This window comes from Lactuca virosa, chromosome 3 (genome assembly GCF_052849685.1).
Source record: "Lactuca virosa cultivar CGN04683 chromosome 3, Lactuca_virosa_CGN04683_v6, whole genome shotgun sequence".
Lineage (NCBI taxonomy): Eukaryota > Viridiplantae > Streptophyta > Magnoliopsida > Asterales > Asteraceae > Lactuca > Lactuca virosa.
This window is the reverse complement of record NC_136428.1, coordinates 100,157,995-100,230,083: the sequence shown is the minus strand read 5'-3', so window position 1 is coordinate 100,230,083 and position 72,089 is coordinate 100,157,995. Positions and strand designations below refer to the sequence as shown.

The 72,089-nt window shown below is 39.3% G+C and overlaps 3 protein-coding genes across 3 annotated transcripts; all 3 read right to left on the bottom strand.

Annotated features, from left to right (window-relative positions):
• Positions 1-45,104: 45,104 nt before the first annotated feature.
• Positions 45,105-48,946, bottom strand: LOC145166285 (zinc finger BED domain-containing protein RICESLEEPER 2-like). Its single transcript, XM_079085226.1, has 5 exons — positions 48,653-48,946; positions 46,916-47,607; positions 45,570-46,829; positions 45,441-45,502; positions 45,105-45,356 (listed from the first exon to the last, which is right to left on the bottom strand). Exons 2-3 carry the CDS (start codon positions 47,005-47,007, stop codon positions 45,782-45,784), a joined length of 1,140 nt encoding a protein of 379 aa, XP_078941352.1. The 5' UTR covers positions 47,008-47,607; positions 48,653-48,946; the 3' UTR covers positions 45,105-45,356; positions 45,441-45,502; positions 45,570-45,781.
• Positions 48,947-51,361: 2,415 nt separating this feature from the next.
• Positions 51,362-55,203, bottom strand: LOC145166284 (zinc finger BED domain-containing protein RICESLEEPER 2-like). The gene is made up of 5 exons (XM_079085225.1): positions 54,910-55,203; positions 53,173-53,864; positions 51,827-53,086; positions 51,698-51,759; positions 51,362-51,613 (listed from the first exon to the last, which is right to left on the bottom strand). The coding sequence occupies exons 2-3, from the start codon at positions 53,262-53,264 to the stop codon at positions 52,039-52,041; spliced, it is 1,140 nt and encodes a 379-aa protein (XP_078941351.1). The 5' UTR covers positions 53,265-53,864; positions 54,910-55,203; the 3' UTR covers positions 51,362-51,613; positions 51,698-51,759; positions 51,827-52,038.
• Positions 55,204-57,586: 2,383 nt separating this feature from the next.
• On the bottom strand, positions 57,587-61,428 carry LOC145166283 (zinc finger BED domain-containing protein RICESLEEPER 2-like). Its single transcript, XM_079085224.1, has 5 exons — positions 61,135-61,428; positions 59,398-60,089; positions 58,052-59,311; positions 57,923-57,984; positions 57,587-57,838 (listed from the first exon to the last, which is right to left on the bottom strand). Exons 2-3 carry the CDS (start codon positions 59,487-59,489, stop codon positions 58,264-58,266), a joined length of 1,140 nt encoding a protein of 379 aa, XP_078941350.1. The 5' UTR covers positions 59,490-60,089; positions 61,135-61,428; the 3' UTR covers positions 57,587-57,838; positions 57,923-57,984; positions 58,052-58,263.
• Between the last annotated feature and the right edge of the window lie 10,661 nt (positions 61,429-72,089).

Below are 72,089 nucleotides of genomic sequence, written 5' to 3'. Positions count from 1 at the left end.
ATATATATATATATATATATATATATATATATATATATATATATATATATATATTCCAAACCCCCTAGGGAACAATATTTTGTTCCTATTGGTGAGATTTTATTTATTTATTTATTTTTTTTAAACTGTATTTTTTCCAGTGGTCGGTGCCATTACTATTCATTCTCAATATGTGCTACTTTTATCTGTTCTTCTCCTTCTACGTGTTTCTCTTTGTGATTCTACCTTTCTTTTGTCCAGTAAAATGCTTCCGCATTTTTCCTACCGACAACATCTTGATGTCCTACTCTTTGAAGCTTCATCCATAATGGACCAAAAACCGAACGGTTGCTCTTCTCCCGTTTGAAGAGCAATCAACAAACCACATTCAACCAAAATAAACAATCTGCTTCCTCTTTGCGTCAAGCACCATCTTCGCGCACATCCATTCTCTGGAACCATCCCGGGTACTACATGGAAACATCGACAACTGTTGCTCTTTGATTTCAACATCAAACGAACCCGTCCCCACCTCCAATTGCTTCCTTTTTCTCTGCCGAAACCGACCTAGGTGTAGACGAAGACCGAGATTTGGGTGTTTTTACGGTTCTTTGTTTCGTCTCTCAGATGGCGACAAATCCACCACCTGAAATCGTTGGCGGAGGTTTTATTTGAGAACATGGTTTAACCCCTATATATTTTGCTTCTCATATATACCCTATTAATCACAGTTCTTTTGTAGTTTTGAGGTGTTAATCACAGTTCTTCTATAGCTTTGGGTTTTTTTTTGTGATTTCAGGGGTTAAAAGAACATCGAATGGTAAAGCAATAGGGACTAAAGCTTGAAGTGGTTGGCTGGTGCTCCATTGGTACCTACCCACGATAACACATTTTTTGCAATCTAACATCATCAGAGGTGAACCATATATCTGTTTTTTCCTCTCAGATCACATATAAATATCAACTTCATTCTATAATTTTATTATGAATGTAGTGCATACCATGTGTTTGACAAAATTTATCAAAGAATGTTCGTCGGGTGAAGGTCATCGATAAGCTAAACTTTCAATATGATTAGTGTGTGGGTCTGTACACATAGTCAGAGTTCAATTCTCTTTTGTTGAACGTCATCCCTGCAGAAGGATACCACATGCATTTGTGGTGAGATATGTGATGGTGAGAGATAGTGAAATAATGCAACAACGACTTGGTTTTAAGGTATTCCTTTCTTTTTTGAGTTTAATGGTATACACAAAGGTGCTTCTGTTTATAGGATGACTATTAGCAGTGTAGTTATAAGCCTGTATATGTACTATTCTAATGGGAAATGAACAGATAAGTATACAAATATATGACTTTATGAGAAATGCAAACTGAGTGTTGTACATATTAGGAAGTAACATGATGGTTTGATCGAGGTGAGTTTACAGTAACCATCTTACCAAACAATTAGTTCAATCTTCCAAAAAAGTCACCCCCCGGCCCCTGGGTTGGGAGGCGACTTTTTTTTATGGTTAGTGTTTGAGTGTGCATTTAAACTGATGATTGTCATTTAATCAATTTTCTGATAATTTTGGCAATTGAAAATTATTTTATAAATAAAGACCATAAAAATAATGCAATGAAGTTTTGGGAATGAAGGAGGTCCATGACACATGACGACATGGAGTCCATTCATTGTTGCAGCTGTGAAGGAGGACCTGACCATATAAACCGTCCAATTGCAGGTGTTCCTATCTACCTCCAAAAGAAGATGGTAAAAGTCTTCAACATGATTTTATACTGTTTTATTTTCTTTCATTTGTAAATTTATTCCTTATAAAATCTATCACATAATCTTGCCATATCCACAAAGTTCATATAAGGAATACAGAAAAGGGACACACATTCAAGCTTACTTATGTTCTATTAAGTTTATTAAGGTTAGGGGCATTTATGTAATTTTATATTGCTACTATTGTTACTTGAAAACAAATCTTATGTTTCCTTTGGTTATATGTACTTGCAGCTACTGTTACGATCCAAGTTGCTGATGTGGCTTTAGAGGTCTACTTATACATTTTCCTTATATTATTTACAGTAAAATAGACGACATGCTTCTTGAATGGAGTAAATGAGGCAAAAGAAATTATTCTCATATTTTAAAATTTCAAAATTTCTAACAAGGTGTTTATTGCTTTTGTACATATATAAGACCTCTTAGAATCTGAAAACAACTGTCACTGTTTCCATCTTCTTTGTGCAACACCACCACAGGTAGAGATATGATGAAAATCATAGTTATGCCTACTTTTTTGGCATCAATTTTTTTTAAAAATGGGCCTTTATGAATTATGAGTTTAATTGTCGTTAGAACATGCATGAGTTATTAACAAGAACATGCATGAGTTATTAACAATCAATATGAGAATAGCTTACCATTTAAAAAGACCATTGAGATAATTTCTATAATTATATTATCGTTTTGACCATTTATGAAATTAAGTTAAAATTTAGACCATTTATGAAAGTATGTTACTATATTGAACCTAAAACAACCATTTTACCAATTTTAACATCCTAAAATTAATTACCTGAAAAATGTTATAAATGACTTGAAGTCTTCTTTTGTTACAGGTTTGAAAAAGAATTTTGCAATTACAAAAAATTTTCGGTTTCAAAGGTATGTAGAGATTGAGTTGTATTGCTATTACTTCCATTTCAAGCTAGAATTTTTGTTTTTCGTTCGTAACTTTATCCCTTATAAAATCTATCAGAGAATCTTGCTATATCCACAAAGTTCATATAAGGAATACAAAAAAGGGACACACATTCAAGCTTGCTTCTGTTCCATTAAGTTGATTAAGGTTAGGGGCATTTATGTAATTTTATATTGCTACTATTGTTACTTGAAAAATAAGTCTTATGTTTCCTTTGGTTATATGTACTTGCAGCTAATGCTGCGATCCAAGTTGATAGCCTCCAACCCCTGCAACTCCAACACCTGCAACTCCAACACCTGCAACGCGGGATTCTTCCGTAGTTTTTATTTAAATCAAACAAAACTACAAAATTCATTTACATTATCTCCTGAAGGAGACAAAAAGCAAAACATTCACCGTACTCAACATATGCAAATAACCGATGCTTCTATTCCTACATAGCACAATCCTTTTCCATTCAAACATGTTGTGCTATAGGGCAGACAAAGGATTTCATAGTAGGGGTTGCACGATAGTAGAAAAAAAAGAATTTCGGAAAATTTTACATTGCGTCCGGAAAAGTCAGGGGTTGCACGCACCACCGTGTGTCCTATACTAGAACCGCCCCTGTTTGGCTGTAGGGTGTGGTGTCATAGGAACCGCATTCCCTTGGTATAGAGAGAGAGAGAGAGAGAGAGAGAATTAAAGAAAGAAAATAAAAGGAGAGAGAAAAAGAGTGCGGAAATTTTTTGGTGAGGAGAAGGAAACAACACTCCCTTACCGCAGGGTGGGGGCGGTGTTCCCACAGTCATCGTGACAATCGAACTCCCTTACCATACCCACTCACTGTAGTCTTACACCTCTAACCAAAATATCTATTAATTATCAATCAAAGAGACAAAAATCTAATGTTAATCCCTCCCTCTTGATTAATTTTGTAAGAACTCAAAATTTAGAAAGATTTGACTTTGAGTCAAATATTGACCAAAAGGGTAATTTGGTCATTTAGATGAATTTTATAAGTTTGTGAAGCTCTAAATTTAGGACATTGGCCAAGATAAGTCAATTTAAGAGAAGAAATGCAAGAGATGATGCATTTAGGCCAAAAGGGTGAAATGGGAATTTTATGCTTTTGGGGACAAGTTTGTGACTTAATCGATTAAGACTTGTAATATGTCTGTCAGAAGTGACTTAATGGAGTTGTACAACTCATACCCATCATCACATGGATATAAAGATCATAGAAAACATGTTTGAAATGAAGAAGTTATGCATGTTTGAAGAATGGAAGAAAATGCCTCAAAGCCGGAATGAAATCAGCCATGAAAGTTGTTGTTATACAGCCACCACGGCGTGGTGAAGACCTTTCCACGACGCGATGAGGGGAAGCATTTATTTAGGTAAGAGTCTCATCGTAAGTAAAGGGCAACATAATTTCTCGTGGCATGGTATTATGAGGTACCATAGTGTGGTGGCGAAAGTAGGTTGCTAATTAGAGAAGGACACCACAACTCATAAAGAGGAAATCGTGGGCTAATAGGGTGAATCGCGGTTTCGAGGACATATGTTATATCCCCAATTTTCATGGTCCGAAAAGACCTTTTATAGTTTATAGTCAACTCAATATCGGCGAAATCCCCCCCCCCCCCCATTTAATATCTTTAGTATTGACTCTCTTGTAGTGCACCCTTCATCGAAAGAGTAGGCGGTTGAAAGACCCACCTCTAAATAAATTTAAGCTTATTTTAAAACAAAGTATTCTTTATAAGTGCGAAATTTGTCTCATAAAAATTATTTCCGAAGAAATATTTTTCATTAATTATTAAAACTTTGGATGTCATAGCTGATGCAAAACATATGCATAAACATAGTCATTACAAGCCTTACATTAACTTATTGTACTAATAGCCTAAACTCCTCGAATCTCTCAGTGGATTGTACTTTCGTACCGCTACCTGTGATACAAAGAAAATGAGTGGGTCAGGCTTGGGAGGCTGGTGACAACATAGGGTTTTCAACTCATAATACAGTAATTATATATTTTTCACAATAAGCAAATAACCTGATTACCCATTCCCGTTATTCTCACTCCCTCCCTGATCTTACGATGATGATCTCGATGAACCTATCCTAAAGGAACTCTGTGAGTAGACAATACTACTTCAGGGAATCCGTAGAAATATGTGTCAATAAGGAAACCCTAAGGGGGATAGAGTACCCGTGTAACATCCCATTTTCACAGCCAAAAATTTTCATTTTTGTTAAGGTAAAACTTCACAATTATAAATCCATTTTAAGGAAACCATTTATTCCAAATTACATTTGTCAAAAATCAGTGTAATATAATAAACGTGGAATACTCAATGCTGCTAATGAGTGTGTACAGTCATGCCTTCACCTATCCATGATTATGGATAGAACCTGAAAACATAAACAATTAGGTAAGCATAAAGCTTAGTGAATTTCCCCAAAATACCACACACAACAAAACATATACAAGCACGCATATTAGATCCACAGTCATTGGACTGGATTACCCCAGGTATGTTGGTCTGCCATCTCAACCCAACCACTCTTCCCGAGCCTCCATGCCTACGGCTTACAGCTGGCCAACACCTGGTCTCTTGGCCTACAATACACAACATGATCGCCTCAACCTCAACCGCCACAATATCTCGACATATAAACAAACAAGGGATCAAATAAGCACATAAATACAGACAACTACCAATCATAAAACTCACTACCACCTACTAGACCATTCATAGCACACTGATCCACTAACGGCAACTCTCCATGGAATGCATAACCATAAGAAATTAGAGGTGAGATAGCCACCCGAACAGATGATCCTACTCTAGAGCCACAACCAAACAAGGAACAGACAAGAAAGCCTAGACCAAGAGTTCTCAGGCTATCTGATATGGCTACATACAGTCACTAGGGCATTTCACTAAATGATAACCAGCCTACTTGTACTCTAACCAGCTTACCACTATTGATGCATCCTAACATACAAGTATATATATATATATATATATATATATATATATATATATATATATATATATATATCTAACAACTCACTACAGCACAACAACATCCTATACACAAGGACACATAACCGAATCTCCAAGGAATGCACAACCATATGTCTCAATAGGTGAGATAGACACCCAAACAGATGATCCTACTCTAGTGCCACAAGCAAACAAGGAACAGGCAAGAAAGCCCAGTTCAAGAGTACTCAGTCTATCCTACGTGGATACATACATCCCCTAGGTTATCACTCTACTAAATGATAACCAAAACTAATGGGTCAACATTGGTGACTTCGACCCACGGGTACAATAAGGAAAGCTCACCTAAAACGAAGAACCCGGAAACACTGTGGCGCTCTTCCTTTTATGCACTGCTTGCTTCCACGAGTCCTCTAGCACCAAAACATGGAAGAATCTTAATCAACAACCCTTATCCTTTAAGTTTGACCCAAAGTCAAATTGGTCAAACAGTCAACGGTCAATGGCCCCTCACGATATGACAATCTATTGATCACGTCGTGATCCACTAAAAGACAAAATATTTGTGACCTTCAATCCTCACGACGTGACAGACATAGTCTCACGTCATGAGAACTGTCTGAATGTCATTTTGATGAATAAAACCCCTTAATCCATTAAGCACTAATCCACCTTCTCCAGAAGGTTTCCTAACATCCCCAAAACCATAAAATCGATGCTTTAAGGTCTTGTATGTCCAATGAAAGACTTGAGCTCAAATTAGGGCATTTATGAAGAAAAGGAGGTCAAAACCTCAAGCATGAGCTCAAACGTCACCCAAACTTCACATCCAACACAAATGATCACCAAGGGACTCTAAGGAGCTATAAAGTTGCTAACTTTATGGAGTCCTAACACTCTAACTCATCTAACCATGGATAATCATGCATAAAACCTTAGATCTAGCAACAAGGAATCATAAATATTGAGTCTTGGTTACTCACAAAGGTCCAAAGATGTTTCTAGAAGATGCAATTGAAGCTTCCAAGTTGGATCTATGCTCCAAAGGTGATCCCGTCTTCTTCTTCAAGCCACCAAAACACCACCAAAAGCTTAAGAATCATAAGGAGAGGCTAGGGTTAGGGTTTTTCTGTGTTTGAGGACGAAGGAGGCTGGTAATGAACCTAAAAATGACTTAGAGGGACTTAAATACAAAGGAAACCCTAAAAGATCATGGGCTTAGGTTGCAGCAGTTCTCTTGTCGTGAGCCCTTATGTCTCACATCGTGAGCTCAGTTAAATTAGCATTTTCATTTATTCACTTGTCATGTCGTGACCTCTCTATGGTCACATCCTGACATCCGGTTTTACCCAAAAACCATGCCTTTAACTCTTTGATGCCCTAAACTGATCCCTTCTGGAAACTAGGTGTTAGAATTCTCCCCTACTTAAATTAGATTTCATACTCGATATCACTTCTTGCTTCCACTCTAGAAGTAAACCCTTGTGGGTCCTTCAAACCCGACTCCTCCAACACAGATTGAGATCACTTGAATACCAACACCTACAACCGTTGACACCCAAGGTTCCAAAACCAGGCTTATAAGACAATACGAGTAGAGACCCTAGTGGTATGAAATACAACTACTGCATCACCTTCTTGAACAGTCGATCACCTCCCGTCACCTATACAGACTTTAATGAGAAACAAACGACCTGACGAAAAACAATTCCACACAACATCCTTAATCCACAAGAGAAGAATCCACTTCTCAGTCCACGACCTGCAAATCCCGAATTCATGAACAACCTTTAAGTAAACTGAACCACCCCATTTGTCACCCACGCTAACCAAAACTCCCAGACGTGATCCAACCAAAGTCTCCTGGCCTTGCGCCGCCCATCGAACATCAGAAATAGGAAATACATCCTACACCATAGCTGCCAACCTCACTCACTTATGCATCAGTGAGAAATCCTTACAAAACTCAACAGACAATGCTAAACCACCTTTTTTCAACTATGCTGACCAAAAATCCACAGAATTTATCGGTCCTAGAACTTCTTGGATTAACTCCATCCTTCTGAATAATGAATTACGAACTCTCTACTGACCGTCTTTATGCTAACCCCGCATGAAATGCACCAATGCAAGAAAACCCAGCGATCACATAATGAATTAGACCATGCTCCCAATCGGCTCTAACAACATTGTCCTGCTATCCACTGATAACACTAGGGCTTACCCTCGATCCACTAACCAGTAACAGCACTCACGATTACCCCGACCTGCAAACCAACAACTGTACTCGGGCTTACCGCCGACCTGCTAACCAATATCTGCACTTAGGCTTACCCTGGCCTACTAACCAATAATTGCACTTGGGCTTACCCCCGACCAACTAACCAACAACTGCACTCGTAACATAATGCACACCAAACCAACAAGACTTAACTAAACCTACCAGGCTTTTGGGCCGTTATGTGCATAAAAATATATCTATCAACTTTTAAATTTATAACCTAACTACTTAACTACTTATTCACCTATAGGTAGTGTACCTAGTCAGATTATAGAATAGACTGGGTAAGTCGGGTGTCGAACACAGGGAACCGAATTCAATTTATAAATAATGACTTTTAATTAAACTAAAAGAACAAACTTAAATTGGGGGTTTTTACTGATTTTGCAAGATCAGAAGAACTTAAATCAAACTACTATTAACTAAATAACTATTAAAACTAACAAGCAGGAAAACTACTTTTACTTCAAGATTTAAAGAGTACTTCTGTTTAGTTTTGATTCCCCCTTCTCCTATGGTTGATTTCTAGTGGATGTATTATCTTGATTACCAATTCATTAACTAGTTATTATGACCAAATACCTAGATGTACCAATTTATGAATTACCATGCAATGATCAAGCATAGGTTAAACACAAAATCAATATAATCACGAATTGGACTATAAATGATAATTCTAAGAGTTACTTTCCTACGATCAATTCAAGCAACCAAGCACAAATTATGATTGATTATGCTCTCCAACACACTTAAACTTATTAACTTTTAATTACTTAACCCTAGGATATGATTAATCTTAGCTCTAATTATTCAATGATCATAAACAATTAGGTAACAAATTCATGCAACTAGAATGATCATCTATCACACATAACTTGATTAATAAGAAATAAAAACTAAAACTTTAACAAGCTAGGGTTTTAATTTTATTATCGAACATAAGTAAAATCAACATAAAACATCCAATAACTGAAATCAACACATAAGATCTGGGTTCATCCAAACAGAAGTATATGATGATTATCCCATAACTAAAACAAAAACAAGCAATAAATCGAAGTTAACTAGAAAAGACATGGTTAAATCTAGCAAACCGAGTCATTTAGTGATGATCTTTCTTCAATTCTCTTCAAAGCTTGAGTGCAAATCGAATTCTTCACTTCTGGAGGTTTCTAAGGGTTTTCAGTCGTAAACCTTAGCTTAATGCTCAAGCCAACCTCTTGAATTCGACATAATGTCCGGATATATAGTTTCCATAAATCTGATCGTCACGGCGTGGGGATAGGTGTCACGCTGTGGGCTTCTAAATCCACGCGTATTCTCCAAGTCAGCTTAATGATTGTGAACTTTCCAATCACCACGACGTGGAGGAAATGGCCACGCCGTGGGCTTTTGTCTTCAAGATTTTTATTTGTCTCTTATCTTCTTGGCTCATTCTTTCATGCTTCCAGCTCCGCATTTGCTCCCAATTCATCCTGAGCATGTCTTTGCTACTACAACATGGATTTCAAACATAATAAGTATCTTTTATCCTAAAATAAACATAATTGTAGCTAAAAGTATTAAACATATGCACAAAATATATGACCAAATATGCACATATCAGGCCGTGTCTCAGACTTCCAAGCCCCAATCAAACAAGAATAAACAAGGAAACCCTCCACTCAGCCCTCAACTCGGGATCCTAACACCCTAGAGTCTAAAGCACGAGGACGCCCTACAGATTACTAATACTACCAAAACTAAGTCGATTCGGAAAGAAATCCGACTGAGAACTGAACCTTGGCATAAAGTGTTCCTACTGCGAGGTCTCCACTCTCCCCCACTTGGAATCTACTAGAATCTGACGACTTCAACAATCCTTCTAAATTCCAGGCCAACTTGAACTCTACTAATTGATCCTCACCCTTAACATCCAGATGCTCATGAAAATATGCACCCACAACAACATTTACAAATTCCAACACACAAGAAAAAACTCCAAGGAGAATAATCAATCCCCTCATAATAATAAATTACATGAAATCAAAGCTAAATAAGATAACTTCATTCAACTGATCATTCAAGATTACAACTGAACTTCCAGAACATAAACAAAAATACAATGATATCAACAATGTAGTAATCGACCAAATCAAAGAACTGATAACTCAAACCTCGGTCTTCGGGACTCCGGCCATCCCATAACATCTGTTAGGTAACTTCCAAACTAGGGTTGCAGGGTTTTGAACCTCTTCGAAAATACGAAGGAATGAGCTCTGATGTGGCCCTCCTCGCCGCAATGGAAAAAAACCCGCGTACTCTCCCTGCAGTCCCTACTAAAATGCCCCTTCTTGCCACACTTACGACATGCAAAAGATCGGCACCTCCCAATATGAAACTTCCCGCACCTGCCATACTCGAAACTCTACCCCTGAGCTGGTCCTAAACTCAGGTAGGCAGATTTGAACTGCTTGGCCTTCGGATGATACTACCCTAAAGTTGCCCACTCCTCCTTCCTCTGTATCTCCAACTTAATCTCCCTCCTCCTGGAGCTTGACTGCAACTCGGTCAAGGTCCGATATGGCTGAGTCGATACAAACTCTCGGATCTCCATCTTAAGCATACTCAAGGATCGATACATCTGCACCTGTTCTGAAGTGGCATACTCCCGGAAAAAAAGGGTTCTCTATGTAAACATTTTGGTGATCTCCAACACCAAATCATTCGTCTGATTGAGCGACAGTTACGCATGTGCCAATTTCTCCCGCTCCACAAGAGGAACATACTCCACACGGAACATATCCCAAAACTGTTCCCAAGTCACCACGGACCGCTTTACACGCGAAAAGCCCTGGGTACCAAACTCCCATCAATCCTTTGCTCCCCAGCAAAGAAGATTCAACGTGAATTTCAAATTCTGGTCATTGGTACAGGAACACGTGTAGAAACATCCCTCCACGTCAGATATCCATCTCAGAGAAATAATCAGGTCCTTGTCACCTATGAACTTTGGAGGCTTCGTATAACTAAACTATCGGTATTGCATCACCCCGCCTCTCTGGAATCCTGCAATGGCGACGAATGTAGTGGTTGTGGCAGCAACAACATGTGCAACGGCGGCATAGCTTCGAATAACTTGCTCTCGCACCGTTGGTTGCTTTGTGCATGCTTATTGTACACAATAAGGGGTCAGATAGACTGTTGAATAATTGACTCTACCTTAAGTCCACAAACAAACAAGGAACATGAAATAAGGCTAAATCAATCATTCTAAGGCTATTTAATCCCAGCCGTATACAACTATACAACATACACTTAGCAATCACACAATTAAATAACATATATCAAGCAATTCCCTATAACATAAGACATCACAAAAATCAATCATTACTATCCAACAGTTCCTAAGAGAACCTTATCTTATCCACTAGCATGCTTTTCTAACAATTCACATATTAACAAATTCAAAATTCAGCACATATAACAAGTATAGGTATTTTGGGAACCACTCTCCTGTTCGGGCTCTGTCTGACTATACATACCGCATCTTCTTGTAAAACAAATTTTAAGTCAAGGCCCACGTTCCCGATCCTAATCCAACAATCAATCAAGAACATGACAAGAGACCGAGCCCATGTCCCTAACCCAACCCATTTATTATAAATTTATTTTTCAAAAATGTTTTGTGAAAATTCTCGGATCCTAGTTTGAGTTTGGATTCACACAAGTGCTCCTCCAAATCCCTCAAACCAAGGCTCTGATACCAACTTGAAACATCCCATTTTAACAACCAAAAATTTTCATTTTTATTAAGGTAAAACTTCACAATTATAAATCCACTTTATGAAAACCATTTATTCCAAAGTACATTTGTCAAAAATCAGAGTAATATAATAAAAACGGAATCATCAATGATACTAATGAGTGTGTAAAATCACGCCTTTGCCTACCCACGATCACCGATAGAACCTGAAAACATAAACAAGTGGGGAAACATAAAGCTTAGTGAGTTTCCCCAAAATATTGAACACAACAAAACATATACAACCATACATACTGGGTCCACATTTATTGGATTGGATTACCTTGGGTATGTTAACCTGCCGCCTTAACCTAACCGCTCTTCCCGAGCCTCCATGCTTAAGGCTTACAGCTGGCCCGCACCCGATCTATTGGCATACAACACATAGCAGGACCGTGTCAACCTCAATCGCCACAATATGTCGAAATATAAACAAACAAGGGATCAAGTAGGCACATAAATACAAGCAACTACCAATCATACATCTCACTACCGCCTACTAGACCCTTCACAACACACAGATCCGCTACCGACAACTATCCATGGTATGCATAACCATAAGGAACTAGAGGTGAGATAGCCACCTGAACAGATTATCCTACTCTAGAGCCACAACCAAAAAATAAACATGCAAGAAAGCTTAGATCAAGGGTTATCAGGCTATCCTACAAGGCTACATATAGTCCTTAGGGCATTCCACTAGACGATAACCAACCTATTGGTACTCTAACTAGCTTACCACTACTTCTTCGTCCTAACACACAAGGATATATATATATATATATATATATATATATATATATATATATATATATATATATATATATATATAACAGCTCACTACAGCACAACAACATCCTATACATAAGGACACATAACCGAATCTCCAAGGAATGCATAACCATATGTCTCAAGAGGTGAGATAGACACCCGGAAAGATGATCATAATCTAGAGCCACAACCAAACAAGGATATGGAAATAAAGCCTAGATCAAGAGTCCTTAGTCTATCCTACGTGGCTACATACAAACCCAATGGCATCCCTCTACAAAATGATAACCAAAACTAGTAGGACGATATTTGTGCCTTCGACCCATGGGTACAGTCAAGAAAACTCACCTAAAAAAAGAACCCAAAAACATTGTGGCGTGCTCCCCTTTCTACACGGCTTGCTTCCACGATCCCTATGCCACCAAAACATGGAAGAATCTTAATCAACAGCCCAAATCCTTCAAGTTTGACCCAAAGTCAAATTTGTCAAAAAGTCAATGCTAAACAAAAGTCAATGGTCAACGGTCCCTCATGACGTGACAATCTATTGGTCACGCCGTGAGCCACTAAAAGATAAAATAGTCGCAACCTTCGATCCTCATGATGTGACTGGAATAGTCTCATGTCGTGAGAACTGTCTAAATGACATTTTGATGAATAAAACCCCTTAATCCATTAAGCCACTAATCCACCTCCTGCAGAAGGTTTCCTAACATCCTTAAAGACATAAAAATTGATGTTTTAAGGTCTTGCATGTCAAATGCAAGAATTGAGCTCAAATTAGGGCATTTATGAAGAAATGGAGGTCGAAACCTCAAGCATGAGCTCAAACTTCACCCAAACTTCAGATCCATCATAAATGATCACCAAGGGACTCTAAGGACCCATAAATTTGCTAACTTTATGGAGTCCCAAGACTCTAACTTATCTAACCATGGATATGATGGGTTTTGAGCACTATAACAATCCTATGGTGCACATACAACCCTTATGATTTGGATCTAGGTTTTCTCAAGTTATACATGCAATTTCAATTATCCAAAGCATGAACCCTAACTAGCATGCAATTTCGAGATTTACAACATAAAACAAGTTCGATGAATACCTCTTTCTTGTAGCTTGTAGATCTTGACCTTTTAAGAGCTTTAGTACCTCAAATGTGATACCTCTAATAAGTTACAAACACCAAGAGCAAGTTGGAAGAATATGAGAGAGGCTAGGAAGCACCAAAAATCGTCTAGAGTTTCTTCTTAAAAGCATTGGCCGATTTTTGGGAGTACTAGGGGTTCTATTTATAGTGTAGGATCCTTAGGGTTTTAACTTGGAAATCCTAATTCACTTGCTTAGGCCTTAAGCAATCCAATAACCCATATGATATGCCCTTAGACGAAATCTTCATGGACCTTCACATAGATTTCGTCCATACCTAATCAATATGGATCATTATCCCAAACTATAAGCTTTACTGATTTACCTAATCAGTCCCTGTTAATTTAATTAGTCTTTTTTGTTCACCAAATTAATTCATGATCAATATTAATTAAATAATATGATTGCTCAAATAAATCACAAATAACCTCTTTCTCAAATATTCATCCTATAAAATTACTATGGTGAAGGCAACCCAAAAGGACCATGCTACTATCGGGTCAAGTACATACCAATTATAGTTATGGGCTTAGACACCTAATCCAACAGTCTCCCACTTGGATAAGTCTAATAACTATAATTCTCAATGCAACTTCAAAATCTGATTAGCAATCGTAGCTCTCAAAAGCCGCTGTCGAACTCTCATCTAGTCAATTACGCGTCCTTTAGACAAGGGATCACATAATCCTCTGTTCTTCAAGATATCGTGTGGAAAAAGACATGGAATAAAGCCATACTCATTGTCCAACTGTTTGTTTCCCAATTTCTGATTTGTTTGACATAGAACTTAATTGAACACATCAATTGAGTCCTGACCGAGCCCGACACATAAGTCAAAACAAAATCATCGAGGGGCCCAAGATATCGCTTTCAATCCTATTAGGATAAAAGGAACAGATAAACTTCGACTTATATGTTTATACTAATTACTTGTTAAATTATACACAACAATACATTTTATAACATAAAGTTACTGATGCGTTTTCGTACTATCAATGCAAAATCAAATCGTAATCAACAACTCATATATCTTGGTTTGAAGACTATACAATATTATCGTCTCATAATCACTCGTGATAGATTCCATGAAGTGATTCATGTGAGCGTGGGTTTAATCCAATACTCAAATCCTTATTTCAAGAGCACTCATGAACGTTGCAACAAACCTTTGCTATGTCTAAACACCTTAGACAATCTACAAGCCAATTCATGATAGTCTAACCTCATAGCTTACTTCCAAAGTATGATTGATTGTGGATGGTTTGAATAATTATATTATTCTGGAAGTCAAAACATGTAAAAGAACACAAAATAAACAATTGACAAAAGACAGTAAACTTTACTTATAAATAAAACTCTTATTACTTAATCATCAAATGTCAATTACATTTATTCATTACAAGTTTCTAACTGTCTATCTAATCACTAAAACTAATACCGTCCCTTAGGCCAACGCTCCTAGCATGCTGCAAATGCTTAACCCTACTCAGTCCCTTCATAAGGGGATTTGTTGGGTTATCCTCTGACGATACCCTCTTCACTACGACGAGTCCCTCTTCTACTCGATGTCTTATGAAGTGATATTTTCTGTCGATGTGCCTGGATCTGCCATGATCCCTTGGTTCCTTGGTTAAGGCGACCGCACCCTCATTATCACAGAAAATCTCTATAGGCTCCTTTATAGCCGGTACAACTCCAATGTCTCCAATAAAGTTCTTTAGCCATATTGCCTCCTTCGACGCTTCGCTCGCTGCTATGTACTCTGATTCGCATGTTGAATCAGCCACAGTCTCCTGCTTGGAACTTTTCCATGTTACTGCTCCTCCATTTAGGGTAAATACCCAGCCCGAATGAGGGCGGAAATTATCTATGTCGGTCTGAAAGCTGGCGTCACTATACCCTGTCACTCTCAAATCATCACTCCTACCGAGAGCAAGGACCCAGTCTTTAGTCCTTCGTAGGTACTTAAGAATGTTCTTTACCGCTATCCAATGAGATCTACCTGGATTCCCTTGATATCGACCAACCATGCTCAAGGCAAAAGCCACATCAGGGCGAGTACATGTCATAACATACATGATCGAACCAACAGCGGAAGCATATGGTACTCGACTTATTTCTACTATCTCGGCATCGGTACTCGGACTCTGAGTCTTACTTAGTTTGGTATTGCTCTGGATAGGCAATTTTCCTTTCTTGGAATTCTCCATGTTGAAACGTTTCAACACCTTGTCCAAGTAGGTACTTTGACTAAGTCCTATTAGTCTTTTACTCCTATTTCTCATTATCCTTATCCCTAGAATGTAAGAATCTTCCCCGAGGTCCTTCATAGCGAAACATTTCCCAAGCAAGGACTTAACCTCCTGCAAGGTTGGAACGTTGTTTCCTATGAGAAGTATGTCATCCACATACAACACCATAAAGCTAATTATACTCCCACTAGCCTTGACATATACGCAAGACTCATCCTCACTTCTCGAAAAACCAAACTCTTTGAATTTCTCATCGAAACAAAGATTCCATCTGCGAGATGCTTGCTTTAATCCATAAATGGATTTCTTAAGCTTACACACTCTATTAGGGTACTTCGCATCTACAAAACCCTCTGGCCGACTCATGTAAACATCTTCAGCCAACTTCCCATTAAGGAAAGCGGTTTTGACATCTATTTGCCATATTTCATAATTATGAAACGCAGCTATGGCTAGCATAACCCTTATAGAATTGATCTTCGCTATTGGTGAGAAGGTCTCGTCATAGTCAACTCCAAGAGTTTGAATAAAGCCCTTCGCAGCCAATCACGCCTTATATGTGTGTACTTTCCCATCTATGTAGGTCTTCTTCTTGAAGATCCACTTGCACCCGACCGTCTTACGACCTGGTACATTGTCAACCAAGTTCCAAACTTGATTGTTATACATGGACTGAATCTCGTTGTCCATTGCCTCTTTCCACTTCGAAGACTCTTGGCCCGCCATGGCTTCCTTATAGTTGTTAGGTTCATCCAAATTTATCAGTGTACTATCATTGATAAACGTATCACCTTCACTTGTTATATGAAAACCATACAACACATGTGGAACAGTAACTCTACTGGAACGTCTCAGAGGTAAGGACTCGTCAACTGGTTCAACAGGAGTCTTATCCTTAGGTTGAGTGCTAGTGTTAGAGGTTCATTCATCACTTGACTCTTAAAGCTCTTCAAGGTCAATTTGCCTCCCACTATCTTCTTGGCATATGAGTTCTCTTTCACGAAAGACACCCCTTCGTGCTACAAAGACCACATTCTCACTACGTCTATAGAACAAATATCCAAAGGATTTATGTGGGTAGCCGATGAAAATACAACGCTTACTACGAGGTTCGAGCTTGTCGTGAGTCTCTCGTCTTACGAAAGCCTCGCAACCCCAAACCTTGATGTGTGCTAACGAGGGAACCTTCCCTGTCCACATCTCGTGAGGTGTTTTGGCAACTTTCTTATTTGGGACTAGATTAAGGATATGGGCAGCAATCTCTAAGGCATACCCCCAGAATGAGATAGGTAACGAAGCTCGACTCATCATGGAACGAACCATGTCCAACACGGTTCTATTGCGCCTCTCAGCTACATCATTAAGTTGTGGTGTCCTAGGTGGCGTCAATTGTGAAACAATTCCACATTCCTAGAGATACTCGTGGAACTCGACACTAAGATACTCACCACCTCTATCAGATCTGAGCATCTTTATCTTCCTGCCCAATTGATTCTCCCTTTCTTGCTTAAACTCTTTGAACTTTTCAAAGGTTTCTGACTTATGCTTGATTAAGTAGATATACCCATATGATAGCTTATTTTATTTCCTTATTTTTATTAGTTTATTTTTGTATTTTTAGTTTTTTTTATTAGTTTTGCATTGTATATTCTTTATTTTCTTTATCATGGATCGTGTCGGGTACTTTCTATTTTGCATGAGATATTTTGTAGGCTTTTGGAGCTCATTGTGGTTGCAGTTTGACTGGAGTTGGGCTAAGTGGGCTTCTCGATGCATTGTTGGGCTTTACGGATCCATCAAAGGAGATTTGGGCTTAAAAAGTTGAAGATTTGGAATGAAGTGGGGTTTTGAAGATGGGTCATGGATTTTTATTTTGGGCATGGACTATCCATATTTAGAGCTTGAAGGTGATTGGCCAATTTCAAATCATGTGAGTCATGGAGGGGACCAATGGAATCTTGGGTAGTAGAATGGGTAGTGGACAAGAATGGACCAATAGCATTCCAGCAAAGCTTGCGAGGGTGGAATCTCAGGCATGCGGGTACCCGCGCAACTGCACACTTTTGGGCATTTTGTTCATTTTGTTTACCATTTACCTTGGGGGTTGGATCTTTCAGCATAAACTTCGATTTTCCACCATTAGAGACCTGGAGAGGCGATTTTTGGAGATTGGATACTCATTCTTCTCATCTTTCTAAGTAATTGGTAGTTTCTTTATGCAAAAGCACTTTGGTGATTGTTATTTTGTTGCCATGAGTGGCTAATTTCTCTATTTTGGTTAACTTTGGCTAAAACCCTTGGATGTTTGTGGGTTTTTGAAGGATTCATGCTTAATTGTCATTTATCTTATGTTTATGATTCTAGTTCATATTTCTTATGCTTGTTTAATACTTTGATCATGAGCTTGGTACTTGAATGAGCAATTGTTGGTTTATTTCTTTGGTTTAGCATTGAATCATTGAATTTACTTAGAACAAGGGCTTTATGATGGTAGAAATCATCTCTAGCTTATGAATCATGACTCCTCTATGGATGTGTAAGTATTGACATCCTGTAGGAATTGGGGATTCCTTCATTCTTAAGGCTAATCAACTTCTTGGGTTCAATTGCTTCAATTGAATCCTTGATTTTGATTAAGAAGGTGTGTTGTGGGCTTCCCCAACCTCCATACTACCTATGAGGAATCTTGGCATATCATGCTTCATGATTGCTATAACCAATTTGGGATGAATGATAAGCTTCATGTTGAATCCTAATGATAAACACACAAATGTGCATTGTGTTGAATTGCCTTGGTTAACCAATTATCTCCAATATTCGAGCATCTCACCATCTTGCTTAATTGCAAGCTTTTTAGTTATTCAAGTCTTTTAGTTTTCAAGCAATCACAACACCCTACTTTTAGTTTAATTGTAGTTAGTTAGTTTATTTACACTAGTTCTATTGGATTGCATTGGTGATTGAATACAACCATTTCCCCGAGTATCGATACCCCTTTTTACCATTATATTACGTTTTATTTGCAAACAAAGGGTGTAATCTGCTATAATCATCAGTAAAAGTCACGTAGAAGCGATTCGCATCCCTTGTGGTGGATTTGAAGGGTCCACACACATCTTTATGTATGAGATCCAAAAAACCCTCACCCCCTTCACAAGAACCAGTGAAGGGTGACTTGGTCATCTTTCCAAGAAAACAACACTCGTACGTGTCATATGACCTAAGGTCAAAAGACTCCAACACTCCATCCTTTTGGAGTTGGGATATGCGCTTCTTGTTGACATGTCCAAGACGAAAATGCCACAAGCATGCTTTGTCTAAACCATTACACGAATTAATGTGTAACACATCATTTCCTAAGTTATCAACAACCATCACAGTTTCATACACTCCATTACAAGGTAATGCTTCAAAATTAAGAGTACCATTATAAAAATCATTTATAGAACCAATTTCATTATTAAACGAAAATCTAAAACCTTGTCTGTACAAACCATGAAAGGAAATAATATTCCCCGTCACCTCTGACGAGTAGCAACAATTATTCAATTCTAACCCTAACCCACTACTAAGCACTAAAGAATAGACTCCAATCTTGGTGACAGGCGACGATTTCCTATTTCCCATGATCAGGTTCATCTTTCCATGCTCCACATCCCTACTTCTTCTTAAACCCTGCGAATATGGGCTTTATCTTCCCATCCTTGATATCCTGCAGATACTTCGGGCAGCTTCGTTTCCAATGCCTTTTTTCATGACAATGAAAGCACTCTGCTTCCTTTGGATTGGATGGGGGAGTAGCAGAACCACCTTTGGACCCACTTGAAGAGGATCCATAATGAGACTTTCCCTTGTGATTCTTTGAGGGAGCTATCCTCTTCTTCCCCTTCACATGTCCAATTTCCAGGGCTGGGGCAGTAGCAGTAGGAGTGGGTATAACAGACTTTCCTTTTAAACTACTTTCAACAGTTCTCAGTAGGCCTTGAAGCTTGCTTAGAGTGACTTCCTCCTTGTTCATATGATAAGCCATCCTGAACTGATAAGAACAAGGAGGCAAAGAGTGCAGGATAATGTCAATAGCCAACTCTTCGTCAAAATTGACATTCAACTTTAGCAAGCGGTCCACATATCTTTGCATCTTTTGTAAGTGGGCCGTGATGGACTCTCCATCCTTTATTTTTGTTTTTATCATGGAGGCAATGATCTCGTACCTTTCTTGTAGAGCACTTTGATGGTATCTTTCCATCAAGTCTTGGTGCATCTCGTAAGGCCAGAAGTCCTCGTAGGATTTCTAAAGCTCAGAAGTCATAGTGGCTAGCATGACGCACGACACCTTTGTCGTGTCCTTCTCATGAGCCCTATACTCATCCAGTTCCTTAGCAGTATCAATTTCTTCATTAATATCCTTTAGCTCTTTGTTGAGGACATATTCCTTCTCCTCGTATCGAATGGCCATGCGAATGTTTCGAATCCAGTCGTTGAAATTCAACCCATCGATAATGACCCTCCCACATAATTTCATGAGGGAGAAAGAGCCAGAAGTGTTTGAGTTTGAAGCGTTTGAGTTTGAAGCGTTGTTTGAAGTAGAAATCTGAAAAAGAGGAACAAGTTTTATTAGATAGAAATTCCTTAATATAACACCCAAATGAAATATTAAGGCTAGGACCCAAACACAATAATTCACAATTCAGAAAAGGGATGACGTAATCCAATTGCAAATTATTTGAAGGGAGGTAAATGACGATTTACCAATTTCACCACCAAAAAACAAAATTTGAAAGAATTAGGTTTTATGAAATTCCTAGTTCTTTGAGATTCATTGAACTTTTCAATGGCATACTTAAATCTCGATTATGCCCTTCAAGTTTGTGACTGGGATACCGAGGATCACAAACAAGGTGTGAATAACCATGCAAATATGCGTGGTACTCTCGATGTCATTTACCATCTAATCAACGTGTCGGTTAACCACACACGCTCCATTGATCTATGATAATTCTCGAGCTACCCTTTGCCATCCTTGTTAGTCCAAATTAGTGTGTCGGTTAACCACGCACGCTCCACTAACGACTTGGAAAGGTGCAAAGTGCAATTTCATGGAATAACACCATTTTCACATTTTTCGTAAAGTAACTAAGATTGGGAATTTATGAAAAGCATTTAGTTACTTTTATAATTATCATTATACTTATTAATGAGAATTAATGACCTATCCTACCAGTTCGGCTAACGACCCTCCACTAGTCAAAGAAGCGGTGGGTGAGAGTGGACACCCATTCAATCACCATTTTATAGGCAATTTCCTTATACCCCCTTATAGACCAGCTTTGTGAATGAGGCCTACTAACGGTAAGACCGACTCGTATTATACACACACACACACACACATATATATATATATATATATATATATATATATATATATATATATATATAAGTATTAAGTTATTAATATTATAATAGTATAAGGGTTGAATTTTAAACTTTTAAAACTCTAGGGTTTAGAATTTAAATATTTCAAAATCAAAACTTTTTAATCAAATTTTAAATTCCAAAACTTGATGGAAAATTTTGAAACTTTTCAAAAACTCTTAGATCAATTTTGAAAACAATTAAATTAATCATATAATTTATCTTTATCACAAAATTTTACCTAATCTAATTTCATATGGTGAGATAATTCAAATCAAATTCTACAAATAATTAATTTATCACATAATCAAGTAATTATCTTAAAATTTGACAATTATCTTTTAATTGGATGAGGATAATCATTACCTTATCAGAAAAATCGAATTTTATCAGTCAAAATAGTTTATGGTAATGATCCTAATCCAATTCTGGCCAAAATCCCGAAAAATCTGCCAACAGACGAGCCAACTCGTCGAGTCAGGGCATGAACTCGTTGAGTCCCACTATGGACTCGTCGAGTTCATCAGGCAGAGTGCAGATTTCGATTTGCTTCTGCTTTGAACAGTTAACCAATGCATCAATATAACAGAAAACACCGTAAGCTCTGATACCACTGATGGATTTTGAGCACTATAACAATCCTATGGTGCACATACAATCATAATGCTTTGGATCTAGGTTTTCTCAAGTTATATATGCAATTTCAATTATCCAAAGCATGAACCCTAACTAGCATGCAATTTCAAGATTTACAACATAAAACAAGTTAGATGAATACCTTTTTCTTGTAGCTTGTAGATCTTGACCTTTTAAGAGCTTTAGTACCTCAAATGCGATACCTCTAATAAGTCACAAACACCAAGAGCAAGTTGGAAGAATGTGAGAGAGGCTAGGAAGCACCAAAAATCGGCTAGGGTTTCTTCTTAGAAGCATTGGCCGATTTTTGGGTGTACTAGGGGTTCTATTTATAGTGTAGGATCCTTAGGGTTTTAACTTGGAAACCCTAATTCACTTGCTTAGGCCTTAAGCAATCCAATAACCCATATGATAGGCCCTTGGACGAAATCTTCATGGACCTTCACATAGATTTCATCCATCCCTAATCAATATGGATCATTAGCCCAAACTATAAGTTTTACTGATTTACCTAATCAGTCCCTATTAATTTAATTAGTCTCTTTTGTTCACCAAATTAATTCCTGATCAATACCAATTAAATAATATGATTTCTCAAATAAATCACAAATAACCTCTTTCTCAAATATTCATCCTATCAAATTACTATGGTGAAGGCAACCCAAAAGGACCATGCTACTATCGGGTCAAGTACATACCAATTATAGTTATGAGCTTAGACACTTAATCCAACAGAATAATCATGCATAAAACCTTAGATATAGCAACAATGAATCATAAAACTTGAGTCTTGATCACTCACAAAGGTCCATAGATGTTGCTAGAAGATGCAAATGAAGCTTCCAATACTGATCTATGCTCTAAAGGTGATCCCTTATTCTTCAAGCCACCACAACACCACCAAAAGCTCAAGAATCACAAGGAGAGGCTAGGGTTAGGTTTTTTCTTTATCTTGGCGCGTAGGACGCTTTGTAGTATGAGAGGAGTATTAGACAGAAAGAAAGTGACTTGGAGGACTCATGACATTCCTTGTGGAGGGTATAGATAGGTGTGGAAGGTAGTATTGGGCTTATACTACTGAAAGCACTGGTTCTATACCAAAACAAGGAAGGCCACGATGAATCCAGGAAACATGATAGTGTGAACCTCTTCGTGTGTATATTGATTGTTTATGTGTTATGTTTCATCATGGTGATGACGCGCGGTGGGTACGTGTAACATCCCAAATTTCACGTCCAAAAATATCATTTTTAAATCAATACTTTGGAAAACATTTGTGAATAAACATTGTTTGATCATATCATTTCATAAACATATTTCGTGTCTGAAAACCAAAACATAAAATCAACCATAATGTCAGAGTACAAAATCCCAGAATAACTCATGGTGCGGAAAACATTGTGCGTGTATGATGTGCCGCTACCGCGCCAGCTCCTTCCCCTTCGATGAAGAGGTACCTGAAAACAAAACTGTAACTGTAAGCATGAAGCTTAGTGAGTTCCCCCATTGTACCACATACCATACAAATACATAGCATACATACTGCCGGGCAATTCTGGGGTGCCCGACCTACCCGATACGGCCATTCTGGGGTGCCGACCTACCCGTGTCAAGCCATTCTGGGGTGCTGACCTACCTATGTCAAGCCATTCTGGGGTGCTGACCTACCCATGTCAAGCCATTCTAGGGTGCTGACCTACCCGTTGGTCCTAACAACCGAACTTGGGGCTATTCCCCTCCTACTACCACTATCACATATAACATAGCATGCCGGCATATAAACATATCATCACATGCTGTCAGACATATCTGGGGTGTCTGATCTACCCTTCGGTCCTAACAACCGAACTCTACTACTATCACTTATAACATATCATGCCAGCATATAACATATCAGGTAGTAGCAAAACTAGATGATATCACAAAGACAATCACCTAACATACAACTCCTACTGGTGGGCCGACATTGTGGCCGTAGACCCACCGCTACTGGAAGGTAACTCACTTCGTAGTAGCTGCTGATCTGTGCGGGAAAATCCTCTGACTGCTACTGCTGCTGCTCCGGAAATCCTCCGGCTATAATTCCCACAAAACACTTAGTCATACACTGCCAACTGCTTTTAGGGTAAAATGACCATTTTACCCCTGACCAAGTCAAAGTCAAAGTCAAAGTCAACTTCCAGTTGACTTGACTCGCCGAGTTGGTTCGCCAACTCGCCGAGTCCCTATCCTTCTATTTGACCTTATACTCGTCTCTACTCGTCGAGTTAGGCGATGACTCAACGAGTTTTCCTTCTAATTGAACATCTACTGAATCTTCATCCGACTCGCCGAGTTATATGAACAACTTGTCGAGTTCATCTTCAACTGATGAACAGGTCCTGTCCTTGACTCGCCGAGTTGTATGAACAACTCGTCGAGTTCATCTTCAATCTTAAGAAGATTGCCTTGGACTCGCCGAGTCTGTTCATGCACTCGCCGAGTCCCATGAATTCCAGAACCATGGCTTAGTCCAGAACGTTGGGTCACTCCCTGGGACCTCCCTGAAACCTTTCCACACTCAACTGGGTCCTTGACCCAAAACAGAAAAGGGAGTCAAGCCTCGGACTCGCCTAGTCCCAAGAATGACTCGCCGAGTCGAGTATGTCCAAGTCTCATTTTCTCGATTTCTGGTGTACAACACTTGCCCAAAAGGTAGATCTAGGCTCCTAGGACCGTTCTAGCACGTAAAGTTACGAACTTTACGTGCATGCATGAGACTTTTGAGCCTAAAGGCCCTAAAATGGCTCCTACAATGCATGGGGCCTTCCTTGAGTGCCAAAAGCCACTCCTTTCTGCCTTGTAACCCCTCCAAGGACCTAGATCTGAAACTTCAACCCCTAACCATGCTTGCAATCATGGTTGGTGACCAAAATGGCTTAGAAAAGCCCTAAAATTTCACAAAATGGGATCTATCAAATGGAAGAGCAAGGTACAGACTTTTTACCTTCAATGAGCTGAAAATGGTGCACAAACTCGGATCCCTTTAGCCTCCTCTTGTTCCTTCAAGCTTTTCCTTCCCTCCTTGGATCACAAAAGCACCAAAGTCACTCCAAATGCCTTAGATTGCTTCAATAACGGATAGGGTTTGCTATGGGGGTCTTCTGGGAGCAAATGGGACGAAGGAGGCCGAGTTAAAGTGTTTAAATAGGGTGCAAACCCTCGGATTAGGGTTTTTTGTCCAGACAGGGTCTAATCGCCGAGTCCGGGACCCGACTCGCCGAGTCCATCGCTTAAGTCTCGCGTCCCCTCTCGCTTATACTCGGCGAGTTGGTCCTTCAACTCGCTGAGTCCAAGGCCAAAAATGCAAAATATTTAAAGAACTACTAAAAAGAATACGTACCAAGAACCAGGTGCTACAAATCTCCCCCACTTATTTTAGATTTCGTCCTCGAAGTCTGCTGCTCGTTCCTGAAACAGCTCGGGGTAATGCTCCATCATCTCGTCCATCGGCTCCCAAGTCCACTCCGACTCCTTCCGGTGCTGCCATTGCACCTTCACGAGTTCCACTCTTTTGTTCCTCAGATCCTTCGACTTCTGGTCAAGGATTGCTAAAGGCCGCTCGATGTAATTCAGGCTGTCATCAACCTGAATGTCCTCCAAGGGTACCACTGCTGAGTCTTCCACCAGGCACTTCCGCAGCTGGGAGACGTGGAAAGTGCTGTGGATCTGACTGAGTTCGGCTGGCAGATCCAGCCTGTACGCCACCTTGCCCACCCGGGCTACGACCCTGAACGGTCCAATGTACCTTGGGCCCAACTTGCCCCGCTTCCTGAATCGAATGACGCCTTTCCAAGGCGACACTTTCAGGAGAACCATATCCCCGACCTGGAACTCCAGGTCTGATCGACGCTTATCGGCATAACTTTTCTGCCGACTCTGAGCAGTCTGAAGCCTGCTCCGGACCTGCTGAATCTTCTCTGTCGTCTTGAGCACCACTTCGGTGCTACCCATGACCCTTTGGCCAACCTCACCCCAGCATATCGGGGTCCTGCACCTCCTCCCGTATAACATCTCAAAGGGAGGACGATCAATACGCGCGTGGTAGCTGTTGTTGTAGGAGAACTCAGCCAATGGAAGGTAGGTATCCCAACTACCTCCAAAGTCTAACACGCATGCTCGCAGCATATCCTCCAGAGTCTGGATGGTCCGCTCGCTCTGACCATCTGTCTGCGGGTGAAAGGCGGTGCTAAAATGCATACGAGTACCCAACTCGTCGTGGAATTTCTTCCAAAATCTGGAAGTGAACCGAACATCCCTGTCAGAAATCACGGAGACCGGCACCCCGTGACGAGCCACCACCTCTCGAATATAAATATCGGCCAGCTTTTCGGCCGATATGCTCTCCTGGATCGGTATAAAATGGGCACTCTTGGTCAACCGATCCACGATGACCAATATGGAATCCACTCCCCGCGCGGTCCTGGGAAGCTTGGTGATGAAATCCATAGTAATATCTTCCCACTTCCACAAGGGAATATCCAACGGCTGCATCTTGTCGTGTGGCCTCTGGTGCTCGGCCTTGACCATCCCGCAGGTCAGGCACCACTCCACATACCATGCTACATCTCACTTCATGCAGGGCCACCAATAATCAAGACGAAGATCCCTATACATCTTCGTCGCCCCGGGATGAATGGAGAATCGGGATTTGTGCGCCTCCTCCATCAGAACCTGGCGCACGCCTCCGAGGTATGGAACCCACACCCTGAGGTGTAATGTCAATAATCCCCTGCTGTCATAGTCGAAGGAGGAAACCTGACCCACTATACGCTCACTCTTCCGACGTTCCTCCTTCATAGCCTCCTGCTGGGCCTCTCGGATCTGCTCTAATAACGGGGTCACTACTGTCATCCGCATGCAGATATCTCTGATCGGCGCCGCCTTGCGGCTAAGCGCATCGGCCACCACGTTGGCCTTCCCCGGGTGGTAGAGGATCTCGCAATCATAATCCTTCACCACGTCCAACCATCGACGCTGCCTCATGTTCAGATTTGGCTGATCCATGAGATACCTCAGGCTCTTGTGGTCCGTGCAAATGGTACAACGAACCCCATAAAGGTAATGACGCCAAATCTTTAGGGCGAATACAACGGCCCCCAACTCCAAATCATGTGTCGGGTAATTCGCCTCCTGAGGCTACAGCTGCCTCGAAGCGTAGGCAATAACGTGCCCTCTCTGCATCAAAACCGCGCCTAAACCAGAAATAGACGCGTCACAGTATACCACAAAATCCTCTACGCCCTCTGGCAGGGCCAAGATCGGCGCCTCGCATAACCTCTGCCTCAGTGTCTCAAACGCTGCCTGCTGTTCAGGCCCCCAACGAAAGACTACGACCTTCTTCGTAAGCCGAGTCAAGGGCACGACTATCTTGGAGAAATCCTGGATGAATTTCCGATAGTAGCCGGCTAATCCCAGGAAACTCCGAATCTCAGATGGAGACTTCGGAACCTCCCACCTCATCACGGCCTCCACCTTGGCCGGGTCGACCAGAATCCCGTTCTGATTGACAAGGTGCCCAAGAAACTGCACCTCGCGCAACCAGAACTCACACTTGGAGAACTTGGCGTACAAGCTCTCTCTCCTCAGAGTATCCAAAACCTCTCGCAGATGCTCCTCATGCTACTCCTGCGTCTTGGAATAGACCAAGATATCGTCAATAAATACTATCACGGACCGATCCAGCATCGGTCTACATACGCAGTTCATGAGATCCATGAACGCGGCAGGAGCATTGGTGAGCCCGAAGAGCATCACCACGAACTCGTAATGACCATAGCGAGTCCGAAACGCCGTCTTCTGCACATCCTCCTCTCTGACCCTCATCTGATGGTAACCTGAGCACAAATCAATCTTGGAAAACCAAGATGCTCCCTGCAGCTGGTCAAAGAGGTCGCCAATCCTCGGGAGTGGGTAACGGTTCTTCACCGTTACCTTGTTCAGCTCCCGGTAGTCTATGCACATACGATGCGACCCATCCTTCTTCTTGACAAACAGGATCGGGGCTCCCCAAGGTGAACTACTCGGCCTGATAAATCCCTTGTCTAGCAGCTCCTGCAGCTGCGTAGACAACTCCTGGATCTCGGGAGGAGCCAACCGGTACGGCGCCTTGGCAATCGGGGCCGCACCAGGAACCAAATCGATCCTGAACTCCACCTGACGCTCCGGGGGAATCCCAGGAAGCTCCTCCGGGAACACATCTGCGTAGTCACGCACTACCGGAACATCGCTCACTGACGTCTTACCCGCCTCTCGTGTGTCCATGACATAGGCGACATATCCTGCGCAAACCTGCTGAAGGTAACGCCTAGCCCTCGCCGCCGAACATAAAGCTGGTCCTCGCTGTGGCCTCTCGCCCTGAATCACCAGCTCTCCCCCACTTGGGGTCCTGATCCGCACCAACTGCTGCGCGCAGTCGATCACCGCCGCATTGGGGCTTAGCCAATCCATACCGATAATCACCTTGTTCCCTCTCAACGGAATGGGAACCAAGTCTACCAAGTAGCGCTCCTCGAATAACCGCAACACACAATCTCGGAATACCGCCGATGCTCGCACCGATCGGTCATCAGCAATCTCTACCTCTAAAGGGCAATCCAACATGCCCGAAGGCTCAGGAAACTTCTTGCTAAGCGCAAGAGAGACAAATGATCGGGTAGCACCCGAATCAAACAATACTTGCATTGGGATCCCGTTCACATGGAACGATCCTAAATAGGGCACATTCATCACATAACCAAAATCACAACAGCGAATCATAAAACATAAATAAGAAGTCATACCTGCCACCACATCGGGTGCAGCGCGTGCCTCCTCGGCAATCAACTGAAATGCCCGACTCCTCACCACTGGAGCCTCTGCCTTGCCCTGTCGCCCATCTGTAATCCGCAGGGTCGCTGGAGCTGGCGCCTTCACTGGCGCTGCTGCTGCTGTCAACTGGGGGCAATTGGCCTTCTTGTGGCCCCTCTGGTTGCAGTGGAAACACAGCAACTCTGATGTCTGAAAAGTGGGTGCAGGGGCGGTACAATCCCTGCTGAAATGCCCCGTCTTGCCGCATTTGTAGCAGCCCGACGATCCCATCCTACATACTCCCTCGTGCGGCCTGCCGCATTTCCTGCAGCGGCCCTGTCCTTACTGGCCTTTCGGCCTACCATCTGATCCCTTGGGCTTCTTCCCCGAAGCCCCAGTCACCTGCCCCTCCTCTACCTTCCTCTTCCGGATGTGCTCCAGATCAATCTCCCTCTCCCTTGCCCTGACAATCATGGAATCCAGGGTAGGGCAAGCTGAAAAACTAACATGCTCCCGAATGTCAGATCGCAGCATGTCATGGTAGCGGGTCCTCCTCATGTCCTCATCTCCCGCATACTGGGGCACTAGCAACGCCCTCTCCCGGAACTTGGCGGTGATCTCCGCCACAGACTCAGTAGTCTATCTCATATCTAAGAACTCCCTCGCCAACTGCTGGAGCTCCACTGCTGGTGCAAACTCCACTCTGAACCGAGTCACAAAGTCCGACCATGTCATAGCCTCAACCGCCGAGGCTCCCAGAGAGTCACCAACCGACTCCCACCAATCTCTGGCCCGGTCCCTCAGACATCCTGCTGCAAATCGTACCTTCGACCCCTCAGGTCAGAAGCTAGTCAACTGTGCAGACTCAATGTCTGCAATCCATCGTCTGGAAGCAATGGGGTCCTTCTCCCCATGGAAATCTGGCGCACCACTGCCCCTGAAGTCCTTAAAGGACAGCGTGCGAGATCCTGACTGGTCAGATGCCATGTCACTCCTGAACGCCCTGAGGCGGTCCTCCATCAGCTCAACTATCCCTTCCTTGATCGACCCGAAAATGATGGGGGTCGACTCAAGGATGCCTCTGGTGATCTCTGACGCGATGAACTCACGTAGCCTCTCATCTACTAGCTCGGAACCTGATCCCGAACCCGATCCCTCTCCTGAACTGCCAACTGTTGGCCTCGGACGTAGTACCACCATTCTGCAATACATACAGGCAACCATTAGTGATACTGATACCTCTAAAGGGATCACATCTACTACAAGTTCCCTGGTCTTGCCTTAGCCTTCCTCGATTCAAGTACGGATCCTCTGCTTTCAGTAGTACGGGCCCATACTACCTTCCACATCTATCCGTACTTTCCTCAAGAATCGCCTCGACTCCACCAAGTCCCTTCTACTACTACTGCTAATCTCATCCTAGGCTTGCCCTAGGTAATCACCAACCCACTCTCCGCCATCAGCTGCATAAGAAGTCCCTGCTTTCTTCCCCTAACTAGCTCGCGAATACTATTACATATTACTCAGACTAGATAATTCTTCGAATGAGAGGTCCTACCCTACAACGGTTGGACTCAAACAAGAGCTGCGAAATAGAGCTAGACCCAACCTTCTGAAATTATTTAGTCCTTGCAATATGTAACTTAACATATTCGTTTACTAGTTAGTGAAAGACAACTAGAACTTCTAAAAGCACAAAGCAAGCAGCATTCGGGCATTGAGTACACATAATCAAGTATATACTACTCTGGCTATCATACCGACTAATCTGTAATAGCATGCAGTTCTCAATAAGCTGGTACACATATAGCAAGCACATAAGGCATCCTTCCTAGATCCTTAGCCCTAAGCTAGCATGCAGTTCTACTGAAACTGAGATTGGTAATCATATCATAAACTTATATGGGTACTTTGGGGAATACTTACTTGAGCTCGGCCGGTCGCGCACATCACACACTTCGCTCTTTTCCAAACTCTTTATCTTAACTTTTAGAAAATCATTTTCTTTTGTAAAAATCCCTTTAGTCCCTCGATTTGAGTCCAGACACTCCCGAAGGTGCGTCCGAATCCCTCAAACCAGGGCTCTGATACCAACTTGTAACATCCTAAATTTCACGTCCAAAAATTTCATTTTTAAATCAATACTTTGGAAAACATTTGTGAATAAACATCGTTTGATCATATCATTTCATAAACATATTTCGTGTCTGAAAACCAAAACATAAAAACAACCATAATGTCAGAGTACAAAATCCCAGAATAACTCATGGTGCGGAAAACATTGTGCGTGTATGATGTGCCGCTACCGCGCCAGCTCCTTCCCCTTCGATGAAGAGGTACCTGAAAACAAAACTGTAACTGTAAGCACGAAGCTTAGTGAGTTCCCCCATTGTACCACATACCATACAAACACATAGCATACATACTGTCGGGCAATTTTGGGATGCCCGACCTACCCGATACGGCCATTCTGGGGTGCCGACCTACCCGTGTCAAGCCATTCTGGGGTGCTGACCTACCCATGTCAAGCCATTCTGGGGTGCTGACCTACCCATGTCAAGCCATTCTGGGGTGCTGACCTACCCGTTGGTCCTAACAACCGAACTTGGGGATATTCCCCTCCTACTACCACTATCACATATAACATAGCATGCCGGCATATAAACATATCATCACATGCTGTCAGACATATCTGGGGTGTCTGATCTACCCTTCGGTCCTAACAACCGAACTCTACTACTATCACTTATAACATATCATGCCAGCATATAACATATCAGGTAGTAGCAAAACTAGATGATATCACAAAGACAATCACCTAACATACAACTCCTACTGGTGGGCCGGCATTATGGCCGTAGACCCACCGCTACTGGAAGGTAACTCACTTTGTAGTAGCTGCTGATCTGTGCGGGAAAATCCTCTGACTGCTACTGCTACTGCTGCTGCTCCGGAAATCCTCCGGCTATAATTCCCACAAAACACTTAGTCATACACTGCCAACTGCTTTTAGGGTAAAATGACCATTTTACCCCTGACCAAGTCAAAGTCAAAGTCAAAGTCAACTCCAGTTGACTTGACTCGTCGAGTTGGTTCACCAACTCGCCGAGTCCCTATCCTTCTATTTGACCTTATACTCGTCTCTACTCGTCGAGTTAGGCGATGACTCGACGAGTTTTCCTTCTAATTGAACATCTACTGAATCTTCATCCGACTCGCCGAGTTGTATGAACAACTCGTCGAGTTCATCTTCAACTGATGAACAGGTCCTGTCCTTGACTCGCCGAGTTGTATGAACAACTCGTCGAGTTCATCTTCAATCTTAAGAAGATTGCCTTGGACTCGCCGAGTCTGTTCATGCACTCGCTGAGTCCCATGAATTCCAGAACCATGGCTTAGTCCAGAACGTTGGGTCACTCCCCGGGACCTCCCTGAAACCTTTCCACACTCAACTGGGTCCTTGACCCAAAACAGAAAAGGGAGTCAAGCCTCGGATTCGCCGAGTCCCAAGAACGACTCGCCGAGTTGAGTATGTCCAAGTCTCATTTTCTCGATTTCTGGTGTACAACACTTGCCCAAAAGGTAGATCTAGGCTCCTAGGACCGTTCTAGCACGTAAAGTTACAAACTTTACGTGCATGCATGGGACTTTTGAGCCTAAAGGCCCTAAAATGGCTCCTACAATGCATGGGGCCTTCCTTGAGTGCCAAAAGCCACTCCTTTCTGCCTTGTAACCCCTCCAAGGACCTAGATCTGAAACTTCAACCCCTAACCATGCTTGCAATCATGGTTGGTGACCAAAATGGCTTAGAAAAGCCCTAAAATTTCACAAAATGGGATCTATCAAATGGAAGAGCAAGGTACAGACTTTTTACCTTCAATGAGCTGAAAATGGTGCACAAACTCGGATCCCTTTAGCCTCCTCTTGTTCCTTCAAGCTTTTCCTTCCCTCCTTGGATCACAAAAGCACCAAAGTCACTCCAAATGCCTTAGATTGCTTCAATAACGGATAGGGTTTGCTATGGGGGTCTTCTGGGAGCAAATGGGACGAAGGAGGCCGAGTTAAAGTGTTTAAATAGGGTGCAAACCCTCGGATTAGGGTTTTTTGTCCAGACAGGGTCTACTCGCCGAGTCCATCGCTTAAGTCTCGCGTCCCCTCTCGCTTCTACTCGGCGAGTTGGTCCTTCAACTCGCCGAGTCCAAGGCCAAAAATGCAAAATATTTAAAGAACTACTAAAAAGAATACGTACCAAGAACCAGGTGCTACAGTACGAGGTTCAGGATATTGATCTGATGTGGGCTCGGGCACCGAACCAATTAATGCGGGTTTACGCGAGTTCATCACGTCTGAGATTACTAGAGGCATCCTTGATGCGACCCCGATGATGTTTGGGTCGATCAAGGAGGGTATCATCGAGTTAATGGAGGATCACCTTCAGATCTTTAAGAACGATCTGGCCGTCAGTCAGCATGGAGACCACACTCTCAGTTAGCACCTCCAGATATGCAGGGGTGTTCCGGGTTTGTGGCCTATGTGATGGATACCCGGGAGAAGGGTGAGGTGACCGTGGATGATGTATCAATTGATCGGGAATACCCGGATGTGTTCCCGGAGGATTTGTGGGGAGTGCCTCCGGAGAGGCAGGTGGAGTATCAGATTGAATTGGTTCTAGGTGCGGCTCCGATAGCCAAAGCACCTTATCGGTTAGCACCTCTAGATATGCAGGGATTGTCTATGAAGCTGCAGGACCTGTTAGACAAGGGATTTATTCGACCGAGTATTTCACCATAGGGAGCGCCGATCTTATTTGTGAAGAAAAATAATGGGACGCATCGGATGTGTATCGACTACCGGGAGCTGAATAAGCTAATGGTGAAGAAACATTACCCGCTTCCGAGGATCAAGAATTTATTTGATAAACTTCAGGGCACATCTTGGTTTTCCAAGATTGATCTGCGTTTGGGTTATCACCAGATGAGGGTCAGCGAGGAGGATATGCAGAAGATGGCCTTCCGAACTTGTTATGGTCATTACGAGTGTCACACCCCCGAACCAGACAGCAGAAACGTCTGAGGGCTCGTGTGACATAAATTGAAATATCATCACAATGAATATACATGAAACTAAACACATACATCACCAACATTACATAGTACAGCTGCCATTGTTCACATCCAGTACATTGTAATATTACATATTCATAACATGAATTGTTTGAGAGTCACAAAAACATAATATTCTAGCACACTTGATGTTTTTTCTTCAGCTTATCTGTTACCTGAGAATACAAGTTATTTTGAAAACGGTCAACATATATAATGTTGGTGAGTTCATAAGCATGTTTGATATAAAAATAGTTTGTATTGTTTGTAAAACCCAGAAAATCCGATATTTTCTGTAACAAAAACTGTCTACGAAAAAGATGTGATGATCCCATAAGTGTATATGTATGTGATTTCAAAACATGTAAAAGTGAATGCCTTTCATAATTGTTCCTTGCATTGTAGTTGTTGTATGTAGAAGTGAATAATGTCGTTCCCCGGAAAACCCGATGTTTTCCAATTTAAATAGTATGATAGTTTTGTATTATTATATGAATCACTTTGTATCGTCATAGTGTATGAATATGATTTCCCATGAATACTTAGATGGTAATGGATTTCTATGTGAGTCATTATAACCATGCATAATAATGACTAATTCGCCTGTCTTGGCATTTTTCCAAACGCCAGTTTTGATCAAGATTTTGTCACCCTAGACTGGCCGAGTCTAACTGTAGCGAACAGCTCAGGTGTGGGCGAGTCACCGCCGTATAAATCTATACACAAACTCTCGCTCTCCCTCCAGGAGATTCTGATTATAATTACAGACTACGACCGACATTTATTGATGTCACCCGTTATTTCTCACTAAATCCAAATGAAATTGAATAACATTGTTTTACAACCCGATTTATGTTTACTTGAATATAAGGTAAGCCTAACAGACAAGGAAAAGAGGACAACGGAGGCCCACTAACTTTGTATGTTATTACAGGCTGTCGAGTATGCTATGGACACGTTATAGCCTATTAAGCATATGATGAAGGTTTAGGACCATATTAGCAAGGCAAATGAGCCACTAAGGCCCAATAGCATGTTAAAGCTGATAAAGGCCCATTGGGTATGCAATTGGGTCACCGGAAGCCCAATAAACATGTGTGAATATATTGGGCCCAATAATCATGATATTGGGCCACAAGGACCCAATAGCACGAACAGAAGATTTTTGAGCCCAATCATTGAATCATTTATAGTTTATCGATTTTAAGTTCGTAGTGTAGGTATTTGTTGTAAACTAAATGTTTATTCGAAGTGTTAAAATACTTTGACGTTTGATTTATAACGAAGCTTTCATTATACATACATACATATATATATATATATATATATATATATATATATATATATATATATATATATATATATTTAAAACCATGCGTTATAAACTTGATATTTTTAACCCAATAATTTAATATTTGCCTATTTGGCCCAAAACGTTTAGTTTGACCATTGCAGCCCCTTTATCTATAAAAATGACACTTTTAGTCCCTTTTTATGAAAATTGACATTTTTGGTCCTTAAACCATTTTTCTTGACATTTTTGACCCAAACTTTATTTAAATAATAATTTCAGCCCAAAACTATTGTAATTGCCATTTCTAGCCCTTATTTGTAAAAAGTTTACACTTTTGGCTCAAATTCCGTAAGTTTTACAATTTTGACCCCAAAATCAAAAACTTTGCATTTTTAGTCAAATTTTTGCATCAAAGTCATTTTCAGCCCCTAAAATAGTTTATTCACGTTTTAGACTTACATTTTGATAAGTTTACCACTTCATCCCCCCAAACTCTTCATTTTTCGCAACTTTGGGCCCAAAAACCCGTGAGGCCCAAATGTAAGCCCAATAAGCTATAATTTCTGTTTTTGACCCCTAGAAAAGTGTTGTTTTCATAAAAGTTAGATTTTTATGTGAATAATACTATTTTATCCTTATAAAACCGAAAATATCATATTTTACCCAAATCTTTGTTATTTTGCAAAAATGACACTTATAAGGATTTTTGACTTTGTTTTCACTTCTTGAGCCTAAGGACTCTTAGATCTTTGAAGTATGTTGTTTATTATGTTATTTGTTTATGAATCCTTCACACTTTAGCCATAGATTTCATGATTTAGCAAATAATATCATATTTTTACAACATAAACCAAAGAAATCACATATAACAAGCATACACACATAGATCAACACATAGTACTTGTATTCTCCCCCAAAAACAAGTAAAAACCAAAAACAAGGGGTATGAACTCACGTTGCTTAGTTGTTCTCGGTTTTGAAGAAGAATTGGAAGAAGTCTTGACCTTTAGCAAGCTTTCTTGAGTGATTTTCGGACTTAGAAGGTTTCTAAGAGTTAGATCATGAAGTAAAGCTATGTAAGAAGGAGTTCTTAACATTAAGATGGAAAATAGATGTTTGTGTTTAATAACAACTTACCAAAGGCTGAATAACTTGTGAAGATCCTTGAGAACAAGCAAATTTCGAGATTTTGATGAAAGAAAGAAGGTGTTCTTGAGAGAATTTGGAAGTGTTTGAAAAATGAATTATGTGTGTGGGTGTGTTGATGCTCTCGGCCGAGAATTAAAGGGAAAGAGAGAGGAGAGAGTCTTGAGGTGATAGATGCATGGGAACATGAGAATGCTTGGTTACATGTTGAGTAATTGTCTAATTATCCACTAAACAAAATTGATGTGTCATGGCTTAATAATCCTCATTAATCTCTTTTTTTATTGTTGTTGGGCCGAAAGCTTGGGCTAGGAGAAAAAGTTACATAATGTTGGGCCATTAATTGTCTTAGTTCGAAGTTATAAGGCCCATCTTAGTATTTCCGGCCCATTGGGCTCCTAAGGTGGTTCACGGCCCATTATAGTATAAAAGAATGGGTTTATGGCCATTAGGGTTAATTAGATTTGTTATGGCCCAAACAGGCCCATCAAGGGTAAACTAATCCATTTTTAGGCCCATTATGACCCATAATGTTAATATTCATGGAAGTGGGTCCAATTAGAGCCCATTTAAGGGTTATAGGCCCAAAATAGTCAAATTGGAGACTTATGGGTCCATTAGGCCCAATAAGGGAATCCTAGTCCATAATGGACTTAAACCGGGATTTTTAGGGTTTCCAATCTTTTGTTGACCATATGAAGTGTTTGTATAGAGTGTTTGATGGAATTTTGTTGTCATTGAATAAACATCATGCATTGCTTTCAAGTTTTGGTTACAATTTTGTCATTGTTAATGTTTACAAAAGGATAGAATTTTCCTGGTTGTGACAACGAGTTTGTGGTTATGCCCTTCGGGCTTACCAATGCTCTAGTGTGTGAATAAAAAGGATGGGACACATCGGATGTGTATTGACTACCGGGAGCTGAATAAGCTAACGATGAAGCTACATTACCCGCTTCCGAGGATCAACGATTTATTTGATCAACTTCAGAGCGCATCTTGGTTTTCCAAGATTGATCTGCATTTAGGTTATCACCAGATGAGTGTCAGCGAGCAGAATATGCAAAAGACGGCCTTCCGAACTCGTTATGGTCATTACGAGTTCGTGGTTATGCCCGTCGTGGTTATTGATGATATCCTGGTCTATTCCAAGACTTAGGGGCGGCATGAGGAGCATCTGAGGGAGGTGTTAGAGACTTTGAGGAGGGAGAAGTTGTATGTGAAGTTCTCTAAGTGTGACTTTTGGTTGCGCGAGGTGCAGTTTCGGGGACACCTTGTCAACCAGAAAGGTATTCTGGTCGATTCGGCCAAGGTTGAGGCGGTGATGAGGTGGGAGGTTCCGAAGTCTCCATCCGAGATTCAGAGTTTCCTTGGATTGGTGGGTTATTATCGAATATTCATTAAGGATTTCTCCAAGATAGCAGTTCCTTTGACCCGGTTGACGAAGAATACTGATACATTTCGTTGGGGGGGCCTGAGCAAAAGGCAACTTTTGAGAAGCCGAGGCATAAATTGTGTGAGGCACCGATTCTGACCCTGTCGGAGGGTGTTGAGGATTTTGTAGTGTACTGCGATGCATCTATCATAGGATTGGGTGCAATGTTGATACAACGGGGACATGTGATTGCCTACGCTTCAAGGCAGATAAAGCCTCATGAGGCGAATTATCCTACGCATGATTTGGAGTTGGGGGCTGTGGTTTTCGCCCTCAAGATTTAGCGACATTACCTCTATAGGGTTCGTTGTACTATTTATACGAAGCACAAGAGCCTGAGGTATCTGATGGATTAGCCAAATCTGAACATGAGGCATCGTAGATGGTTGGACATTATGAAGGATTATGATTATGAGATCCTTTATCACCTGGGGAAAGCCAACGTGGTGGCCGATGCTCTCAGACGCAATGCGGTTTCTTCCCCGATCAGGGATGTATGTTTGAGGATGACGGTGATTACCCTACTATGAGAGCAGATCCGAGAGGCTCAGGTTGAGGATATGAAGGAAGAGTACCGAAAGAGTGAGCACATAGTGGGTCATGTGGCTTCCTTTGATTTTGATATATGGGGGTTATTGACCCTTCATTGGAGGGTGTGGGTTCCATACTGGGGTGGTGCGCGACAGGTTCTGATGGAGTAGGTGCACAAGTCGAGGTTCTCTATTCATCCCGGAGCGACAAAATGTATAGATACCTCCGACTTGATTATTGGTGGCCATGCATGAAGTGATATGTGGCTTGGTATGTGGAGAGGTGCTTGACTTGCAAGAAAGTCAAGACCGAGTATCAGTGACCCCCACGGAAAGATGGAGCCATTGGGTATTCCCGTTTGGAAATGGGAAGAGATTACGATAGATTTTATCATCAAAATGCCTCGGACGGCATGAGAAGTGGATTTGATATGGGTCATTGCGGATCGATTGACCAAGAGCGCACATTTTGTCCCGATTCAGGAGAGTATCTCTGCCGAAAAGTTGGCAGATATATACATTTGAAAGGTTGTGGAACGACATGGGGTGTCGGTTTCTGTGGTCTCTGATAGGGATGTTTGGTTCACTTCCAGGTTCTGAAAGAGATTCCACAAGGAGTTAGGTACTCATCTACACTTTAGCACGACTTTCCACCCGCAGGCGGATGGTCAAAGTGAGCGGACTATCCAAACATTGGAGGACATACTGCAGGCATATGTTCTGGATTTTAGCGGGAGTTGGGATACATATCTTCATTTGGCGGAATTTGTTGGGTTTTGAGCACTATAACACTCCCATGTTTCACATGCAACCATAGATGCTTTGTATCTATGTTTTCTCTAATTATACATGCATTTTCAATTTTTCCAAAGCATACATCCTAACTAGGATACAATTGAGGTTATACAACATAAAAACTAGTTTAAATGAATACCTATTGATGTAGGGTGTAGTTCTTGGCCTTTGAAAGCTTGAGCACCTCAAGTGTGATGCCCCTAATGTGTCACAAACACCAAATGCAAGAGGAGGCTTGAGAGAATAAGTTACTTAGCTCAAAATAGATTATGGCGATTGAGGTCATTGCAACCTCGGATAAATATAGTTGATCAGGCTATATTTATCCCAAGTCTGATTACATATCCCAAGGTCTATTCGTAGTGTCCAACTCCTCATTTTACTTTTGTATCGTCCTAGATATGATACTACACTAGTATGTGCGCATGTGTTCATACTTTTTAACCAGAAACTATTTCATTTTTAAAAGTATAGTTATTTGAAAATGTTTAATCAAAGACTTTTAGTCCCAATGCATTTATAGTTTGTATATATTATGTGGTCCAATATACTTAGTTCACTATAAATAATGCTCTGATACCAATCTGTCACACCCCCAAACCAAGGATGGCGGAAACGTCCGGGGGTGGCGGACTTCATGTATAGTATCATAGCAACGAGTATAATAGTGACCAATGCAAATACAACCATCATAATATAATTGAAAAAGTTACACCATAGTATGAGTTTACATATTTCAAAATCAATTACACTATGATGACAAAATGAACTGTTTGACGCCTTAGCGTCCCATCCTCAAAGGCTGCGGTTTACCTGTTTTACTGATTTCCTGAGAATACAAGTAGTTTTGAAAGAGTGTCAACAATTAAGTTGGTGAGTTCATAAGCTTTTGGATGTAGAATTTGAAAACCCTGGTTACTACCAGTATGTATAGTAGTTTCTGTTTGAAATAAAACCGAGTATTGTATCCCGAGTTTGAAAACCTTTGTTTGTAAATGTAATGTATATTTCAAGAAAATCCAATGTTTTCCTTATAAAATGTTATGTAGTCTTAAATCCCAACACTGAATGTATGCGTGTGAGTTGTACTTGTAACGTGTTTGTAATTTTAATGAATACCCAAGAAAATCCAATATTTTCCTTATAAAATGTTATGTAGCCTTAAATCCCAAGACCGGGTGTAAGAGTGTGTTTTGTACTTGTAACGTGTTTGTATGCAGTTTCAAAATAGATAAAACCCCTTTTTAAAGTAGAAATTCCCGTAAACTATATGTGTCGTTGTCTCCCTATGTGAGTCGCTATAACCATATTATAACAGAGATGCCTGCTGCGACGTTCTTCAGGCGTCGGAATCGAAATGACATTTGTCACCCCCGATCGGCCGATCGGGCTGTCGTAAGCAGCATGGGTGTGGGTTGTCAATCCCAATATAGATCTATACACAATTATCACGTTTTCCCTATAAGAGACTCTGGTTATAACTATTCAGGGATTTTAACCCGTACTCTAAGAGTACAATGAAGACGAGTCTCACAATTTACGATAACTAGTTTACGTGTAGTATGCGAGTAAAACCTTTTCTATGGTGAAATTGAAACCCCTTTTCATGCAGTATGTTTGAAATGTGAAATCCCTAAACTATACCCTTTACAGTTTATTGTGTAGTAAATGAAAAACCAATTTGTATTGAGAGTAAAACCCTTTTCATGTAGTATGCTTGTATTGTAAAAACCATAAACTATACTTATTATAGTTTATTGTACTTATTAGAAGAGTTTGAAATCCTTATCATGAATAACCAATTTTCTGTTTATGATGTTAAACTAACAAGAAATACATTCATCATTTGGAAACTTATTGTTATACACTTTGCTCAACATGTTACAAAGTGTAGTAAATATTGTAAGCTGTTTAACTAGTCTTTAACTTTTTTTCACTGTTTTAGAAAAATCACAGAAAAATCATACAATGTCAAAAATTAAATACGTAAACTCTGGGAGTTTATAAAATGTATCTAGTTTGTTCATAATTTTTATTATGATTTTTAGAAGTCTCTAACTTGTGTGAAAATGTTCATTTTCACAGACTGGTCCGAATTCGTTTCTGAAATGATAGACAGTTTTGTAAAAATTGCCATAAATTGTAGAAAAATCGTATGGAGATGTGAAAGTAGTCATTAGAAAGGTATAAACCTGAACTATTTTCATATTAAACAGTTTTGAAAGATATTAAGTTTAAGATGTTCAAAACAGTCCGTCAATGGAACTAAACTTTCCTGTTGAAAGCTGATGTTGAGTTTAGTTAAGTTTTTGGTGTTTTAACTTGTATTCTCCCCCTAAAACTTGAAGAAAACATGAAAATGTAGGGGTATCAACTCACCTTGAGTGATTCCCTGAGATGAATGTGGAAGAAAAGAGGTTTCCAAGTCAAGAACACTTGGGAGGTGCTTGAAGATTTGAAGATCCTAGGCACAAATATGACGATATTTGTATAAGAGATCCATGATTTGAGTGAAGGAGTGTAGAGTATTCAAGTGTAGGATGAAGATACTTACCAAGAGTGGAGGAGAATGCTCAAGAACAGCCTTGAAATCCCGAGTTTATAGAGAGAAAGTGAGAGAGAAATGGGTTTGATTTTTGGTGAAAGAGGGAATATCTTGGAGGAGAGATAAGGGTTTTTCCCAGCCCTTGATTAATGTATCTTGCTGGAGAATAGTGTGAGAGGACAAATAGTTGAATAGATAGAGATGATTAGTGACAAGAAGATGTCAAGGAGTGGGTATGGGAGATAGCTTGTGTCATTACTTTATGAAAAGTCAACACTCCAAATCAATATCTTACACAATAGATATTATTCTTAGATTAAAATTTCCCCCAAAATTTGATTAAAATATGAATATATAGGGTCTTATATGCCAAAATATGAGTTTGGGTGAAAATCCCATGTTAAAATCATGAAAAACGAGCTCAAAACGCGAAAGTACTCGAAAACCGGGATCAAGAGGCGAACCTGCGAGGTCTGAGGTGAGGGTTCGGTCCATGGAGCTTAGAACCGAAGGTAGGTTCGGTCCATGGGCTAGGAATCGAAAATAGTTTCGGTCCGAGAAGACTCGCGTGCGAAATTGCTTGAGTGGGAACCGAAGGCGGATTGGAAGCGAAATGGACCGAGAGCAGGCGGAGCTTCGGTCCGAAGGGACTTGATCCGAACCGAAAGTGAGTTTGGTCCTAAAAGGGGGAGTTCAGTTCTAATAGGTTTCGGGTCTAGGAGGCTTCGGTTCTTTAAGGGAGGTTCGGTTCTATTAGGGTTTCGGTCCTTAAAGCTAGTTTCGGTTCTATATGGCTGATTTTCAAATAAACTTCTCGTTTCAAGTGATTTTTGACTAAGTTAAGAGTCGGGATGCCCCGAGTGATTATAAAAAGTTGAAAGAGATTTTGAGAGAGATTTGGGAGAGAGAGAGAGATATATAGCGAGAGAGATTGAGAGGGACTTTGTTTGTGACCTTTGCGAGTGTTTAGCTTTGAAATGTATGGTTTGTAAACCCCGTTTTGCCTTGTTATGAGTGTTATATGCTCCCGTAAGGTATGTATTAATGTTTTATCGAGTAGTTCCATCACTTACCCTGATTAGGGTTTAGATTTTCTGAACACATGAAAACTCTAAGTGATACTTTGCATTAGGGTGGTGTGTTGTACAATAGTAAACATAATGAAAACCCTAATATACAAGGGTTAATTGAGTTGGCCGGTTTGACTTGTTGACTTTCTTTGACTTTGAATTGACCAGAAAGTGACGGTTGTCACAAACTCATATATCTTAGTTTGAAGATTATATGATATTATCGTCTCACAATCACTCGTGATAAATTCCATGAAGTGATTCAGGTGAGCGTGGGTTAATCCAATACTCAAATCTTATTTCAGGAGTACTTACGAATGGTGTAGCAAACTTTTGCTATGTCTAACGCCTTAGACAATCTACAAGCCAACTCATGACAATATAACCTTATTACCTACTTCCAAAGTATGATCGACTGTGGATGGTTTGAATAATCTTATTATTCGGGAAGTCAAAACATGCAAAGTGAAACACAAGAATAATACTAATCCTATATGGCCCCAAAACTTTTGAGTATAAATAAAACACCTTTTATTTAATCACCATATTTATTACACATTATTCTTTGTATATTGTTTCGATTTATCAACTAATACTTGAATTAAAACAATAGTTATCCCATGCTCCAAGCATGCACACTATGTTTACCTACGGTCCTTATTTTGTGAAATTAATCAATTGTAAACATTTCCAATGATACTCATTTCACAATTCCAAATCCTTATCGTAAGTGTAAGAATACCAAGTTCTTGCTACTTATTGTAATTTGTTAGATTCTAAACTTATATGCAGTGATCCTTTTGTAATGACTATGTACACAAGTCACAGAGACTTTGTCAATTACAAAACTTTCCATTGGATATTGTTACAAGACAATTCCATAGATCCTCATATTGAAAGCACATTCCTTTGAACATCCTTCTTGCATAAAAGTTTCTAACTTTCTCACAGATTCTTGATATCCAACTCCCATTATGGAAACATTTCCATATTTACCATATGACAACTCATTGTTAATAGAATCCTGTCTGTTCATAATAATGTCAATATGATCTATCCATTACTATACTTCCAACTATCCATAAGCAACCAATCTTTGGCGAACCTTAGATTGTTCTTAGCAGTTGTTTAATAACTTTAGTCATATCCAGTTCTTGTCCTTTTTCCCTCTTAATGCCCTAGGCATTTGGAAAATTAGAACACATGAATATTATATCATATGCAATCGATCCTATACCCGAAGCATATGGGATATGATTCATAATGTCTTACATAAAGACATGATACTTGACCAGTCTTTTGCTATAATATTTCCATATATGGAATTTCCAATGTTGAAGCATTTCAGCATGGTATTCATATAAATCCTTGACTAAATTTGAATAAAATCTCAATATAAACTTTTAGAGTTGAAATGAAGTATAAGTTCCTCTCCCTTAATTATAGCAAAACAACTTTTCAACCCTGCAACTTTGCGAATTGAAAATTTTGTTTTCTATAATTAACATTGCTAACTTGCAACGCTTACCATAATAATTATGCTCCCACTAGCATAACAATTATTTTGTTACTTGCATAACATTTATGCTCCCACTAGATGTGACATAAATCCAGAAATCAGCAGGACTTCTAGAAATCAATACTTTATTGACTTTCTTACCAAAGTTCAGATTTCTGACACGAGATGCTTCGATAAGCCTTTATCTAAGCTCACACACCTTTTATTAGAAAGCTCATATGTGTGTCTAAACAATTTTAGAACTTACATCAATAAGTCTCATATGTTTAGACCTTTTGCCATTTCTCACAATTCGAACTATGAAGAGGGATGCCGTAGTCATAATCGAATTTGAGAATGCAAATATCACAATTGCTAACTCTTTAAAATCTACTTAGTGAAAGCGTTTACTCACAATCATTTGTATGAGTTAGAGAGAAACCTTATGACACTTAGATTTTTTATGGTGTATGTGTTCCTATCCATGTGAATTTGTCATAACCATAATCTTAAGACAAGGTTAGTGACAAATCCAAACTCATATGGACTGATCCTATCTAATCTTAATTCCTTGCCACTCGGTAGCACAAGGACCTACCATGTCTTCCAAGTTATTGAGCAGCTCACCCTTACTGATCAATGAACTTTCACTGATCAAGGTGCTTAGCCTTATGCAAACAGTTGAGGACTCATAGATAGGGATGCAAGCGGGGGCGGGTAGTGACGGGGACCACAAATCCCATCCCCATACCCAACTTCTAACCCCAAACCCATCCCCGCCCCCGCCCCGCGAAATACCCAACGGGTTCGGGTGAAGAAATATCCGATGGATATGGGGAACCCACTGGATACCCATTTATATAAAGTATAATTTTTCAAAACCCAACAATTAGAAAGAAAAAAAAACATTACTTATCATTATAATAAAATATCACTTGTTCATACTTAATTCTCAAAAACAACAAACTAAACCAAACATAAAAATCCATGAAACAGTCACAAGCAACAAAAATAATAACCAAACATTAAAATCAACCAAACAATTTCACTCTATTGTTCTTGTTCCAAAAAAAAAGTTTGGTCTTCATTGTTGTCAATCATCTTCCAATCTTCAAAAACTAAGCATCAAAATCCACATAGCTTGGTCCCTAAACCAACAACAGCAAAATTGAAGGCAATTTTTATATAAACACAAAATAAAAAAAATAAAAAGTTAAAAACAACAAACTTACAGACTCAATATCTTTCATAACTTCAAACTTTGCAAGATGTTTCTCTTTATTTGAATGTGTACCTGGAAATAAATAAATAAGCATTAGTATTTCTACATTATAAAAAGGGTTTGAATATAAAACTAATACCCAATTTTTCATCCCACAGCCAATCTTGGGTGCAAATTAATGCTTCTAATGTATCAGGATGAAGCCTGTTACGATGAGGAGTGGCATGTCTTCCACTACTGCTAAACGCCGATTCAGAAGCAACTGTAGACGCCGGTATAGCCAAAATATCTCTTACAACTTGTTGCAAAGTAGGATATTTAAGACCATTGGTCTTCCACCATGCTAAAATATCAAAATCTCCTGGGTAATACATTCTCATCTAAATAATAATCTAACTCAGATTTGTAAGTATCAACAGTTGAAGTGGAACTCACAAATAGATCATAACCAGCCAAACAATCTCCACCATCATCAATATCCATGCCAAAATCAAAATTATTGAAAGAACAACATGTTTCTTTGGCATCATGTGGTTTGTATTCTTTTACCAAATCATATGTCAACTTTCTAATTCGCTCTACTTCTTTTGAGGACTCATCACCATAAATTTTAGGGGAGTAATACTCAATGAGTTTCATTTTGAATCTTGGGTCTAAAATTGTGGCAACTGCTAAAACTCCATGTATGACAGACCAATATTTGTCAAACTTCTCAATCATACTGGTAGCCATTGTCTTAATCTCAAAATAAGGTGATATAATACAATCATTAAGCAACATTCGAATCTCACATATTTTTGGAAAAAAAATGTTGGCAGTAGGATATTTAATCCCAAAAAACACCTCAGTCACACTATTAAACAATTTGAGCTTCTCACACATCACTTTTGCCAAAAGCCAATCTTGATCACTTGGTGCTTGCTTGTAGTTCTTATCAGTGTGTACAAGGCGATTGAAGACATCCTTGTACACAATTGCACTCATAAGCATGAGATAAGTCGAGTTCCATCTTGTTTTGCAATCTAAAGTTAACTTTCTATTCGTTGAAAGAGAGAACCCATCCTTCGCATCCTCAAAATCTTCCACTCTTTTAGGAGTTGAAGTCCAATAAACAACACTCTCACGGATAGAGTCTACAACACTTTGAATTGAACTTAATCCTTGTTGAACTATCAAGTTCAATATATGCGCACAACATTTCATGTGAAGCAAATCTCCTCTTAGAAGGAGATTATCGAGCCTCAACTTTTCTTTCATTTTGTCTATCATAGAAAAGTTAACACTGCAGTTATCTAAAGTCAAAGTGGATAGCTTGCATTCAATGGACCATGCAACTAAACACCCCATTAACTCTTTAGATAGTGTTTTAGCATTATGAGGGGCTGGAACATACATGAACCTACAAGTTAAAAAAAACTATCAGATTAGAACACAAATATTCAAAGATTAAATCAATATAAAAGAAAAAAATATGTAGTTGATTACCTTAGAATTTTATTGCAAAGATTCCAAGAATCATCAATATAATGTGCAGTGACAACCATGTAGCCTCTTTTTTGGTTAGAAGCTGTCCACATATCAGTTGTCACCGCAACTCTACCTTTGTTAGAACTTAGAACCCTTTTATCTTTGTTTTTTCACTTTCAAAAATGTCTTTTATATCACTCTTAATGGTTGTTCTTGACAGATGCTTAAATAAAGGATTGACAGAGTTGACAAAGCTTCGAAATCCAACATGTTCAACCATGTTGAGTGGATACTCATGTAGAATTATCATCTTTACAAGCTCATCTCTTGAAACACTCTGATCAAACGTATGTGCACCAAGTGAAATGGGTCCTTCTTTTTTCTCTTGGCGTGGATTCAAAATCGATTGTCTGATGTCTTTATTCTTTCTTGCATTACAATTTTTGTAATGTTCATGAAGGTGTTTGGTTCCGTTCTTGCTTTTTCCACTCAACTTTTTCCCGCAATAGTTGCATTCAGCCTTATCTAGTCCACCAATATTTCGTTTTACAAAATGTGCCCAAACAGAAGAAGTCAATCTTCTTGTATTTTCAGCAGCTTGGCCAACAGCTGTAGCAACATCTTGTGCATTAGTTACAGCAGCCTCTTGTTCATCAGTTGTAGCAAAAGCCTCACAACTTGGTTGTGGAGGCTGTTGATCATGAGTCTCACTAAAAAGCATGGCAAAGTCAGGTTAAAGTGAACAAAAGATTAGGAATTGATTACAGAAATTAAAAAGATTATGCAAAGTCAGGTTCAAGTAAACAACCGATTACATAAAAAAAACAGAGCATACTGATTACATCAGGAATTGATTACAGTAAACAAAACAGTAAACAAAAGATTAGGGCTATTAAGGCTAAATCGAGTACATCAGCCAAAAAATGAGAAGGAGAAGCAGGTTGAAGATGAGTTCAGAAAATCAATTGATTCAGGTCCAAATAAAGATTTTATTCAAGTTCAAATAAATGTTCAGGAATCAATTTCAGGTCCATAAGCTTCATACAAGGTTGATTTCATAAATTTCAGCAAATAACAACAAATAACCATGATTACAGAAGATAAACGAGTTCATAGATGGTTGATTATAGCAACAGTAGATAACAACAAAAATTAGATGAAATTAGGGCAGGAACCAATTATAGCAGCAACCGATTACATGAAAAGAAAATTAGAGCATATTGATTGCGAGTTTGCGACATTAATTTATTACAGCAAACAAAAGATTAGGGTTATTAAGGCTAAATCGATTACATCAACAAAAAAATGAGAAGGAGAAGCAGGTTGAAGATGAGTTCAGAAAATCAATTGATTTAGGTCCAACTAAAGATTTTATTCAAGTTCAAATAAATGTCCAGGAATCAATTTCAGATCCATAAGCTTCATACATGGTTGATTTCATAAATTTCATCAAATAACAACAAATAACCATGATTACAGAAGATAAACGAGTTCATAGATGGTTGATTATAGCAACAATAGATAACAACAAAAATTAGATGAAATTAGGGCAGGAACCAATTATAGCAGCAACCGATTACATGAAAAGAAAATTAGAGCATACTGATTGCGAGTTTGCGACATGAATTTATTACAGCATACAAAAGATTAGGGCTATTAAGGCTAAATCGATTACAACAACAAAAAAATGAGAAGGAGAAGGAGGTTGCAGACGAGTTCAGAAAATAAGTTTAGAAAAAGGAAAAAGAAACTTACTTGATGGGGGGATCTTGTGGTGGAACAGGAGAATCATTCATGTTCATCAGGAGAGAAGGAGAATGAGAATGACGTTGAAGACGAACTCTTGTCTCTTATCAAACGAACTGGAGAATGACTGATGAGAAGCATGTTGAATGCAGATGCAATGTTCCCCTTTTAATATACGCCATAACTGGTATGGTATGAACTTGGTTGCAGTCTGGTAATCGAAGAGATGCATACAGAGTGCAGTCTCGAAGAGATACATGACTGTTGAGTACTCCATGTCTTGTAAATCGAAAAGACAGAACAATAAATCGATGAATAAAAAGAGAATACCAATATATATATATATATATATATATATATATATATATATATATATATATATATATATATATATATATATATATATATATATATATATATATATATATATATCGGATCTTAGCGAGGCGTATAGTGCCAAACTCGACCCCGACCCATCCCCGCTTCGGGTACAACATGTGAGACCCATCCTCGTTACAACGGGGAATACCCGATCCCGTCGGGGCGGGTACACCCACAGGTCAAACTTGCACCCCTACTCATAGAGCTCATGTGCATAGTCAACCTTAACTGGAATGAGCACAGAAACAACAATACGTCAACACGATAGGTTACAAACCTCAAGTCGTATGCTAGTGATTAACAATAGGTTGACTCTTGATTAGTTCTTAAAACTTTTCAAGATCTTTAAGACTCCCACTGACCTCTTGACATATAAGTTTCTCTCTGTCAAGAAACATTACTTGACAAACAAATATTCAAGAGTTAGTGTGATTTCTTATCAAGACAAACACTTTTGACAATCGGTCTTAGTTGATCTTTGTTTTATCCAAAACATTACAACTTACCAATTTCAAATGTACAAGAGTAGAAAACATTTTACTCTACATTTGCTGATATGTCACTCAATATACAATCTTGGAGTATGACTCTAAGATTTGATTTTGGAACGAAGTATGATTCATCTTAATTGATTTAACCATTTCAACAATTCCTGATTCCTCTTCTTAGCCAAACAAATGCCCTAAGGCGTCCTTAGAGGATCAAATTGTGATATGGTTTTCATAATCATTAAGATGATCATAAAACACGATACTCAAGTACTCTCCCATCTTTTCAGATTGGAGAAACTTTTATCTTTCTGCTGACTTTGATTCTTCTTATTCGTTCTGCTATACATTGAGATATTGCAATGACTCAGAATATACTTAATCTTGTAAGCATAACCATATTTACTAACTTTAGTAAATCATAACAAATAGTCTTATCGTTCTTTATAGTGGACCTGACCAGCGCACAACCAAGTGTACCCGATCCTATAGTCCTTCACTTAACTCACCTTTGTATGTGAACAAGGAATTAGTCCTAATTTCCCAAAGATGAAGGTTCTCATTCATCATACAATACAAGTTGCATGATCCCAAGTTTCTGTCCAATTGAAACTTGGGTGATGAAAATCTTTCCTTATTTGGTAAATTTAGACACTACCACAAACGAAAGAATCAAATCCATATTGCTAAAAAATACAAACATTAATTTTCACATATGCCATTGCAAAGAAATATAAAATAAGATAAAATAAATTTTTTTCTTTATTTATATAATTGCGGAAAAACTTTTCCTTACAATGCAATTACAAATGAAAACTAGGTTATTACAAATTTCTAAGCAATCTAACATAACTCTTAAGCAGCAGCTCAAAAATCCGATCATCAAACCATGCGATCGAAATCCATCTCTTCGCGATCAGACTCTGCATGCCTTTCCTTTAATCTTCCTTTGATCCTACAAAACATCAAAATGTAATCTTATCACATCATGTATTAAGAATCTACAAACAGGAACTTAATAGAGTTAGATAGTGGACTTACCTGAAGTAGAACCATACAATTTGATTAAAATTCTCAGGTAGTCAGGGCAGCTTCGCTTCCAATGTCCATTTTCTTGGCAATAGAAACAAACACACTCTTCTGGAATGGTACACGGGACAATCTCAGACTTAGCCTTTCCCTTTCTCTTGGAAAGAGAAGTCTTTTCTGGACTTCCAATGTTTCCATTGTCAATGTCCATGGAAGTTTGGGAAGTGGATCTTCCATTCAACTTTGCATCACCAGTGCGCTAAATCATTGTTGATTCATCAGTAATTAGCAAATAGGTAAGACCGATAAGGGACATGTCGTGGTCTGTCATATAGTAATCTCTAATGAACTCACCATATGACTTAGGAAGTGATTGAAAACCAAGTCAACATCCAACTTCCTTGACACAACGACTCCTAACATTCCTATCATGTCAATGTGTGACTTCATCTCCAAGACATGTGCACACACAGATCTTCCATCTTCATGTTTGCTCGCCAATAGGGCCTGAGTGACCTTGAACTTTTCAAGTCTTCGAACATGTGGGTCGGGGAGAATAATTGGAGGAGGTGGAGGAAGTGAAGTATGATAGGGATGCAAACAGTTGGCGGACTCATAGATAGGGATGCAAGCGGGGGCGGGTAGTGACGGGGACCACAAATCCCATCCCCATACCCAACTTCTAACCCCAAACCCATCCCCGCCCCCGCCCCGCGAAATACCCAACGGGTTCGGGTGAAGAAATATCCGATGGATATGGGGAACCCACTGGATACCCATTTATATAAAGTATAATTTTTCAAAACCCAACAATTAGAAAGAAAAAAAAACATTACTTATCATTATAATAAAATATCACTTGTTCATACTTAATTCTCAAAAACAACAAACTAAACCAAACATAAAAATCCATGAAACAGTCACAAGCAACAAAAATAATAACCAAACATTAAAATCAACCAAACAATTTCACTCTATTGTTCTTGTTCCAAAAAAAAAGTTTGGTCTTCATTGTTGTCAATCATCTTCCAATCTTCAAAAACTAAGCATCAAAATCCACATAGCTTGGTCCCTAAACCAACAACAGCAAAATTGAAGGCAATTTTTATATAAACACAAAATAAAAAAAATAAAAAGTTAAAAACAACAAACTTACAGACTCAATATCTTTCATAACTTCAAACTTTGCAAGATGTTTCTCTTTATTTGAATGTGTACCTGGAAATAAATAAATAAGCATTAGTATTTCTACATTATAAAAAGGGTTTGAATATAAAACTAATACCCAATTTTTCATCCCACAGCCAATCTTGGGTGCAAATTAATGCTTCTAATGTATCAGGATGAAGCCTGTTACGATGAGGAGTGGCATGTCTTCCACTACTGCTAAACGCCGATTCAGAAGCAACTGTAGACGCCGGTATAGCCAAAATATCTCTTACAACTTGTTGCAAAGTAGGATATTTAAGACCATTGGTCTTCCACCATGCTAAAATATCAAAATCTCCTGGGTAATACATTCTCATCTAAATAATAATCTAACTCAGATTTGTAAGTATCAACAGTTGAAGTGGAACTCACAAATAGATCATAACCAGCCAAACAATCTCCACCATCATCAATATCCATGCCAAAATCAAAATTATTGAAAGAACAACATGTTTCTTTGGCATCATGTGGTTTGTATTCTTTTACCAAATCATATGTCAACTTTCTAATTCGCTCTACTTCTTTTGAGGACTCATCACCATAAATTTTAGGGGAGTAATACTCAATGAGTTTCATTTTGAATCTTGGGTCTAAAATTGTGGCAACTGCTAAAACTCCATGTATGACAGACCAATATTTGTCAAACTTCTCAATCATACTGGTAGCCATTGTCTTAATCTCAAAATAAGGTGATATAATACAATCATTAAGCAACATTCGAATCTCACATATTTTTGGAAAAAAAATGTTGGCAGTAGGATATTTAATCCCAAAAAACACCTCAGTCACACTATTAAACAATTTGAGCTTCTCACACATCACTTTTGCCAAAAGCCAATCTTGATCACTTGGTGCTTGCTTGTAGTTCTTATCAGTGTGTACAAGGCGATTGAAGACATCCTTGTACACAATTGCACTCATAAGCATGAGATAAGTCGAGTTCCATCTTGTTTTGCAATCTAAAGTTAACTTTCTATTCGTTGAAAGAGAGAACCCATCCTTCGCATCCTCAAAATCTTCCACTCTTTTAGGAGTTGAAGTCCAATAAACAACACTCTCACGGATAGAGTCTACAACACTTTGAATTGAACTTAATCCTTGTTGAACTATCAAGTTCAATATATGCGCACAACATTTCATGTGAAGCAAATCTCCTCTTAGAAGGAGATTATCGAGCCTCAACTTTTCTTTCATTTTGTCTATCATAGAAAAGTTAACACTGCAGTTATCTAAAGTCAAAGTGGATAGCTTGCATTCAATGGACCATGCAACTAAACACCCCATTAACTCTTTAGATAGTGTTTTAGCATTATGAGGGGCTGGAACATACATGAACCTACAAGTTAAAAAAAACTATCAGATTAGAACACAAATATTCAAAGATTAAATCAATATAAAAGAAAAAAATATGTAGTTGATTACCTTAGAATTTTATTGCAAAGATTCCAAGAATCATCAATATAATGTGCAGTGACAACCATGTAGCCTCTTTTTTGGTTAGAAGCTGTCCACATATCAGTTGTCACCGCAACTCTACCTTTGTTAGAACTTAGAACCCTTTTATCTTTGTTTTTTCACTTTCAAAAATGTCTTTTATATCACTCTTAATGGTTGTTCTTGACAGATGCTTAAATAAAGGATTGACAGAGTTGACAAAGCTTCGAAATCCAACATGTTCAACCATGTTGAGTGGATACTCATGTAGAATTATCATCTTTACAAGCTCATCTCTTGAAACACTCTGATCAAACGTATGTGCACCAAGTGAAATGGGTCCTTCTTTTTTCTCTTGGCGTGGATTCAAAATCGATTGTCTGATGTCTTTATTCTTTCTTGCATTACAATTTTTGTAATGTTCATGAAGGTGTTTGGTTCCGTTCTTGCTTTTTCCACTCAACTTTTTCCCGCAATAGTTGCATTCAGCCTTATCTAGTCCACCAATATTTCGTTTTACAAAATGTGCCCAAACAGAAGAAGTCAATCTTCTTGTATTTTCAGCAGCTTGGCCAACAGCTGTAGCAACATCTTGTGCATTAGTTACAGCAGCCTCTTGTTCATCAGTTGTAGCAAAAGCCTCACAACTTGGTTGTGGAGGCTGTTGATCATGAGTCTCACTAAAAAGCATGGCAAAGTCAGGTTAAAGTGAACAAAAGATTAGGAATTGATTACAGAAATTAAAAAGATTATGCAAAGTCAGGTTCAAGTAAACAACCGATTACATAAAAAAAACAGAGCATACTGATTACATCAGGAATTGATTACAGTAAACAAAACAGTAAACAAAAGATTAGGGCTATTAAGGCTAAATCGAGTACATCAGCCAAAAAATGAGAAGGAGAAGCAGGTTGAAGATGAGTTCAGAAAATCAATTGATTCAGGTCCAAATAAAGATTTTATTCAAGTTCAAATAAATGTTCAGGAATCAATTTCAGGTCCATAAGCTTCATACAAGGTTGATTTCATAAATTTCAGCAAATAACAACAAATAACCATGATTACAGAAGATAAACGAGTTCATAGATGGTTGATTATAGCAACAGTAGATAACAACAAAAATTAGATGAAATTAGGGCAGGAACCAATTATAGCAGCAACCGATTACATGAAAAGAAAATTAGAGCATATTGATTGCGAGTTTGCGACATTAATTTATTACAGCAAACAAAAGATTAGGGTTATTAAGGCTAAATCGATTACATCAACAAAAAAATGAGAAGGAGAAGCAGGTTGAAGATGAGTTCAGAAAATCAATTGATTTAGGTCCAACTAAAGATTTTATTCAAGTTCAAATAAATGTCCAGGAATCAATTTCAGATCCATAAGCTTCATACATGGTTGATTTCATAAATTTCATCAAATAACAACAAATAACCATGATTACAGAAGATAAACGAGTTCATAGATGGTTGATTATAGCAACAATAGATAACAACAAAAATTAGATGAAATTAGGGCAGGAACCAATTATAGCAGCAACCGATTACATGAAAAGAAAATTAGAGCATACTGATTGCGAGTTTGCGACATGAATTTATTACAGCATACAAAAGATTAGGGCTATTAAGGCTAAATCGATTACAACAACAAAAAAATGAGAAGGAGAAGGAGGTTGCAGACGAGTTCAGAAAATAAGTTTAGAAAAAGGAAAAAGAAACTTACTTGATGGGGGGATCTTGTGGTGGAACAGGAGAATCATTCATGTTCATCAGGAGAGAAGGAGAATGAGAATGACGTTGAAGACGAACTCTTGTCTCTTATCAAACGAACTGGAGAATGACTGATGAGAAGCATGTTGAATGCAGATGCAATGTTCCCCTTTTAATATACGCCATAACTGGTATGGTATGAACTTGGTTGCAGTCTGGTAATCGAAGAGATGCATACAGAGTGCAGTCTCGAAGAGATACATGACTGTTGAGTACTCCATGTCTTGTAAATCGAAAAGACAGAACAATAAATCGATGAATAAAAAGAGAATACCAATATATATATATATATATATATATATATATATATATATATATATATATATATATATATATATATATATCGGATCTTAGCGAGGCGTATAGTGCCAAACTCGACCCCGACCCATCCCCGCTTCGGGTACAACATGTGAGACCCATCCTCGTTACAACGGGGAATACCCGATCCCGTCGGGGCGGGTACACCCACAGGTCAAACTTGCACCCCTACTCATAGAGCTCATGTGCATAGTCAACCTTAACTGGAATGAGCACAGAAACAACAATACGTCAACACGATAGGTTACAAACCTCAAGTCGTATGCTAGTGATTAACAATAGGTTGACTCTTGATTAGTTCTTAAAACTTTTCAAGATCTTTAAGACTCCCACTGACCTCTTGACATATAAGTTTCTCTCTGTCAAGAAACATTACTTGACAAACAAATATTCAAGAGTTAGTGTGATTTCTTATCAAGACAAACACTTTTGACAATCGGTCTTAGTTGATCTTTGTTTTATCCAAAACATTACAACTTACCAATTTCAAATGTACAAGAGTAGAAAACATTTTACTCTACATTTGCTGATATGTCACTCAATATACAATCTTGGAGTATGACTCTAAGATTTGATTTTGGAACGAAGTATGATTCATCTTAATTGATTTAACCATTTCAACAATTCCTGATTCCTCTTCTTAGCCAAACAAATGCCCTAAGGCGTCCTTAGAGGATCAAATTGTGATATGGTTTTCATAATCATTAAGATGATCATAAAACACGATACTCAAGTACTCTCCCATCTTTTCAGATTGGAGAAACTTTTATCTTTCTGCTGACTTTGATTCTTCTTATTCGTTCTGCTATACATTGAGATATTGCAATGACTCAGAATATACTTAATCTTGTAAGCATAACCATATTTACTAACTTTAGTAAATCATAACAAATAGTCTTATCGTTCTTTATAGTGGACCTGACCAGCGCACAACCAAGTGTACCCGATCCTATAGTCCTTCACTTAACTCACCTTTGTATGTGAACAAGGAATTAGTCCTAATTTCCCAAAGATGAAGGTTCTCATTCATCATACAATACAAGTTGCATGATCCCAAGTTTCTGTCCAATTGAAACTTGGGTGATGAAAATCTTTCCTTATTTGGTAAATTTAGACACTACCACAAACGAAAGAATCAAATCCATATTGCTAAAAAATACAAACATTAATTTTCACATATGCCATTGCAAAGAAATATAAAATAAGATAAAATAAATTTTTTTCTTTATTTATATAATTGCGGAAAAACTTTTCCTTACAATGCAATTACAAATGAAAACTAGGTTATTACAAATTTCTAAGCAATCTAACATAACTCTTAAGCAGCAGCTCAAAAATCCGATCATCAAACCATGCGATCGAAATCCATCTCTTCGCGATCAGACTCTGCATGCCTTTCCTTTAATCTTCCTTTGATCCTACAAAACATCAAAATGTAATCTTATCACATCATGTATTAAGAATCTACAAACAGGAACTTAATAGAGTTAGATAGTGGACTTACCTGAAGTAGAACCATACAATTTGATTAAAATTCTCAGGTAGTCAGGGCAGCTTCGCTTCCAATGTCCATTTTCTTGGCAATAGAAACAAACACACTCTTCTGGAATGGTACACGGGACAATCTCAGACTTAGCCTTTCCCTTTCTCTTGGAAAGAGAAGTCTTTTCTGGACTTCCAATGTTTCCATTGTCAATGTCCATGGAAGTTTGGGAAGTGGATCTTCCATTCAACTTTGCATCACCAGTGCGCTAAATCATTGTTGATTCATCAGTAATTAGCAAATAGGTAAGACCGATAAGGGACATGTCGTGGTCTGTCATATAGTAATCTCTAATGAACTCACCATATGACTTAGGAAGTGATTGAAAACCAAGTCAACATCCAACTTCCTTGACACAACGACTCCTAACATTCCTATCATGTCAATGTGTGACTTCATCTCCAAGACATGTGCACACACAGATCTTCCATCTTCATGTTTGCTCGCCAATAGGGCCTGAGTGACCTTGAACTTTTCAAGTCTTCGAACATGTGGGTCGGGGAGAATAATTGGAGGAGGTGGAGGAAGTGAAGTATGATAGGGATGCAAACAGTTGGCGGACTCATAGATAGGGATGCAAGCGGGGGCGGGTAGTGACGGGGACCACAAATCCCATCCCCATACCCAACTTCTAACCCCAAACCCATCCCCGCCCCCGCCCCGCGAAATACCCAACGGGTTCGGGTGAAGAAATATCCGATGGATATGGGGAACCCACTGGATACCCATTTATATAAAGTATAATTTTTCAAAACCCAACAATTAGAAAGAAAAAAAAACATTACTTATCATTATAATAAAATATCACTTGTTCATACTTAATTCTCAAAAACAACAAACTAAACCAAACATAAAAATCCATGAAACAGTCACAAGCAACAAAAATAATAACCAAACATTAAAATCAACCAAACAATTTCACTCTATTGTTCTTGTTCCAAAAAAAAAGTTTGGTCTTCATTGTTGTCAATCATCTTCCAATCTTCAAAAACTAAGCATCAAAATCCACATAGCTTGGTCCCTAAACCAACAACAGCAAAATTGAAGGCAATTTTTATATAAACACAAAATAAAAAAAATAAAAAGTTAAAAACAACAAACTTACAGACTCAATATCTTTCATAACTTCAAACTTTGCAAGATGTTTCTCTTTATTTGAATGTGTACCTGGAAATAAATAAATAAGCATTAGTATTTCTACATTATAAAAAGGGTTTGAATATAAAACTAATACCCAATTTTTCATCCCACAGCCAATCTTGGGTGCAAATTAATGCTTCTAATGTATCAGGATGAAGCCTGTTACGATGAGGAGTGGCATGTCTTCCACTACTGCTAAACGCCGATTCAGAAGCAACTGTAGACGCCGGTATAGCCAAAATATCTCTTACAACTTGTTGCAAAGTAGGATATTTAAGACCATTGGTCTTCCACCATGCTAAAATATCAAAATCTCCTGGGTAATACATTCTCATCTAAATAATAATCTAACTCAGATTTGTAAGTATCAACAGTTGAAGTGGAACTCACAAATAGATCATAACCAGCCAAACAATCTCCACCATCATCAATATCCATGCCAAAATCAAAATTATTGAAAGAACAACATGTTTCTTTGGCATCATGTGGTTTGTATTCTTTTACCAAATCATATGTCAACTTTCTAATTCGCTCTACTTCTTTTGAGGACTCATCACCATAAATTTTAGGGGAGTAATACTCAATGAGTTTCATTTTGAATCTTGGGTCTAAAATTGTGGCAACTGCTAAAACTCCATGTATGACAGACCAATATTTGTCAAACTTCTCAATCATACTGGTAGCCATTGTCTTAATCTCAAAATAAGGTGATATAATACAATCATTAAGCAACATTCGAATCTCACATATTTTTGGAAAAAAAATGTTGGCAGTAGGATATTTAATCCCAAAAAACACCTCAGTCACACTATTAAACAATTTGAGCTTCTCACACATCACTTTTGCCAAAAGCCAATCTTGATCACTTGGTGCTTGCTTGTAGTTCTTATCAGTGTGTACAAGGCGATTGAAGACATCCTTGTACACAATTGCACTCATAAGCATGAGATAAGTCGAGTTCCATCTTGTTTTGCAATCTAAAGTTAACTTTCTATTCGTTGAAAGAGAGAACCCATCCTTCGCATCCTCAAAATCTTCCACTCTTTTAGGAGTTGAAGTCCAATAAACAACACTCTCACGGATAGAGTCTACAACACTTTGAATTGAACTTAATCCTTGTTGAACTATCAAGTTCAATATATGCGCACAACATTTCATGTGAAGCAAATCTCCTCTTAGAAGGAGATTATCGAGCCTCAACTTTTCTTTCATTTTGTCTATCATAGAAAAGTTAACACTGCAGTTATCTAAAGTCAAAGTGGATAGCTTGCATTCAATGGACCATGCAACTAAACACCCCATTAACTCTTTAGATAGTGTTTTAGCATTATGAGGGGCTGGAACATACATGAACCTACAAGTTAAAAAAAACTATCAGATTAGAACACAAATATTCAAAGATTAAATCAATATAAAAGAAAAAAATATGTAGTTGATTACCTTAGAATTTTATTGCAAAGATTCCAAGAATCATCAATATAATGTGCAGTGACAACCATGTAGCCTCTTTTTTGGTTAGAAGCTGTCCACATATCAGTTGTCACCGCAACTCTACCTTTGTTAGAACTTAGAACCCTTTTATCTTTGTTTTTTCACTTTCAAAAATGTCTTTTATATCACTCTTAATGGTTGTTCTTGACAGATGCTTAAATAAAGGATTGACAGAGTTGACAAAGCTTCGAAATCCAACATGTTCAACCATGTTGAGTGGATACTCATGTAGAATTATCATCTTTACAAGCTCATCTCTTGAAACACTCTGATCAAACGTATGTGCACCAAGTGAAATGGGTCCTTCTTTTTTCTCTTGGCGTGGATTCAAAATCGATTGTCTGATGTCTTTATTCTTTCTTGCATTACAATTTTTGTAATGTTCATGAAGGTGTTTGGTTCCGTTCTTGCTTTTTCCACTCAACTTTTTCCCGCAATAGTTGCATTCAGCCTTATCTAGTCCACCAATATTTCGTTTTACAAAATGTGCCCAAACAGAAGAAGTCAATCTTCTTGTATTTTCAGCAGCTTGGCCAACAGCTGTAGCAACATCTTGTGCATTAGTTACAGCAGCCTCTTGTTCATCAGTTGTAGCAAAAGCCTCACAACTTGGTTGTGGAGGCTGTTGATCATGAGTCTCACTAAAAAGCATGGCAAAGTCAGGTTAAAGTGAACAAAAGATTAGGAATTGATTACAGAAATTAAAAAGATTATGCAAAGTCAGGTTCAAGTAAACAACCGATTACATAAAAAAAACAGAGCATACTGATTACATCAGGAATTGATTACAGTAAACAAAACAGTAAACAAAAGATTAGGGCTATTAAGGCTAAATCGAGTACATCAGCCAAAAAATGAGAAGGAGAAGCAGGTTGAAGATGAGTTCAGAAAATCAATTGATTCAGGTCCAAATAAAGATTTTATTCAAGTTCAAATAAATGTTCAGGAATCAATTTCAGGTCCATAAGCTTCATACAAGGTTGATTTCATAAATTTCATCAAATAACAACAAATAACCATGATTACAGAAGATAAACGAGTTCATAGATGGTTGATTATAGCAACAGTAGATAACAACAAAAATTAGATGAAATTAGGGCAGGAACCAATTATAGCAGCAACCGATTACATGAAAAGAAAATTAGAGCATATTGATTGCGAGTTTGCGACATTAATTTATTACAGCAAACAAAAGATTAGGGTTATTAAGGCTAAATCGATTACATCAACAAAAAAATGAGAAGGAGAAGCAGGTTGAAGATGAGTTCAGAAAATCAATTGATTTAGGTCCAACTAAAGATTTTATTCAAGTTCAAATAAATGTCCAGGAATCAATTTCAGATCCATAAGCTTCATACATGGTTGATTTCATAAATTTCATCAAATAACAACAAATAACCATGATTACAGAAGATAAACGAGTTCATAGATGGTTGATTATAGCAACAATAGATAACAACAAAAATTAGATGAAATTAGGGCAGGAACCAATTATAGCAGCAACCGATTACATGAAAAGAAAATTAGAGCATACTGATTGCGAGTTTGCGACATGAATTTATTACAGCATACAAAAGATTAGGGCTATTAAGGCTAAATCGATTACAACAACAAAAAAATGAGAAGGAGAAGGAGGTTGCAGACGAGTTCAGAAAATAAGTTTAGAAAAAGGAAAAAGAAACTTACTTGATGGGGGGATCTTGTGGTGGAACAGGAGAATCATTCATGTTCATCAGGAGAGAAGGAGAATGAGAATGACGTTGAAGACGAACTCTTGTCTCTTATCAAACGAACTGGAGAATGACTGATGAGAAGCATGTTGAATGCAGATGCAATGTTCCCCTTTTAATATACGCCATAACTGGTATGGTATGAACTTGGTTGCAGTCTGGTAATCGAAGAGATGCATACAGAGTGCAGTCTCGAAGAGATACATGACTGTTGAGTACTCCATGTCTTGTAAATCGAAAAGACAGAACAATAAATCGATGAATAAAAAGAGAATACCAATATATATATATATATATATATATATATATATATATATCGGATCTTAGCGAGGCGTATAGTGCCAAACTCGACCCCGACCCATCCCCGCTTCGGGTACAACATGTGAGACCCATCCTCGTTACAACGGGGAATACCCGATCCCGTCGGGGCGGGTACACCCACAGGTCAAACTTGCACCCCTACTCATAGAGCTCATGTGCATAGTCAACCTTAACTGGAATGAGCACAGAAACAACAATACGTCAACACGATAGGTTACAAACCTCAAGTCGTATGCTAGTGATTAACAATAGGTTGACTCTTGATTAGTTCTTAAAACTTTTCAAGATCTTTAAGACTCCCACTGACCTCTTGACATATAAGTTTCTCTCTGTCAAGAAACATTACTTGACAAACAAATATTCAAGAGTTAGTGTGATTTCTTATCAAGACAAACACTTTTGACAATCGGTCTTAGTTGATCTTTGTTTTATCCAAAACATTACAACTTACCAATTTCAAATGTACAAGAGTAGAAAACATTTTACTCTACATTTGCTGATATGTCACTCAATATACAATCTTGGAGTATGACTCTAAGATTTGATTTTGGAACGAAGTATGATTCATCTTAATTGATTTAACCATTTCAACAATTCCTGATTCCTCTTCTTAGCCAAACAAATGCCCTAAGGCGTCCTTAGAGGATCAAATTGTGATATGGTTTTCATAATCATTAAGATGATCATAAAACACGATACTCAAGTACTCTCCCATCTTTTCAGATTGGAGAAACTTTTATCTTTCTGCTGACTTTGATTCTTCTTATTCGTTCTGCTATACATTGAGATATTGCAATGACTCAGAATATACTTAATCTTGTAAGCATAACCATATTTACTAACTTTAGTAAATCATAACAAATAGTCTTATCGTTCTTTATAGTGGACCTGACCAGCGCACAACCAAGTGTACCCGATCCTATAGTCCTTCACTTAACTCACCTTTGTATGTGAACAAGGAATTAGTCCTAATTTCCCAAAGATGAAGGTTCTCATTCATCATACAATACAAGTTGCATGATCCCAAGTTTCTGTCCAATTGAAACTTGGGTGATGAAAATCTTTCCTTATTTGGTAAATTTAGACACTACCACAAACGAAAGAATCAAATCCATATTGCTAAAAAATACAAACATTAATTTTCACATATGCCATTGCAAAGAAATATAAAATAAGATAAAATAAATTTTTTTCTTTATTTATATAATTGCGGAAAAACTTTTCCTTACAATGCAATTACAAATGAAAACTAGGTTATTACAAATTTCTAAGCAATCTAACATAACTCTTAAGCAGCAGCTCAAAAATCCGATCATCAAACCATGCGATCGAAATCCATCTCTTCGCGATCAGACTCTGCATGCCTTTCCTTTAATCTTCCTTTGATCCTACAAAACATCAAAATGTAATCTTATCACATCATGTATTAAGAATCTACAAACAGGAACTTAATAGAGTTAGATAGTGGACTTACCTGAAGTAGAACCATACAATTTGATTAAAATTCTCAGGTAGTCAGGGCAGCTTCGCTTCCAATGTCCATTTTCTTGGCAATAGAAACAAACACACTCTTCTGGAATGGTACACGGGACAATCTCAGACTTAGCCTTTCCCTTTCTCTTGGAAAGAGAAGTCTTTTCTGGACTTCCAATGTTTCCATTGTCAATGTCCATGGAAGTTTGGGAAGTGGATCTTCCATTCAACTTTGCATCACCAGTGCGCTAAATCATTGTTGATTCATCAGTAATTAGCAAATAGGTAAGACCGATAAGGGACATGTCGTGGTCTGTCATATAGTAATCTCTAATGAACTCACCATATGACTTAGGAAGTGATTGAAAACCAAGTCAACATCCAACTTCCTTGACACAACGACTCCTAACATTCCTATCATGTCAATGTGTGACTTCATCTCCAAGACATGTGCACACACAGATCTTCCATCTTCATGTTTGCTCGCCAATAGGGCCTGAGTGACCTTGAACTTTTCAAGTCTTCGAACATGTGGGTCGGGGAGAATAATTGGAGGAGGTGGAGGAAGTGAAGTATGATATTGTGGAATATCATCTTCATGTGAAAATCCTTTTCGAACAGATTCGGGAAGACCATAGTTGTCTGACCTAGACATCTATAACGGGAGAAATTCAAGTTAGTTGATTTAAGTCTTTAATATAACACCCAAAACGAAATATTAAGGCTAGGACCCAACATAATATTTTACAATTGCGAAGAGGGATGTCGTAATCCAATTGTAAAAAATATTTGAAGGTAGGTAAATGACGATTTACCAATTTCCACCATGAAAAACGAAAAATGACTTTTAGGTTTTAAATGAATTGAAATTCCTAGATCTTTTGAGATTCATTGAACTTTTCAATGGCATGTTTAAATCTCGATTGTGCCCTTCAAGTTTGTGACTGGGATGTCGAGGATCACAAACAAGGTGTGAATAACCATGCAAATTAGCTTGGTACACTCAATGTTACAAATCACCTAATCAATGTGCCGGTTAACCACACACGCTCCATTAATCTATGATTAACATCAAGCTACCCTTTACCACGCACTGTCAGTACCAAATTAGTGTGCTGGTTAACCACACATGCTCCACTGACAACTTAACAAGGTGCAAAGTGCAATTTCATGGAATAGCACCATTTTCACATTTTTCCTAAAGTAACTAAGATTGGGAATTTAATAAAAGTTTAGTTACTTTATAATTATCATTATACTTATAATGAGAATTAATGTCCTATCCTACCCGTTCGGCTAACGACTCTCCACCAGCCAAGGAAGCGGTGGGTGAGAGTGGACACCCATTAAACCACTATTTTATAGGCAGTAACCTTATACCCCCCTTATAGACTGGCTTCGTGAATGAGGCCTACTAACGGTAATATTGACTTGTCTTATATATATATATATATATATATATATATATATATATATATATATATATATATGTATATATATATATATATATATATATATATATTAAACTTATAATATTATAAAGTATAAGGGTTGATTTTTAACTTTTAAAACTCTAAGGATTGGAATTAAATGTTTCAGTTGTGAGACTTTACAAATTCCAAAACTTGAGGACAAGTTTTGAAACTTTTCAAAACTCTTGGTTTCCATAACTTATGAGTTAATGTTGGTTTTATGAAAAGACTCTTGATTTTCCATAACTTGAGGACAAGTTATGGAGTTCATTAAAACATTTATGATAAAACTTTTCATGTTCCATAACTTAAGGACAAGTTATGGAACTCATTAAAGAACATTTAGATTAATTATAACAAGGAAAATTATCATATAATTTTTTTAATCATGATCTAAACTAACTCATAAGGCAAAATAGTTTCAAATCAAATGATACAAGTGATTAGCTTAACATATAAACTAACAACTATCATAAGAATTTTGACAACTATCTTTTAATGACTCTTGGAATTCATAACTTATGAGTTTAATGTTATTTTAATGGATGAGACTTTTCATTTTTCATAACTTGAGGACAAGTTATGGAGGTCATTAAAATCATTAAGATCAACATTTTAACTAACAAAAATTATCAAGTAATTTATCTATGATCTAGTTAAACTCATAAGTCAATATAATTCATATCAACAATTGCAAGAAATTAGCCTAATCATATAAACTAATACAAATCTTGAAATTTTGACAATTATCTTTTTAATTGGATGAGCATGATCACTACCATATCAAGAAAACAGTTTATATGTTTCAAAAAACAGTTTGTGGTAATAATCCTAATCCAATTCTGGCCAAAAACTCGAAAATCTGCACCCAGAGCCTTCAACTCGACGAGTGCATGAACCTGACTCGTCGAGTAGGTCTTTTACTGAGTGGACTCGTCGAGTCAGCCAGTGGACTCGGCGAGTTCATCAGTCAGAAGCCAGAAAATTGATTTTTACAACTTTGGAAAGCAATAACCATCAAGTATAACAGAAAACAATCTTAGGCTCTGATACCAATGTTGGGTTTTGAGCACTATAACACTCCTATGGTGCAGATGCAACCCTAGATGCTTTGGATCTATGTTTTCTCTAATTATACATGCATTTTCAATTTTCCAAAGCATACATCCTAACTAGCATACAATTGAAGCTATACAACATAAAAACTAGTTTAGATGAATACCTATTGATGTACGGTGTAGTTCTTGGCCTTTGAAAGATTGAGCACCTCAAGTGTGATGCCTCTAATGTGTCACAAACACAATATGCAAGAGGAGGCTTGAGAGAATAAGTTATTTAGCTCAAAATCGATTACGATTCTCTTAGAATCAATGGTGCAACCGATTATGGCCATGAGGGGTTCCTTTTATAGTGTTGCAAATGTTAGGGTTACACCTTGCAAACCCTAATGACCTTTCATATTACTTAGGCTCCATGGGTTAAACCTCCATGGACTATCCATTGACTATCTCATTGGTTTAGCTCATCCTAAATAACCATGGATCATTAGCCCACACTATAAGAATAATTGATTTACATAATCAACCCCCACATATTTAATTAGTCTCTTTTGATCACAAAATTAATTCCAAATTAATTCTTGATCAATACTAATTATATAATATGATTTCTCAATTAATATATTATACTTATAATATATTAATAAATCATAAATAACCTTATTCTCAAAAGTCCATCCTATCAAATTGCACTGGTGAAGGCAACCCAAAAGGACCATGCTACTACCGGGTCAAGTACATCCCAATTATAGTTATGGGCTTAGACACCTAATCCAACAAAATTTTCGTATAACAACAGTTATCACACCAGCATTGATCGATCTCCTTTTGAGATGCTCTATGAGAGGAAGTGTAGGACCCCAATATATTGGGGTGAGGTAGGTCACCAGGTCATGGGGAGTATCGAGGTGGTACTCAAGACGACAAAATTGATTCAGCAGGTTCACACCACACTTTAGAAAACTCAGAGTAGACATAATAGTTACACAGATAAACGCCGGTCAGACTTGGAGTTCTAGATTGGGGACATGGTTCTCCTGAAGGTGTCACTGTAACGCCCTGATTCTTAGGTATCGATTTTATATAAGATTTTCCTTGATTCAAGGTCTACTCGACGAGTTGGTTGCCCTACTCGTCGAGTAGCAGCGGGTTGGTCCGCGTGTTTTTAGTGACCTACTCGCTGAGTCCAAGAAGGGACTCGACGAGTAGGAGCTGGAGGAAGAAACCCTAATTTCTGGGGTTTTGCACCCTATTTAAGGATCACTTATTCCCCCTAACCTCTCTTACTGCCTCCCTCGAATTCAGAAACCCTAATTGTGTTGTCCCTCTATTTTTGTGTGCTTCTTATCTTGAAAGAAGATCTTTGGAGTAAAGGGGCTTGGAGTTCAAGAAGTTTGAAGCAAGGGGCTGTTGTAGATCCGGATTCTTCTCTGTTTGGGCACTGTTTTGAAGGTAACAAGTTGCCACCTTGACTTTCCTTTAGTTAGATCTCTTCATTAATGGGTTTAGAGCCTTTTTGGGGTTTTGAGGTGGTTCTTCGTTTTGGGTTAAGATCTGAGGTTTTCAACCTCATATCTGGACTCCTTTAGTCCCTCTTTGTCATAAAGTATCAGTCTTTGTCAAGCTATGACCTTTCCTCTACCTTGAGCCACTCCTTTAGCTTGTTTTGGGGCTTTATCATCTTGCATGCACGTAAAGTTTGCAACTTTCCGTGATAATCATGCCCTAGGAGCTTAGATTTGCAATGTGGAGCCTTAGCATGGCTTAAAAATACACTGTATGGATGAAGGACTGAATGGAATCGGCGAGTCGGATGAACGACTCGGCGAGTCCGATGAAGATTGCCTTGGGCTCGGCGAGTCAGTCGAATGACTCGGCGAGTCGGCTAGGGTTTTCCCAACCTTTGGACACGTATGAACCTGACGAGTTGTAAAGGGGAAACTCGATGAGTTGGCCAAGGAGTTTGCGGCCACTGACATTAAGAACTCGACGAGTCGCTCAAGTGACTCGGCGAGTTAGCGAGTTACGCAAGGAACTCGGCGAGTGGTTGGTTGTACTCGACGAGTTGAGGTCAACATGGACTGTTGACTTTGACAGTTGACTTTGACTTTGACCAAGGGTTGACTATTGGACTTCTGGGGCATTTTGGGAAATTGGAAATTTACAAGCAGGGTTCTATGGTGCATTCAGGTGGTGGAATTGTACCGACAATCCAAGAGCTTGAGTTTACCTTCGAGTCGACAGTTCGAGGTGAGTTATCTTCACTATATCAAAAGGTCTACGACACCAAGGCCGACCCTTTATGATTTACATCCTGGTTTAGGATGGTTGCTATGTTATTGATATGCTAGATTACATCCTGGTTTAGGATGGTTGCTATGTTATTGATATGCTAGGTTTCATCCTGGTTTAGGATGGTTGCTATGTTAGATTTCGGTTAGATCGGTATCCTGGTTATAGGATGTTGTTATGCTATTTGATCTGTTAGATCGGTTTGACTGTTATGAATGCTAGCGTATGATATTTATGTGCACATGTTTGTTGATTTGGGGTTGGGTTGAGGCGGTCCTGCTTTGTGTTGTAGGCCAACATACCCGGGGAGCGGTCCGGATAGGTTGTAGGCCCTACGAGGCGGTCCAGTCATGCCGAAGGCTCGGGAGCGGTCCAGATAGGCTGTAGGCCCTGTGAGGCGGTCCAGTCAGGCTGAAGGCTCATTATGCATGTTGATCTATAATTGTTATTTGTTGTGGTTATTTTGGTATGGAGTTGGTATTTTGGGGGAGCTCACTAAGCTTTCGGGCTTACAGTTTCAGTTTATTGTTTCAGGTACATCGGGGGATCGCGGCAAGGCGAAGGCATGATCGTACAGCTCCTCATGATTTGTTTATGTTTCTGGGAAAACTCTGATATTAGATATTTTGAAAACAAACTTTGTAATGATGATTGGTTTTTAAATGTTCTGAAAAAGTTTAAAATTGGCATAAAATTTTTGGGTGTTACAAGTTGGTATCAGAGCCTTGGTTTGAGTGAATTGGAGGAACACTCGTGTGACTCCAGTCTCAAATCAAGGGGAAGAGCTTAAAATGATTTTTTTTTCAAATGGTTTTCAAAATAAGTAAAGGAGGATGCAAAGTGTACGATCAGCCGGAGCCAGTAAGTAGACCCCAAAATACCATACAGTTATTTGATATTATGATATGATAGAACATCATGCTAGTACTAGGCTAGGGATCCTCAGGAATCGCATGATAGAATTGCCTAATTACGTGATGCCTGCTAGCCTAGGGTTTCTTTATATGAGATTGACATCATCACTGTAGTTACTTGTGTATGTATCACGGTTGTACATAATTAAGATCTTATAGCCCGATAATGTTTGAATTGACCTTATGTTCTGTTCTTATTGATTAGGGCTTAGGGTAGGATCGGATATTCAAAGTCTATAGGGTCCAGCGTTATGTATGATTAACATACACTAATGCTGCAGGGTTGGTGGAAGTTTCATAAATGGGTGGGTTGTGTGAGGCCGATAGGTCAGTCGTGATTCAGTTAACCTTCCTCTAGGAGTGAGGATTGAGCGCTCGCTATGCTTATGTATATTGTTAGGGTGTTGTGGTGATACTTGAGACAAATATGGGTAGATGTGGAAGGTAGTATGGGCCCGTACTACTGAAAGCACAGGACCCATACGCGTATCAAGGAAATCACAACCCTTAGGGTTTAGCCGGGAGTTGGTTTCCGGTTATTTATGTGGATTATCTGATGTCTTGTGTTATGTTTCAGAATGGTGATGACGAGACGCTTTGTGACTGGATCCGGTTCAGGATCAAGATCAGGAGACGGGGGCCAGGAGGGGCCAACAACACCTGAGCCCGTGGTACAGATAGGTATAGAGGAGTTGGATGCCAGTATTCGAGAGATTCTGCATGATGAGGTTGTTGCTGCGTTCTGGGCACAACTGTCGGAGATGTTTGGGTCTATTAAGACCGCCATGGTCGAGTACTTCGACGAGCGATACGCAGCCCTTGCAGAGACGGCTGCCGCTGCAGCTGCATCAGCTGTAATAGCGACATGGGGAGGAGGAGGAGCCACTCGGGGCTTCCAGTACAGGGACTTCGATAACACGAAGCCCCTACTTTTGATGGGACACAGGACCCCATCAAGGCGATGAGGTGGATTTCAGATATGGAGGGGTGTTTCTTTACCTACTCGTGTCCTACTGACCAAAGGGTCAGGTGTGCTCTGAACCTGCTAAGGTCCGGGGCCAAGGACTGGTGGAGACTGACGATTGGGTCGTACACGGATGATCAGAGAGCTGATGTTACTTGGGAGCAGTTCAGGGATATGTTCTGCGCCCGATACATTCCACGGGTCGAGCGAGAACGGTTGTCACAGGAGTTTTTGAGTTTGAGACAGGAGGGGGAGTCGGTGACGGAGATCACCCGCATGTTCACAGAGAGGGCGATGTTCTGCCCAGAGTTTGCTTCTGAGCAGGCTCAGATGACCCGTTATCTGAGCATGCTCAAGACTGACATCCGTCAGTTTGTGTCTACCCAGCGATGCGATACTCTTTTGGAGTTGCAGGAGGCCGCTAGGCGGCGTGAGTTGGAGATTGAGCTGCAGATGAGGGAGCACCAGCAGGCCCCGGCGCAGTCGCAGCCAGCGCCTAAGCGGTCTAAAACCGTTGATTCTAGGACCAGGGGTCAGCAGAGCCGCACTTGTGGAAAGTGCGGCAAGAGTCATTCTGAAGTTTGTCGGACGGGTAGTGGGTGCCACAAGTGTGGAAAGGAGGGGCACTATGCTAGGGACTGTCGCCAGACAGCCCCTGCATCGGATATGAGGATATTCTATCACTGTCATCATGTTGGTCACGTGAAGACCAACTGTCCACAGCTCGCAGCCAGGCCGGCGCAGGCTCCAGCGTCGGCTACATTGAGGATATCGGATGGGAGGCCAGTCAAGACAGAGCCTCCGAAGGCTCAGGGGCGTGCTTTCCAGTTGACCGCAGAGGAGGCTAGGACAGCACCAGATGTGGTTGCTGGTATGTTTCTCTCCTTTATTTCATTTATTACGATTGTATTATGCTTATCTGTTGTACATGTGATTAGGTACGCTTTTAGTGAACTCTTTGCCTGCTTTGGTTTTATTTGACTCGGGGGCGAGTCGGTCCTTCGTATCTCAGTCATTTAGTAGGGAGTTCAGTGTGCCAGTGGGCGAGTTAGAGTGTCCGTTGCGAGTCTCTATCGCCAACGAACACGGGGTTTCTGCTTCTTCGGTTTATCGAGGGTGTGAGTTGGAGATTTTCGGGGTGTCCTTTCCGATATATTTGATTCTAATCCCCATGGGGGAGGTGTGTGTGATTGTAGGCATGGATTGGCTCAGTCGGTTCGGTGCTATGATTGACTGTGAGGGCCAGCGAGTGGTAGTTCAAACCCCAAGTGGGGGAGAACTGGTTGTATATGGTGAGGGCACCAGAGTGGGATCAGGGTTTTGTTCAGCCGCCAGGGCTCGACAGTATATTCAGCACGGGTGTGCGGGTTATCTAGCGTATGTGGTGGATACGCTGGTCAGGGATCAGATTTCAGTTTCAAAGGTTCCAGTGGTTAGGGAGTTTGCCGACGTGTTCCCGGAGGAGTTTCCAGGGATACCTCCGGAGAGGCAGGTCGAGTTCCGGATCGACCTGGTACCAGGTGCGGCTCCTATCGCCAAGGCGTCATACCGATTGGCGCCACCCGAGATGCAGGAGTTGTCTTCACAGCTGCAGGAACTGCTGGGCAAGCAATTCATTCAACTTAGCAGTTCTCCATGGAGAGCACCGATCTTTTTCGTTAGGAAAAAGGACGGTTTGCACCAGATGTGCATTGATTATAGGGAGTTGAACAAGTTGACGGTGAAGAACCGTTATCCACTCCCAAGGATAGATGATCTTTTCGATCAGTTGCAGGGAGCATCTTGGTTTTCCAAGATTGATTTGAGGTCAGGGTATCATCAGCTTCGGGTCAGAGAGGAGGACGTGGAGAAGATCGCGTTTCAGACTCGCTATGGTCATTACGAGTTCGTAGAGATGCAATTTGGGCTCACTAACGCGTCCGCAGTATTCATGGACCTGATGAATCAGGTCTGCAGACCGATGCTTGATCACTCGGTCATTGTGTTTATAGATGATATCTTGGTGTATTCTAAGACCCGTGAGCAGCATGAGGAGCACCTTAGGGAGTTGTTGGAGGTTCTGAGACGAGAACGGTTGTATGCCAAGTTCTCGAAGTGCGAGTTTTGGTTACGAGAGGTCCAGTTCCTAGGACATATCGTTAATCAGGAGGGGATTTTGGTCGACCCGGCCAAGATCGAGGTAGTCATGCAGTGGGAGGTGCCGAGATCTCCCTCGGATATCAGGAGTTTTCTGGGTTTAACCAGGTATTACCAGAGATTTATTCGAGATTTCTCCAAGATTGTGGTACCCCTCACTCGTCTGACGAGGAAGGGGTGGATTCCCGGTGGGGCCCTGAGCAGCAGAGGGCGTTTGAGACCCTCCATCAGCGCTTATGCGAAGCTCCAGTCTTGACGCTCCCCGAGGGAGTTGAGGATTT

Excerpts from the sequence above, each read along its gene's own strand:
- LOC145166285 (XM_079085226.1), bottom strand. The coding sequence starts at position 47,007 with ATGTGGACAGCTTCTAACCAAAAAAGAGGCTACATGGTTGTCACTGCA. Across the intron at positions 46,830-46,915 it reads CTTTGCAATAAAATTCTAAG|GTTCATGTATGTTCCAGCCC; the intron begins GTAATCAACTAC and ends TTTAACTTGTAG.
- LOC145166284 (XM_079085225.1), bottom strand. The coding sequence starts at position 53,264 with ATGTGGACAGCTTCTAACCAAAAAAGAGGCTACATGGTTGTCACTGCA. Across the intron at positions 53,087-53,172 it reads CTTTGCAATAAAATTCTAAG|GTTCATGTATGTTCCAGCCC; the intron begins GTAATCAACTAC and ends TTTAACTTGTAG.
- LOC145166283 (XM_079085224.1), bottom strand. The coding sequence starts at position 59,489 with ATGTGGACAGCTTCTAACCAAAAAAGAGGCTACATGGTTGTCACTGCA. Across the intron at positions 59,312-59,397 it reads CTTTGCAATAAAATTCTAAG|GTTCATGTATGTTCCAGCCC; the intron begins GTAATCAACTAC and ends TTTAACTTGTAG.